This window comes from Nanorana parkeri, unplaced genomic scaffold, assembly GCF_000935625.1.
Source record: "Nanorana parkeri isolate BGI_ZX_2015 unplaced genomic scaffold, ASM93562v1 scaffold192, whole genome shotgun sequence".
Classification (NCBI taxonomy): domain Eukaryota; kingdom Metazoa; phylum Chordata; class Amphibia; order Anura; family Dicroglossidae; genus Nanorana; species Nanorana parkeri.
The window spans coordinates 1,360,637-1,432,725 of record NW_017306460.1 but is presented as its reverse complement, the minus strand read 5'-3'; the positions used below and the strand labels follow the sequence as shown (position 1 = coordinate 1,432,725).

The window sequence follows — 72,089 nt, the reverse complement described above, 5'->3', positions numbered from 1 at the left end:
ACATTACAATAGAATAGATGGAAAACTAGGGTACAATGGTGTAAATAAAGTTGGAAAGTCAGCCATGAAACACAATAATCAAGTCATGCAAAAGAAAAAATAACTGTGAACAAAATATTTACAGACATGGACGAATTTGCTGGTACCCTGCCATTAAAAAAAGAAGAACCCACAATTTTCTCTGAAATAGCATAAAAGTGATCAAAGTAATTGGCATCTACTATTGTGTATTCCATATTTAATAAAAATCAGGCTCTTGATTTTTGATTCAACAGAATATTAAATAATAAAACAAATGAAAATGACATGGTCAAAATTGGTGGCAACATTAACCTAATAGTTGCACAACCTTTAGAGGCAGGGCCGGATTCACTCTCCCTGCTGTCCCAAGGCCAGGTTCCTAAATGCACCCCCCTCCCCGCCGCCAGTGAGTTGAACATCTTTATTAGTAAAATGTAGGGATGGTCAGATACCAAGTACCAAACTCACTACAAGTACAGATAGTTTTCCAGCTCCAAGACTAGACTAGAGAATAATTAAAAAGTTAGCAGGCAGCGGTTGTTTTTAACCACTTCCTGGCCGGCCATTGTAAAAAAACGGGGGCGGCCAGGAGCTTTCTAGATGTGAGCGGGCGTCTTTAGACGTCCGCTCAGCCACGCCACCCCCAGCGGCGCGTGCGTGCGCGGGAAATGCCCGGTTTTTAAAAACAGCCCTGTTAACATACAAGCGAACCGCCGGCTATAGAGCCCAGTGGATCGCTTGTATGAGGTCACATCTTTCTGCCTTGAGGAAGGGACCCTGCGCGGCCCCGAAACGTCGGTTTATTTGGATGTCTGTGACGCTTTCTGTCCAATAAAAGGGACCTATTTATCTTTACTACTGAGTGCTGGTGATTTCCTGACTTTCCTGTGTTTGCACGGCGCCATCCGTGGTATCTCATCACTGCGAGCACCACTTTTTTTCATATCTGGCCGGGACTGCTGTGAGGAGTGCGGAGGGTCTCTCCATCTACTTACATCTGTCCCCAAAAAATGGTATCAAATTTATTTCAGTACAGTGATGCATGATGGAATAAATGTCATTCAAAATACTGCAGCGCTGAATACTGAAAAATAGCCTGGACAGGAAGGGGGTCTAAACACCTGGTCTTGAAGTGGTTAAGGAGCATATATATAAAGGAATGCACTGATTGCATTTTTTCAAGTACAAGTACTGATACTTGTCCAAGTACTCACAGATACAAGTACTGATACATTTTTGTTTATTGTCATGTGACAGACTAATACAATACAGACTAATGATTTCAGGACAGGGGTGGAGCGCCAGAGCCCTTTCACAGCTACAACCCTTGTAGTTCTTGTAAAAGTGCTAAGTATCAGCACTGGTATCTGAACATCCCTAGAAAAATTAATGGAATAACTCCTAAAAAAGAGGATCAATGACCAATTAAAAACAAACAACTTGCTGGAACTATAGCAGCATGGCTTTACTGAGGGCAGATCAAGTCAAACTAATCTGATTTAATTTTTGAGTATATCACAAAGATTTTGGACCAGGGTGGTGCTGTGGATATTTTATTTCAGTGTTTGTGTCATGTATTTTAAAAAATATTGTTTTTTTTTAATCTTTAAGCTCTTATCTTTACATACATTTGGTGACCACTGCTGTGAAGTGGATTTTTTCATTAATAAGGCTTCCTTTGACATCACAATATAATTAACAAAAAAACTAGTTGCATATTGCTTATTTTTTGTTATTTAGAGTCTTACCGAAATATGTCAATGTCTTGCCAACATAAAATAAGCTGTGAGGGCATTATAACAGGAGGAGGGGTTGTCCGATGTACAGTAGATTGTATTCTCTGGCTAATGTGGGTAGCAGAAAACATTTTCTCAGTAGTATGTGGTTTTTGCATGCAACATATGTATCCTGGTCTGAGAGTTGATGAGCTAAGTGAATAGAGATGTAGAAGACCTGTGTGGAAAGGAAAGTCTCAGAAAGTATAGTCTCAACTTTGACCCATTACCGGAAGAGTCAATGATTTATCAGGCAAGCAAAAGCTAGAAACAGGGCAGAAGAACCGTTCGAAGAACTCATATGTAACTTAGAGTGTCTCAACCTGATGTCAGATTACTAAAGGTCTGCTGCACCAGCCTAGCTTCACAACCCCTAAAGCATGGGAACAGTCACTGGTAATATTGATGAGTCTGGAGGAAATTGTATGTTAGATAAAATAATTTGCTTGGAAAAAAGTAAAGGCAAAGGACACACAGTTTTCACAGTTTCCAAGTAAACCTTTAGGTTTGGATGCCAAATGTTTTTCACAAACAACAGAGTTAGTTCTCTGAAGTTGTTCCAGATGTGCCTTCCCTTACTAAGGTTGCATGCGTATTGTGTTTTGAGCCCTTCTATAAATACTGTATCTATGTCAACCTTTGATCCACTGACTGTTGAGTCTAGGCTTAGCCGGTCTGCCCACTCCTTGCTAATTCTCCTCTTTATTGACTAGCTAGTTGTTTTCGTCATATCTTCATTCACTTTCTTACTGCTTATGCTCCCATGTGTCCTATATTCTACAGTCCTCCACTCTCCTCCCTTTATTTTTACTCTTTTCTCTTGTTAGATAACTCATATCATTATAGTCATATTGACGTAAAATGTTACTGCCAATTCAGTAGACACACTTCCAAGAAAGGCAATTCTGTAAACCTTCGAACTTTCATGTTCCTTACAGCTACCATTGTTTGCCTACTAATTCACAGTCCTTGGAAGTAGGTGCAGTAAACTCCCCGTTATCCAGCATCCAAGGGGAGAGTGAGTACAAAAGGGATTTTTTTTCTGGTTAGATGAGAGTTCTGGTTAGTTGAATACCGGATAACAGAGCGTTTACTGTATATTCATCTCCAAATCATTCTATTGGCGATTACAAGATTCAAGAACTGACATAGAAGGACAATTCATGTTTTTGAAAGGAAAGGTCCTCTCACAGTCCTTAACTCTGGCAAACATCTATTTCTTGAACACACACCAGGCTGTTTTCTTGAAAAATACATGCAGGAGTTGACAACAGGCTCATACTATTTCATACAATGTTTCCAAATAATTGTCACATTTATCCTATTAAAGGGTTAATAAACCTTTGCATGTTTTTGCATATATCTACTGATAGCAAGCAGTAGATATATGCAACATGATTTAAAAAAAAGGGTTAATACCTGTGTCTCCGCCGCGCGCTCCCGCCCTTGATTTGAAAAATGTTCCGGAGGGCTTGGCAGCGAAAGGGTTAATGGCACTCATGAGCCATTTCCTAGGTAAGCAAGGTTAGAGGAGGTACCACAAAGCCTCAAAATGTGCAAATTTGGATGACTTGTTTCCATTAGTTTACATCCCTCTTCTGACCATCTCTGGACATTTGTGTGTAAATTGAGAAAGAGAACCGTAGAGGAAAGTGGGCATATGGGAGGGTTGGTGGAGTCAGATGTTTCTTGATAGTTTAGGAAACATTTACATTTTTTCTCCTTTCTCTTGTTTTGTGAACTGAATAGTTGATAAAGCTTTACAACAGGGGTGCCCATTAGGTAGATTGTTATCTACCAGTAGCTCTCAAAGCTGGTGCTGGTAGATCACGAAGGGTGTGAATGGCGGCCCCTTTATTCCATTTTGGTATATTTATTTAGCTGTGCACACATGATTACCTATTAGCGTGAGTCTGCTGAGCCAAGCTCCCTGACACCTTTCTGGTGTATACTGGTGGTTGAAGTGCTATGTATTACATCAAAGAATATTCGTTTACACAGTCTGTTGACCTGCACTGTTTGCACAATATAGCAAGGTGAACCAGGAGAGAGAGCGGGGAGAGACAGACAGGAGAGAGAGCAAGGAGAGACAGCCAGGAAAGAGAAAGAGAAGAGACAGCCAGGGGAGAGAGCAGGGAGAGACAGCCAAGAGAGCGAAGAGAGACAGCCAGGAGAGAAAACAAGGAATGACAGCCAGGAGAGAAAAGGAGGAAAGACAGCCAGGAGAGAGAGGAGAGACAGCCAGGAGGATGAGCAAGGAGAGACAGCCAGGAGAGAAAACAGGGAGAGACAGCCAGGAGAGAGAGGAGAGACAGCCAGGAGGATGAGCAAGGAGAGAGAGAGGAGAGACATCCAGGGGAGAGAGAGAGGAGAGACAGCCAGGGGAGAGAGAGAGGAGAGACAGCCAGGAGAGAGAGAAAGGAGAGACAGCCAAGAGAGCGAAGAGAGACAACCAGGAGAGCAAGGAATGACAGCCAGGAGGATGAGCAAGGAGAGACGGCAAAGAGAGAGAGAGCGAGGGAGGTTTCTTGTTTCGCAGGTAGATCTCATGTAGCTCCTCATTTGAAAAGTAGATCTTAACACAAAAAATTGTGGGCACTCCTGCTTTACAACATATATAACCTGCTGCCAACAGTAGTGCATTTGGAAGACAGTTGTCACCCCATAACAGGTAGGTCCGAGCAAGGTCCTCTATAGCAGGATCACCAGTTATTCTTTTAACAAACACTGCAGATTTAAAGAGATCGAAAACTACTTTTTAAATGTTTTTTCCACGTGCTATGACATTTACTGATTGGGTTTAGATCTCAATATAACATCATAAACCTGAATCCAAATTTTCTTTTTTGTGGTCAAAAGGGCATACACAACTGGATTCCCTTTATAGGAAGTTTTGTTCAGCCAATTAAACTCTTAAAGTCCAAGACTAAATGGCCTGTCTTATTCTTATTACACAATTCTTCAATCTGCTTTGGTTCTCACTTGCAACCCCTTTCAGCTCTTTGCTTGGCCACAGCTTTTGCACCAATCTTTATTCGAAAGATTTTTAGTCTGCATGGCTTGCCACCTCATAATGTTTCTGACAGGCAAGTCCAGTTCACATTCTGGTTTTGGAAGGCACTGTTCAAGTCTTTGGACATCTCCACACAATGCTCTACTGCTAACCAGGGCCAGATTTACTCTCTCTGCTGCCCCAAGTTCCTCAATGCGCGCCCCCCCAAACTCCACCCCTCTCCCTTCCACAATGGAGAATGGCAACCAGATGGCAGGGACAGCAGGGTTAGTTTTAATTTGTTTTACATTTTTTATCACTTTTATTATTTTAGTTTTTTTTTACTTTTTTAAATGTATATTTATCTTATCTTTTTACTTTATTTTTTTATAATTTTTTACTTGTTTTATAATTTTTGTTTATCTTATTGTTCTTATTATTATGACCCTCACGATTGTGCAAGTTTAGGTGTGCATGTGACAGCGTACAGCTGCGTCCTCCCATAGGGAAGAACAGGCTGCTGCAGGTAATGCATGCATGGGAATATTTTCTCTTTTTAACTAAAAATAAATCTGCCCGTCATTTTTTTCTGTTTTTGCTCTTTATTTTTGTAGTAAGAGCTAAAAGCCACAGGGGGGCAGTATCTTTTAAGAAATACAGATTGAATCATTTCTATAGTGACTATAACCAGCCACAGACAAGCAGATTCCTGATCATATGCTAGGAGAGGAGAAATCAACCTATCCTTCATGAAATGGCAAAGCCTGCAATTATGTTTTATTTGCCTTTAGGATTTTTTATTTTTTTGGTACTGTGAAAAGAGGGACTCTTAAAGTGTATCTAAACCCAAAAACATAAATGCATTTTATATTGCAGATTACCAAATCTGTAAACTGCATTTGTTTTCTTTTTTGCAGATGTTTCCTTCATTTTCACCCAACGATCCTTCCACAAACACACTTAGGGTGGCTCCATTCTATGGAGAAGCAACAGAGCCACTATTAGACAGCAGCGTTGTCACCCTTTTGTCACCCTGTGGAGAGGGTGGTTATTGTAAGGGAGCGTTTGTTTCGACCCTCTATCTGCCACTTTTGTCGGACAGCTGTTAAAGGAAGCTAAAAAATGAACTTACTGACTGGATCACCGGGTGAAAATAAAGAAAAAAAAGCCTAAAAGAAGAAAACCAATGCGGCTTCCACATCTAAAGTCTGGTGAGCTGCATTATATTACATTTTTGATTTTGGGTTTAGATGCACTTTAATTGTCTCAGAGATTTTCGACATGCTATAAAATCTCTGCAAGACTGTCTGCATTTGGGGTTACGTGTCTACGCCAGTCTGGTGTATACTCTTGTACAGGCACATACAGCCATTGATTTGTATGGGTGGCTGTACTCAGCACCTGTGGCTCTTGGGCAAGGTAATACACCTGAATTTACATTGTACGGCACCAGCCAGACGTGTGCAAAAGCCCTACATTACAGTGAAGCATAAAAAAGGAAACCTCCTATTGGTTCCTATTCTTACTTTGGACCAGATCATTTTAAACTCAGTAAACTGGCACATGACTGCAATATCAGACACTTCCTGGTAACTATGTAGTGTAGTTTTTGTGAGAGCACCATGGGATCCTTAAAATGAGACCCTCTATTAGACTATTGCATGAAGGGGCTGGTTTATTAATGTTATATTGACTACAGGCATACCCTAAATTCTTCTGTGTGTGACCGTTAGAGGCACAGGCAGAGTATTGCTTCTGTAGCCTATGCAGAGTATTTCTCCTTGAAACACTACAGTGGATCTCTCCCTGCATGATTGATAGGTCGTCAAAAATAGAGGGGAGACTCTACTGGCTGTAGCTGCTGCCTTGCTCTTTGAGAGCTCTCTTGCTCCCCCCCACTACGCGTGAGAAGGGAGAGACGGCTCTGAAATGCTGTGTAGAGGGTTGGCTACCTGTCTCCCACCTGAGGATAACACAGAGCAGCCCAGGAGAGTCAGGAAACAGGCTAAGTGTGTGTGTTCTTTCCCAAAAGTGTGAACAAACTGCAAAGGGAAAAGAGGACAGAGCTGCTGCAAAAGGAACTGTGCTGAGAACAAACGGTACTGTGTCCTGGAGAAAGCACATGGCTGCAGAGCATCTGGACTTAGTGTATGTAAGTGACAGCCTGTGCTAAAAACTAGAGACTTAAAGTGACAGTGCACAGAATCCAACACCATTCTCAGGTATTTTAGTGTCTAGCCAACCAGTATTTGGTGCTCTAGTGTCGTCTGGTTGATTCTATCCATGTGCATAAATTACTAGATCTCCCTTTACTTCCTGCAACTCTGGCCCATGTGACTAGGACATAGGACCATGCACATCATCTCGGGGGGACCTTTACCTGACATCTCGTGAGATTACAGATGAGATTTCCCAGCAATGATCTGCTGATGTAACCTTCCCAGGATGCACTGCTTGGGCATGATTACATCATTAGTGCCAAAGTGGATCAGGAAGTGGAAAAAAACTAAATTGTAAGTAAAATAAATATACGTTTGTTCAGCTAAATCAGCATGCAGAGTTGGTAAATGTCTACTTTAAGAGGCCGGTCTTGGATGTAGGTTCATTGTGTGTAATGGTAACTTGTTGTTGCTGGAGACAGGCTTTATTTCCTGCTACAGGTACCCAAAACATTATGGATAATATATTTTTGTTTTTCCGTCAAATAGATCTTGCAGAAAGCAAAGGTAAAAAGCTTTCAGTTCACCTTTGTATCGAGGATTTCTGTGTCATGTCTGATGAGCTCCATTAAAACACACAGGGCTATTCACAAAAGGGTGAAGAGTTAGGAGAAGGCAGGAGAAGTGAACAATCTAGGACAACATAGCTAAACTGGAAAGCGAGCAGAATTGGAGAATTTTTCCAAATTAGCTGTGTTGTCCTAGATTGTTCCCTTCTCCTGCCTTCTCCTAACTCTTCACCCTGTAGTGAATAGCCCTGTCAATGGTGTAACAAAGCTAACCCTTACATGGGCTGTTCTCTACCTGACATCATTTCTGAAAGCACTGAAATTTTTAAAAGTGAATGAGTAAACAAAGACAAGAAGTTTGGTACTTCATTATAAATGTTTATATATAATTTACATAACAAACATATAAACAGTTTACCAGTGTTAGGTTAACAGTGTACAATATTGCTTAATAGGAAAAGAATGCCCAAGTAGGAGTAAGCTATGGAAACAAGAGAAGACCTAGTTCATAATGCCTCGCATGTCCAGACTATACATCTGGTTTGGCAGCAGTCTGATAGGAAACAAGTCTGTGTACAGTGCACATACCTGGCTACCCATCATTTCTTCCTTGCATTCCTTTTATACACACATCTCTAAGAAGGCAATAGAGGTGAATCAGGGTGTGCCCCATCATTTACTGCAGAACTACAGGTCCATGTATGTCTTGTCCACTGGTGGTTATTTCACACATTACCTAAACAAGATGAAGACATACAGAATAGTATTTTATGGCCAATGGCCTCTGTACAGCAGTTAGTTTGTAGTACAATGATATCCTTGCATGATATCATTGTGTATACCACAGGAAGGCAACAGTTCTTGTGAATGAGGGACATTCAGAATAGTTTTTCTGATGGTACAAGTCATCATAAGCTTTTCCAAGCACTGCAACAATATGCAGAAGAAACACATATAACTGGGTCATCCGATTCCTTGTTTACGTCATCACTGTGGTGACCATAGTAGTAACAGCTTATACATAATTATAGAGTGAAGATTGGGGTGCCACCTGGTAGCACTTGGGGTGCCCCCTGATATTTGTCCATCTGGTAACAGAAACAGAAAATGCATCTGAAAAGACAATGCAAAGGACAATGTTGATATGTTATAAGTGGTAACCTGCCGCAACTAATTAGATACTAGTTTACTGTGGTCAGATCACGGAAAGAATTCTTCTAGGTTGGTATAGGTTACTGTACTTTGCCAATTCCTCAATGCCTTACCGCCTAAGCCCGACATTTTGTTGTAAAGCCAACAGTAGTAACACAATCCATACCTACCACTAGACAGATCATTTTAAAGGCTGATTGCACGTAAAACTGATATTATTTCTGGAGAGGTTGTCCGATATCTTAGATGTTTACCTAATTGCGGAATGCTAGTGTAAGGCTGACCAGATGCTATAATGGGGGTAGGCAACCTTGGCACTCCAGCTGTGGTGAATCCACAAATCACATCATGCCTCTGTCTCTGGAAGTCAAGCGTGTAGCTGTCAAAGTCTGCAGATGCCTCATGAGACTTGTGGTTCCACAGCAGATGAAGTACTGAGGTTGCCCACCCCTGCACTATACAGCCTGATTGTACAATCTCCAACTATGTAGTGCAACAGCCTGCCTAAGTAATACTAATTGAATTGGTTGCTTAGGTTTGTCCTCGTATTAAATAGTTTTGGTATCTCTGAAGGCCAGTTTAAAAATAACTAAATAACAAATATCAGAAACTGATGCAGTGCTTTCACAAGAGGTAGAAGGGATTGGTACAGCAAAAGCATATGTGCAGATGGACCTGATATTCATAACATGAATTCTTTACATAATTCATAACATAATTCTTCCAAACACAGATTAACAATTTAGAATTTCTGGCATTTGCAGGAAGAGATGTGTTGCTTGAAGCGATTTGCAGGCCTGTATGACGTCCATAACGCTACGTTTTTTAATGAACAGTTTGTATAGGTCCTCCACATGAGCTCTATAATGGTACTGCTTTGGCATGGATGTCATTAAATAAGCATTACATTTATCAGGCTGGTGCCTGTGGCCTTGTGCCTCAGCAGTAACGCTGAAAGATTTAAATTTTGTTTTGAATTCCTGTTAAAAAAAACCAGTGCATTACTCGACATGTGACTGTGCCTAGGCACTCCTGTTCTTTAGCCTCATAGCTGTATATTCGCAGTGGGATAGGCACTGATGCTGCTTGCTGGAGAGAAATATGTACCTGAGAAATGCACTGCATGCAGCTCACAGATTCTCCTTCATTCATCTTTGCTTTCAGCACCTCTGCTGCTTCTTGATCATTACCCCACCAATTATTAAACATAAGAAAGCCCTGCTCCTCTACCAAGATGGCCACCTCCATGCAGAAACAGTATAGGACAAGGGATAGTCAGTAATAGGGAAAATATCAGCTACATGGAGCCTTTTTTGGGAACAGCTTCCACAGTTCAGATCCTTTTTAACACAATTTCCTATATTGGTTTTATTGCCATAAATTATGTATTAGCATGCCACACTGTCTATTTGTCCTGCAAAACTAAGACTGCCAAAACAGAATTTATTTTTCAGTCATATTCATTGACGTTTATGAAATATCCAATGGCAATATAAGGTCATTTGTAGATATAGACTGAGTGTCTGCAGAGACCTAAAGGCACCCGCAGACATTCCACCTGTCACGTAACTGCCATAATTGTCTAGTAGATGATAATCTAATGCAGTGTCAGGCCAATCAGTTAGCTTTTGTGGGTCGAAATAAGGTTTCTGGCTTCTTTGACAGAACCTACAAAATGTTACTTATTCCTTTTCTTAGTGATATTGGAAAGAGTGTTTTTCAACCATCATAAATCATCCTGTAATTGACTTGGATCTTTCTTTATCATGATGTCCAACATGACCCTCTCTATAGGGTACATCTACTCTGCCCCTGGGCTTCTTTTTACCTTCTTACCTTCCTTGAAAGAAATGAAATCACTTGACATTTAGACGATTTGCAAGAGCTCCTTAATAGTGGTTCAGAAGTTGACTATTTAATAGCTAGTGGAGTGAGTCACATTAGAGGGTCTGTACTAGATAGACAAAAATGTGCGAGTAACACCCAGTGATATGTAGAATGCAGTGCTTTCCCGGGTCTGCTTGGGTAAATAGAGAGAGTAAAAGCAATTCTTAAAAAATATCTTCTTATGATTATAATGTCATAATGGAATGCCAGAGAGTAACCTGATGACCGGAAGCCGCCATTAATCTAATATCTGTGTGTACCTTTAATCTTCTTCCTGCAATCAGCAGTCTATGAGAAGGAAGTTTCAGTAATGCTACACTGAAATGCCTCCACAGAAATAAATCTGTGTATCATAACACTTAGGTCTAGTGATTAAAGTATAGAAGAAGGCTCTAAGTACAACCCAATGCAGCTCCATATCTGACTCATTCTGGGTAAAACACTGGAAAATGAATTAAATACTGCGTATATTAAATTATAGCTTGGAAGATACTATAGGCTCAATTCACAAAGCTTTCCCACCAGCCTACGTCACTCATATTTCAGCCATGTGACTGTAGTTTTCAAATTTAATTGGACTTTCATTGGAAAACAGCTCTCACTTTTTTGAAACTAAGGATCCTTATCCTGGTGTGTGAACTGAGCATTATATATCCTCAGTCCACCACTTGAATGACACATACAACGTTTGCTTATAATAACTTTACAAAGAGTTTTAGAAATATCAGTTGTGTGCTGTAAAGTTTCAAACTGGATTGTGCCTTGATAGAAAAATTGTAAATGTCTTCTGAATTCACAAATGTCCCAATACATGTAAATGGATGTCGGTGATTACGGCTTGGGGTCCTAACACTGCAGCGCACAGACAAGTGCATACACTTGAACTTAGGACTTTTACTCCTTGGCCAACAAGGTAAGAGTGGGCAGCACCGTGCAGCCATGCTTACAGCTTGCTTCATGTTTTTTCTTCTGTTCTGCCTTCTCTGAACACCTTTTGACACTTGTAGATAAATCAGCAGCATGAATGAAGGGAATTGCTGAGGGAAGTCACAAGATTTTTTGAAGCTCAAGCAATAACCAAAATCTGTTTCTCTGCAGTCTCTTGATGGATGAAGCTCTCTGTACAAAGAAGACAGCATGTTGCCTTCAATAGCACCTTCTGGCTTAATTTTGTCATACAGTGTAACATGATTAGTGAGAAAATGGTGGGGGCTGTAAAAAAGGGCGTTGTCGTTCACATGTTTCTAAGGCAACATGATCAATAAATATAGCCTTTCAACCCTTCTTGGGAATATTAAGTGTAACTGTAGTTTCTTCTAGTGCTGTCATATATAAAATGTTGTTTACAACTTAGAAAATTGTATTTTAAGCAGTCGCACTTTGTTCTCCAGGCAGTTATTCCTTTTTCTGTCCCTGAAGTTGGACACTTTTATATTGTTTTCGGTCCTGTCCTGCTGACTATAGAGTCAGTCTTGTTATATGCATTGTTAGGAGTGGTCCTGGCAGTGCTAGCAGTGTCTGGCCCCTGAGGAATACAGAGTCTCGGGGAGGGGCAGAAGAACGAAGTCCAGAAGTCTATGAGCTGTGAACTACGCCACGCCACATTCTTTCTCTTGCAAGTTGTACTCTCGACTCTTTTTCACCTTCCAAGCAGTGAAACCCAATAACATGATTCCCAAGGACTTATATCCCATCTGGAGACCAAGGTACCTGTGGAGAAAACAAGATTTGTGAAAGAGAGTTTAAGGTTAATGAAAGTGACAGCTACCTTCTTTCTTTGCAACCAGAAAATGCAGACAAACTATAACCTAGCTGTGTCAACGTGGCCTATCTTGACAACAGATTAGAATAGGTGTCAAATATAACACACATCTGTGGTATTATGAAAATGTATTATCTTCCCAGTATGCAAATCCATGAAGTAGCCATGCCTCTGCTTTTATCTATTGCATGTATTAGCAGAAGTCATAATTAGAGAATGAGTAATCAAGAAGTATACACATGGCTACCTATGTAAGCAGAAACAGATAGCTCATAAAAAGAAAAACACCTTTATTATAAAGGTATCAACTATATGCAGGCAAATAATAAAGAGAACAATGCTGTAGAACATTGAGTGTTGATAAACTCTCAAAAATGTATGACTTTGAAATGAATTACTCAGAAATGGACTTCCCCTGCCACACCGATCCTTCAATAATGGATAAACATATGCTAAAACTGAAAATAAAAAAAACGTATTAACACATAAGTACTGTAGGTAAAAAAATTATAATATTTGAGCGCCATGGTTGAACACCAGGCCTTAACTCCTAATGCCCAGAAGTTACTGAGCAGAGCTAAACCAATTTTGATTACTCTGTGTTATTAACCACATTCTAAGTGGGAAAGTCCTGGGGAATGCATGTGAGTATAAAAATAGGAAGTTGTTAAAACATACTCTATATATAATAAGTGTTCAGTTGACTGTTGAGGTGGGGGGCAAGGAGGATGACACTAGTCCAATCCTTATCTCTCAAACGTCTTGATAAAATGCTTGCATTTGTTAATCAAGCTACGTCTGAAATATGGAGGTGGATGGGTTGTTGGGGGTTCATGTTGGGAGGAAGAGATGAGGTAGTGGGGTGTTTTGCTGTAGCTTTTTACTGCTTTGTAAAAGAAAGCTGCATGAATAAAGCTGGATTTAAAAAAGTACTGCTTATACTTTTACAATACCTGCTTCTCAGTAGATCATTATCATAATATTGACATGCTCCTTTCTTCTGGTGACATGATGTAGACCATCGAATACAGGCAGAATCTATGACAAGTCCAAAGAGTGCCGGGGCAGGCAACCAAGCTGTGAAACAGAGTAGAAAGAGTCAACAATTAAAATACTAGATTTAGATTTGGATTGCATTCAACATTCCCTGTTACCACAACGTGGGCAATGGTTCATGTTGGTGGTTTACTCGTGGAAAGTTTATTTTATTACTAAGAACAGGAAGACATAGGAAGCAGCCACTCTCTCCCTGCATTCTCACGGTATCAGTTTCCAGACTCTTATTTCTGTGCTTGTTTTAGAATGCTCTCTTCAACTAGAAACTGACCACTTTTTTACACTCACCTAGAAGCCTCATAAGAAGAAACTGGACTCCAATAGCAAAGGATTTTTCATCCTGTGGTACCACCCTAGAAACAGTGAAAAAGTATGTTTAGAAGATTTAAGGCTTCCATAACAATGAAATTAAAAATGATGATACCCAAGGGAACTCGTGCAGGACAGGCAACTATTTTATATATCCTTTAGGTCTAGCAGAGCATTGGTGCATCAGACTGCCGATCGATTTGACCTCTATATTGAAGTTACCATTTAAGCCAACTATAAAATTCAACAATCAGTTGCAATAATCAGATGTAGATGAAAATAAGAAAGCATTTCAATTTCCATTGTTCCATAAGTTACTTGTATTCTACTTTTTTATATTGGACATCAGCCTTTTTTTTTTCTGAAGAAAAATGTAAGTGAAAATGGAGAACATTTTCATATCTCTTCTACTGAAGTGTACCGAAACCCAAAATCTATTTTGCAGTAGGTTTGGCATCATGTCTCCCTCTATACAGTTTCTTGAAGCAAATCATTTTTGGTGAACCTGTACCAGCACTACCTGTTGCATTCACAAAAGGGGGAAGAGTTTGGAGAAGGCAGGAGAAGTGAACAATCTAGGCCAAAATAGCTGATTTGGAAAAATTCTCCAATTCAGTTCACTTTCCAGTTCAGCTATGTTGTCCTAGATTGTTCACTTCTCCTGCCTTCTCCAAACTCTTCACCCATCTGTGCATAGATCTGTAAATAACTGCCCTCGGTTAGCAGTAAAGTTATCAGCCTGCTCTGTGTGCCTCTTCACTTGCCTGTTGAGCTGACAAACAGGTATAGCAGATAGGTAGCCCAATGGCCAACAGAAGGAGCTCACACAGGAAGATGTATGTTGCTTTGCAGTGCCAATATAGCTGCCAATATGCCAATATGACTTTGCAGTGCCAATTTGACTGCTGAATTAACTGCTGTTAATTGCGAGGCAACAACTAGAGGACCACAGTTTGCTGGTGTGAATGCACAAGGGTTTAGTAACTTTAACTATGACAAAGGTAATCAAAAGTCTCCACATGGGAAGGAAATAAACAGATGATACCAGTGCACACATGTGCTAATCTTATTGTAACATGCAAAAAGATGTGCAATAAACAGGTATCTCATTGCACACCAGACTGGAATCCCACTGTATTGTGGAGAAGGGTGCTGGAATGACGGGCGGTTGGCACCGTAAAAATTCAAATGTAGAGGAGATAGTCACCCGCACACCAAGGTCCAATGCATCAATACGTCCTATTATTGACAGCAAATACACATGACATCACAAGTATGGGCAACGTTTCGGAACTTATCAAGGTCCCTTCATCAAGCAAATAACATAGGCTATGCATATTGATGCATTGGTGTGAATGACTGACTATCTCCTGCATTAAGAAGTGATCACTTGGCAGACATAATCACCAAACTACAGCCATGGGCTTTTAGGTGTAGAGAAGCACTTGGTATTTTAATATAAAAGTTTGTAATGTATAGAATGCCTAATAATTTTAACAGCACAGAAGATACATTCTTATAGTACTTACCTTAACACCATCATGTACAGAGGATTATGGGAGAGGCAGGCGATGAGCGAAGCGAATGAGATGAGAAACATGACAGGCAGTAGGAGGTGGGCACAGCTCACAAGGCAGGATCCTGACTTTGCTGTTGCCTCAAATGAACCTGTCCCAATACATGAGCAGTTCATATACAACTGGAATAAAAATAGAAATGGTTATAAAAAGTAATGCACGCAGCAATATGGCAATTAGTGGTATGTTTCCTGATCTGAGGGCTCTTCAAGGATAATCTCTTAATGATCTTACTGATTTTAATATGAGGATGGAATATATTCAACAACAAATATCCAAGGAAGATATCCCAAGAATCAGAACTATGTAAAGCATTGTACTCACTTTGGAGGAGATGTTATAAGCGCCACAGCCAGCATGGCATGGTGTCAGGTATTCCACTCCATCAGACCCACACACTGGATGGAAACCATGTTGTGAACAACCACATCGCTGGGTACAGGTTATATTGGCGCTGCAAAGCAACATACATCTTCAGTTATGGCAATCAGACGTGGCTAATGGCAAGTATGAATTACATTTTACAAACCCTTTTGTTTTATTTAAAGCAGCCTGCACCTTTTATTAGCTCGATAACTAGGGTTCCAGAAGACATTTTTGGGGCTCTGCCAATGCTTGTGTGCTGTGATGTAAGTTGGAAGCTACGAAGGAAAACTCATTGGGGGGAATTTATCAAAACTGGAGCAGACAAAATCTGAAACAGGTGTGCATGATAACCAATCAGCTTCTCTCTTCAGTTTGTTCAGTTAAGATTTGAAAATGAATGAGAGAAGCCGATTGGTTGCCATGCACAGCTGCTCCAGATTTTGTCTGCTCCAGTTTTGATAGATTCCCTTAATTTTATATTACCTGGCTTTAAGCTAGGTGTCTGCTAGGATGTGACAGTGTTGTCACAGTATATTTAAACCCCCAAAAAAGTCATTAGATTTTGCGGCTACATCAGTTTAACTTTTTTCAAGGTACATATATTTTCTGCAAGTACAGCAAAATACCTGTTGATCCTGCTAGAAATCTAGTGTCCTTATAAGTTCCTGTGAGCTGAACAAAATCTCAAACAATGTTATCAGCTTTCCTAGCTCTCTTCTGTAAACTACAAAAGTGTTTTGTGGTCCTGTCCCAAGGTGACAACACTGCTCCCCTATAGATACAGTACAGTCAGGAAGTGTATTAATGCCAGGACAACTTGGTGAAAATAAAGTAAAAAAAAGCCTGAAAAAAAGGATCGGTAAGCTGCAATATATAAAATTTTTCTTCTTGGGAATAAATATATTTTAAAGAGGACACCATCTCTGTCCAAACTGCTTATATCAACAAATGTAAAGTTTGTTTGATCTATAGTCAGCAAGACCCTAACACTATATAGTTGTTGGTACATCTAAACAAATTGAATGTGTGTGACCAGCTTTAAACACAGCACTTGACTGATTTGGATGGAACTGATTAAATGATTAAAGTGACAGTCATCTAATGTGAATGGGTACCTTAATGTGTCAGGTCCTTAAAGAAGAATTATGACAAGAAGGTGAACTGAAAATCCTTGTTGGATGCTCCAGGGAACCCAATGCGCACAGCACTTGATCCTGTTCAGATTCATGCAGTGGTTTAGAAATAAAATTACATATCTTTTCTGTTTGTGCTGTGCTATAGCTCCACCCCATGCTGAAGCCCAATTTTTTAGGTTCTCCGATGGGAGAGCCAGAGCACAGAAACAACCTGCCCTCTCCATTCTAAAATCTGCAGCTCTTCCAGTTCGGCCCTAAACTTTGTCTGCTCTCTCTGTCTTGTACACTTCAGAAAAGACTGAGCCCAGACTCACCCACTAGATGTCAACTGCCAGCTATTTTGGGGAGAGGGACTAGTGTAGTAGCTGTTGGCTTGTGTTGTGAATGATGGTGTGCTGGAAAGGAGCACCATGATTCACAAAAGCACAAGCCCACAACAACACATGTCAATTACCACTCTAGTATCTTCTCCCAGAATAGCAGGCAGGTGAGTATGGGCTCATTTGTCTAAGAGGGACTAGAGAAGTAGCTGGGGTGTGTTGTTGTGGACTTGTGTTTTCATGAGGAACGGCACTCGTCTCCAGTGCACTGTCATTCAGAGTGCAAGCTCACAGCTGCTAGTCTAGTCTCTCTCCAGTTATCTCAAGTTGAATTAATCTGGTTTACATGTGTATCCTGTATCCTGATCCTGTCACGGCAGCCCCATTACCTCACTCAACTGAAAGTTCCAGCCTAGGAGCTTTCAGAGGAGGTAGAGGCGGGGCCTGTGCAGGCTCTGTTTGTTGTGTGGTTGGGCAGCAGTGGGGGAGTTTGTGCACTGTTGACCATGCTAGTTACTGCACTAATCTACTGGGACCAAGTACTATGTGCACTGGGTCCCATGGAGGAATTCAACAAAGATTTTCACCTTCTAGTGATACTTGACTATCTATTCGCTATCATTAAAAATGCCTATAATAACAATACTGCTATAGTGCATATACCCTGTAGTGCCTGTAAGTATCAATATCAAAACCTTTATTGGCCATGCACACTGGATTGGTAAATGTAGGGGGTAAGGCTTAGCAACAGGAAAGGTGGAGCTTAATGCCAACTTGGACAGAGATGGTGGTTGTTTATGCAGCCTGAGTTTGGACTCCAAGAGATCTACAGGAATCCACAAAAACTGACTAGAAGGGTAGCGCACAGGTGCCACGGGGGGTGCCCATAAGTTATACGTTTTTTTTTAGCTCAGGCAAAACTGGTGAGGGGCCTCTTTCAAGTTGCAGTTTAATGTAAATGTTTCAGTTACCTTATACCTTGTCTAACTTCATTGTAATTACATCTTCTGGGCTTACAGTTTTATTAAAATATAAAAATCATGTTGTTCCATTCTTTCATTTTTTTTCCAGTATTCTATCCCCATAAATAGAAACATTAGCTGTGTAGTCTGTATGGCAACTCTGCACATGTTTTCTGTATGTACGTCTTTTTTTTCTTTTCGCTATGAACCAATGCCTCTCCAACTATATGTCTTTGTTTAAATGAATGCTGACAATCCCATGATGTTGCCAATCAGATATCCCCCATCCCATCAGGATTTTGCACGTTGTTTCCATTTGTGGTGTCTTATTTAATCTTGCTAACATTTTTAAAATGTTATATCACAAAAAAGTTCTATTACATGGAATGGAATCTAATGTATTATCCCGTCTCTACTCTTCATTATGTTAGTTGTAATGCTGCCAAATATTTTGAGGTGTGTTTGGTATTTAGACAAATGAAATAATACAAACATTGCATTAATATAGCTTATGGTGTTTGACATAGGAGAGTAATCATTGCCCAGTCTTTTATTATAGTAGATACATGAATAGGCTATTGGCTTTGATATAGCCCTCTAACCCTCTAACTATGAGCCTCATCTTTGAAGAGTAAAATGCCTTTGTTGCCCATAACATGAGATTCATTTATTTTCAAATTGGCTTTAAAAAAATGACAGCTGAAATTGGTTTGATTGTCATGGACAACACACTATGGGGTTGTTGTCCATTCAGATTCATTGTTTCATATTTCAGTGCAGGCTACAGAGGAGAAACCTTACTGGTTGCAGTGAGAGACAACCCTACCAATGGCATTGTTAGATATGGGCACCTGAGACTGCCATCGGTTTCCTCTAAGGCACACTTAGTCACAAGAGTAAATGTACGATTGAGAAAACATCAGTTGTTCAGTGGTTAAACATTCCCACTATGCAGGATAGGGTCTGGCATGGGTAGCAGTGCCTGTGCCTTCACAGGAACCTCTAAATACAGGTAGGTTTCACAAGTCTTCCTAAGTAATTTCCTTTGTTTCTAGCTTTTATGCTGGTAATATGCCCTGTAGCTGCACCCAGACACTCACTGCCCACCAGTGGAGGTAGACAAACAGACTTCCACTCTATCAAACTTCTTTTTGCAAAATTTATTGTAACAGGATACCCAAAAACAGCAGTAAAAATTCCCTTCACTCAGTAGTATTTTCTAGTATCTTTAACCTCTGCCACAGGCTAATGCAGATTCAGTAGGCCAGATGGACAGCTACCTTTACGTATGTTTAGCCCCTCTCACAGACCAGCTGTGGACCTTTAAAAGTGAACTATGGTATAACCTTTTTTTGCCATAGTTCTCTTTCGGGTCAAAGGAGGACATATACTAATGTCCTCCTTTAACCCAAACCTCACCATGTAGCGGGCTATTGCTATTGCTGACAGCGCAGAGCCGTGCTGCAGCTGGGACGGATACGGACAATATTGTCGGTATTCACGCCGATGCCTTTTATAGAGGCAGAGCCAACCCTGGAGGAACGGAGAGGTGAGTGGTGAATCACTGCAGGGAGCGGTGACTGACGGTCACCACTTTCTGCGAGGAGATGATCGGGAACTGAGCGATCGGCGGTATGTTATCGCTCAGTTCCCCTTTAATAGAGCCAATGTGTGACAATTCAGTGTCAAACGGCGGCTCTAATTATGGGGATGAGTGTACATCACTCACCCCATAATTCTCCTTGAAGCCTAGATGGGCAATTTGTCACTGTGGACCTATAAGCTGAGACTGGCAATGGACTAAGCACAACTCTTTCAACTCAGCTTCCCTTCCGAGGCAGCAAGCCTGAGAACAATAAACTGTACTTCTCTGGAGCTATACCCTCCCCTGGCAGTAGGCATGGGAGACAAGGGAGTTTTCAATACTACATCTCACTTGGGCAAAGCCTGAGAGGGAAAGAGACCTCTAGATTTACCTCTCCAGACAAAGCTTGGGAGACAAAGACCTTTCTAGAAGGTTTTTAAAATATTTACCATCTTTCCCAGCTCGTAGCACTGGAATAAACATCTCAATACAGGATACATAATTAGAACCCTATACATTGTATCTGTTAACGCTATCTACTGGAAAACACAGCAGAAGTTGATAGAAGCAAATAATGTTCCTGAGCTTAAGAGAAACCTAACAAACCCAAATAACATAACTATACAGAGTTTAGGATTTGTATAGATTAGCTGCAAACAATACATTTGGACTAGGTACACGCCAGCTTATGGCAGGGTCCTTATAATTAGTTTTGGCGTCTTCTATTTAAAGCTTATCTGTAGAAATAAAAATGTAATATATTGCCTCTTACTAGTACTTGGATGTAGTGGCTGCATTAGTTTTGTTTTTCAGGCTAATAACCTTTTTCTAGCAAGTACAGAAAATACCTGTGGATCTTGCCAGAAATGTCCCTGTTACTTCCTGTGAGTTTAAGAAAAAGAAAGCATGAACATCCCTATCTTTGCAATTGTTGCAATTCCAGGCACCATTTGTTGGCGAGAGATTGCTTTAAGGTACTTTTCTTCCTGGTCCTTCAAGGGTTTCAGAAAATCAGTGATACCAGGAGGATATGGTGGGTGTCTGCTTTGATTTTGCTTCATCTTTTTACTTCTATCTCTTTCCAGTTCCATTGTATTAGATAGCAAGCAAAAGAAAAAAACTTCTTATACCTTACAGTGCTTCCACCAAGCTCTTGTGTTGAGCAGCCCATGAAGAACAGTGGCACGCAGAGCAGGACAGAGAAAAGAAGGACGGACGTAGCAAAGCGGGGAATCACTTTAACTGAAATACAGAACTTCTTCATGATGATTCCTCCAATCAACATCCCCAGAGCAGCAGCTGGTAGATTCACAGCACCTACATACACAGGATACATTAAATATAGATTACACTTGTGGTCTGTCTACTATAGGTCAATAGAAAGAACAGTCAGGGGTGATTGGCTCATAGTAGCAGAGTATTTGCTGTATGGTAATAACAATGCTGGGGTGCAGAAGAAGCAACTAAGATGATGTAGCATTTTATTAATCTGTCAGGATTGTTCTAGTGGTGACAGAGTATGTAAACTGAAGTCAGTGAAAGGGTCTGGAAGCACTTTTGTAGGTCCGTATGCCATACGTCCTTGGCAGCGAAAGGGTTAAACAGGCTAATGGCATCAATTAAAGGCTAATTCAACGTGAAACTGATCGTTTTGTATGGTTGATGCCAAATTGAATCTTATACCCCTTTGGCAACTCTGATGAAATGTTCCACCCAACAACTGCAAATATTACAAAATCAAATTATGGTGAAAAATGTCCTGATGGATATTCCATAATGTAATACAGACAATTACTGCTGCAGGTGAGAGAATATGGTTTTTATAGGGGTAGGGGCACACAATTATGTGATGAAATCTCACCACTGGAGAAATACATGAATACAGTGAGTGATTCAACCCAACAAATCCCATCCAATTGTAAAAATATCTTCTGTCGGTAGAGCTGTCCAATAAACTGCGATACCAATCTTGTGTAAAGTTACTGTGCATAGATGTATTTGGTGCAGAGGTTATTTACCACCTATCCTTTTTGTACCATCTTCCAGACAAACATAAAGGATAATTCTAAATGAAATCTCCAAGTTGTAAACCAGTTGAAACTAATTTATCAAATGGTCTGAACTCTGAAATAAAGTCTTTCTTTGGATTATGTAGGAGACAAACACAGCTACAATGCTTCCAACTGTGCATGCATCTACAGCTATGAACAAGAGAAACCTCATAGAGGAGAAAGCACTGACCGATGAGGAAATTGGAATATGAGGTGCTGGATCCATACTGCTTCTCTAAGAACTTGTTGAGGAAGGTAGACAGAGCAGCAATGACTGAGGAAAAGCTGCACTGAGACAATACCAGGATCAGGAAGAGTGGATTCATGAGCAGACGAGCAAAGTATCGTGGAAACTCTGAAAGTACACAAAAATCAATTTAAAAAAAATTAATTTATAAGCAACAGAAACACACCTTGTATCTGTAAAAATAACTGGGAAAATATGCTGACAGATTTTCCATATAGATTTTTACCTGGCCAGCACAGGATTAGAGCAGTGTTTACATTGAGCATGCTCTGAAAGAAGAGGCTGTCAAAGTGAGTAATGGCCAGCCTGACACAGGACCCTTGGACTATGCTGCCCGCCCTTTGTGATAATCATTACACTAGGACATTGCGCCTAACTGTCCCTTTTGGAAGAGCTAACCCTCTTTTCAAACTAAATTCCTCTGTCCCTCTTTCCTCCTCAGTTGTCCCCCTTTTTGGTCTGATGTATAGATAGGGGGTGATTTGTCAACTGCTCGCATAGCGAACAGCTATGCAAACGAGATTTCCAGCACATTATGGTCACTAGGTGGAGCTGAGAAGCCAGGAATTTCTTATGCTCTTCAGCTTCATCTAGTGGCCAAAATGTAATTCGCATAGGTGTTCACTATGCAAATGGTTTATAAATCACCCCCTTGATCTCTCATCCTACCTCTTTATTATTGGATTTGCTATTTCGAAAACCCGGAATAAAGGTCAAGCAGTGGTACAAAAAGAATTTGTGGGTTTAGCCAATCATTTTTAGCATGTTTTTTATCCTGGATTCTCTAAGTTGAGGACGTGGCAGAGTTGAGTCCTTTGTATATATACTTGCTACTAAAAGGTGTCCTTCTTTCTCATCTAAGAACTTTCGGAGGTATGCTAGGAAGAAGTATATGCATATAAATTTATATTTACAGTAACAGCTTTGCATTTTTTTATAAAGTATTTACTTGTGTTAAGTTTAATATAGTCTGCGTAAAATACCTGGAACCTGTATTACATTATTATAAAAATAAGACACAGACATAGGGTGAAACTGTATGTCTTCTTTACAATGAATGAAATAATTCACTTGGATTTATCAGTGACTCATTAGATAAAAGTTCAGCTTGAAATGATTATTTTGTTGAACAGAGATTTAAAAAAAAAAAGAACGTGTCTTCGCTATGTAACCAAATGATGCTGGATGTCTGTCAGCACATTTTTACCGCTTACGCCAAACTGGCAATAGAAAACAGGAGGAATTCTCTTGCCAAAATCTTTCTTGTTGATTTTCCCAAACGGTTGTGCTGGAGACTAGTAGAGAATCAAGTGTGCTTTGGAAACAATCCACTCAACATGATGTTGTGTAAATTGTTAGTACACATCGATAGTTTGTGGTCAAACATGAAATCTCTGCCTGTGCTACTAATCTCTTTCACACCCTGTAAAGTCATCTGTGCCAACACTTTACCTTTACTGGGTAGGTATCTTAGAAACCCACTAACACCATTACCTGCACAAATACCTGACTTGAAACACTTCCTGCAAGCCATCTAATGCTAGTTGCTACATGATTGATCCCGGTAAGATTAAAGGATCAGTAATGTTATTATGACAATGTGCTTTTGTAGTCAGCATGGGGTCTACTTTATATACAGGAATGTAGTTCAACTGTATGATCTCCAAAAAAAGAATAGAGAGATGGTTTCACGTTTCCTAATCTTTAAAGGGTCCCCCTTTCCCCTCACCATTCTCTTATTGAATTTATCCACAATGGTTCAGAGGTAATGAGATGATGGAAACAAAATATGAAAATGATCACAATCCGTACATTTGGAGGTTTGGTTTTTCCCCCTTTGCCCTAGACATTGGTCCACTGATGCTAATTTGGTAACTACAGCTACTGCATACATTCTACTGGAACTTTGTGTAGGAAAAAAGTATGTTAAAAGGTTTACAATGTATAATGTAAAACAGTGTTTCTTAACCTTTTTCAGTTGCAGCACCTTTTAACACTCTGAAAAAATCTTAAAGTGACATTAAACCCTCAGATTTTTTAACATAAACCAATACTGTAATGTGTGTTTTGCAGCAGACTGCCTTGTCTCAGGAATGGATACACGGTGTCTGTGTATTAGTTTGTATAGGCTTGTAACCTGAGCCAGCACTACAGGAAGAGGCACTCAGCTGCAAAGGGAAGTTCTCCCCAAGCATGAGAAGACATGAGGATTTAAAAGGAAGAGCAGCAAAGAGAAGGGAAACAACCATGGATTACAGTAAGGCACACATTACAGTATTGGTTTATGTTAAAAAAATCTCAGGGTTTAATGTCACTTTAAGGCACCCCCAGTTTAACGGGGCGGTACATTCCCAGCGGGTGGACGTACATTTATGTGATTTTTTTTTTCAGTTGTAGCACCTTCAACGTTTTCAGTTGCAGCACCTTTTAAAACGCTGAAAAAATCTTAAGGCACCCCCAGTTTAACGGGGCGGTACATTCCCAGCGGGCGGACGTACATTTACGTGATTTTTTTTCTGCTTGTGCGCCCCCTAGCCGATACACAGTGCTGCCCCCCTCCCTGCTGCCGTGTCCCCCCCCCTCTGCTGCAGCTGCTGGTTATCCCGGGCACCGCTGCCCACCCTGCGGTGCCTGGGACCGAGTATACCGGCACAGCAGCTCTCTGTACTGAGAAGGAGGAGAGATCAGCATTCCCCACTAATCTCTCCTACTTCTCTCTCTAAAGGTGGAAGCGATGTGTATTAAATTATTTCTGCCTTCAGCTGTCATTTCTCTGGCTGCTATAGCCAGAGAAGAAGCTGGTGATGCAAATCTCTGCTTCATCAGCTTCTTTGGGGTCCCCAGATTACATTAGGGGTCCCCTGATGTCTCCAGAAAGAGGACCTGTCATTGTTTTTTTTGGCTATCACATAGGGGGATTTTTAGCTCCCTATGTGATAGCAATCAATTAAGTGTAAAAAAAAAAAAGTTTTAAAAAATATGAACATATTCACATTAAAATGTAAGAATAGGGAAATAGAAAAATGTAAAAAACAACATATACCAAACCTTTATCCTGGAGAGGGCTCTGGTATGCATTTTTAAGGGGACCCCAGGCAACAAACAACAAAACAAATGAGTCCCCCTTTCATAACAGAAGAACCCCCTTCACAGCAGGAGTCCCCTTTTATATCAGAAGACCCTATTCATATCACAGTCCTCCCTTTTGCATCAGAAGACTGACCTTCATGTGAGAAAATCCTCTTTAGCAAAAATTTGAAGTCACCCCTGACAAAGCCAGAAGACATCCCAGTGTGCCACGGCACGGCACCCTGCTTGAGAAAGGCTGATGTAGAGGAAAGCAATGTTGTAGTATACTGGAGTGTGTCCAGATTATGTACCAAGGCCCTGTGGCTTCTTCATAAAAAAAGTAATCACTTGCTGACTGCTACTATTATTAATAGTGTGTTGAGGAACTTCAGTCCAAACTTTTTTGTTTAGATTTGAACGCTTAGCACCTCTGACAGGACTTTATTGGTGTCTGTGTCCTTGTTATCACTCTAGCCAAAACTAAATATAAATTTTGGCTGGCGTTCAAGTTGAATGTGAAGACAACCCCAGAGAGCCTCTTGGGTGCTATACACATTCGGTGCTGAATCCCAGAATGCCTTTCAGTTACTCCTCCACCAGAATATCAACATTATTTTGTATTGCTGTCCTTACATTTTCAAACAACAAAATGAGCCACAACTAGCACACTGTAGAGTGTCATTTATAAATAATTTACATATGATGGAAATCTAAGGTGAATTACACACAAGGGACCCACTTGATATTGTTGTCCCTTCACCACTACCCAATTCTGGGCCCAGCTCTGTCCCACTCCAAAGCTATAAAAGTCACCAGAACAGACTACAAATATTCATCCACTGTTTGTGAGTAAGGGATGCCATTTTGATCAGTGAAGTGTATTCCCTACTGCATTATCAGATTAAAGATAGAGAAAATGCTACTCTGCATGGGCCATCTGGCCACTAACATGTGAGAACTGAAATACTGTGGTGAAGATAAAGGTGAGGAAAAAGTATATAAACCTATGCCCATCTTCATTTTTTGTGAGTGAGGGATACCATGAGGATCGATGAAGTTTATTCACTGCTAGATTATCAAAATGACGGCAGAAGAGGTACCACTGTGCATGAGCCATATGGCTACCAACATGTATTGAAAATGAAACACTGAGGGGAAACTAAGAGTGGGAAAAAGGTATATAAACCTATACCCATCATCATTGTTTGTGAATTGGTGAAGGGTCAGTGAAGTTTCTTCACTGCTAAATTATTAAACTGAAGGGAGAAGAGATACCACTGTGCATGGCCACCAACATATGTAGCCAATTAAACATTGAGGGGAAGCTAAGGATGGGCAAAAGGTATATAATCCTATACCTATCTTCATTGTTTGTGAGTGAGGGATACCATAAGTATCAGTGAAGTTTGTCCACTGCTAGATTATCAAATTAATGGCAGAAGAGATATCACTGCGCAGGAGCCATCTGGCCACAACATGCAGAGGAAATTAAACTTTGAGGGGAAGCCAAGAGTGGAGATAAGGTATATAAATCTATGCCCATCTTCATTGTTTGTTATTGAGAGGCACCATAATGATCAGTGAGGTTTATTAACAGCTACATCATCAGCCTAAAGGCAAAATAATGAATGTTCTGTGTACGCTATGGCCACCAACATTTATGTGTGGCTCAGAATGAGAAAAAGGTATTCCATGTACTGTATATATCATGTGTAACTATCTACAACATGGTACATCATATGTACCTTTTCTTTTCAGTTTTAAGGCATTCAGGGTGAGATTGCAAACATCTAAATGTAAATGACAACAACAAGCTTTGATGATGTACTTAATGTGCTTTTCAATTAAGGACCACCCTGTCTGGCAGTCTAATTCAAAAGATTTCAGTAATGTCAGTGTCAATCTCCAGAACAGAAGGAGCTCCAGCCTGTGATCATTGTCACATTAGCTGTCATAAGGTTTCTGGTATCATTTGGAACAGAATAATGTACCGTAATTCAGGAAAAAAATGCAGTGTAAGCAATTGGAAATGTCAGTATTATTTTTACGCTCTTGAGGAATCGGTTTTGCTCAGCCCTTCCTGTGATATGACTGACTTGGGTGCCCCTGTGGTGCTGTTTCCTTACTTTTTATAAAGACGGACAGAGAGCCTTCCTCGCTAGTAGCATCCGGCATCTTTCTCAGAACGTTCTTCTCTGTTGACTCCTAGAACACAAAACAAGAAATAGCTTTGTGAGCATAACACACATATTTTCAAACATTTCAAGAGACCCTGTCACCAACGTAAAAAAATTCTAGCACTTTTCCTTTCCATGAGCAATTTTTTCTTCGCTTGCAGTGTGCCTCTGAACTTGATAGGAAAGTTGACTGCTTCAGGAAGTATCAATTTTCGAGCACAGCCTCAACACCATACCCTTCTCCTCTTTTGGTACTGTATTATTACTCTCTGTGCTGACCCAGCTCTCCACCCCTCATCTACATAACGTTATATGTCCCTGAAGGGAGAGCAATGAAGGAGATTATTATAGAGCCGTTGTCCAATGAGGCATTGCAAAACTGACAGCCACAGGCATGACTCCCAGAGAAAAGGCATGAAGGAATTTGTAGTTTCAACACAAATGGAGTGCCAAGGTTACACCCCGAACCCCTGCCCCTGCCATAAAGTACCATTTAAGTAACAACTCAGAGTCTGCTGGGGCTGAAGGCGTCACCTCAAAGATGGCGCCCAGCAGCAGTTTTAGGACTTTAAATGTCTACACTTGGAAGGCTAGTACAGGACATTAAATGTGTTAAATTCACACATAATCTTATGATTGTTGTTTTATGAATGCCCTTGCAACAGTATTTGTATAACTCTCTTGTACTAATAACATTGCATCATGCAGAATTCATAATTCTATTTATATAAGGGTAAAACAAATGGTGCATTAAAGTATCATTTGTAACTCTATGTAAAAACAGCTATTAAGGATAAAGAACTGTTTACAAGACCAACTCAAAGGGTAAAAACAACAAATAACTCTATAATAAAAGGAGTATTCTATAACTCTCTCCCGCCAAATTCATTAGGCTTTTACATTGCTTCTTTGAGGTAATACAGCCCTATGTGACTTGAATTGCACTCTATAGCCTCCTTCTCATCCTCAAGGTGAGGATGCAATCTTTTGTAGGCTCTGATTAAGGCCGATTCAGAAGCAGAGGAAACCAGCATGGAGGGTCCATTCACATTTTTGAGCTGCGTAGACCCCATATGTTGCAGAGGGGGACCCAGCTTCCAACACTCTTGCAAATTTTGAATACAGAAGAATCTACCGCAAGTGAAAACCTATAAATACAGAGAAAGGCAGCATGGACATTGGGACAGTGTTAAATGGCTTCATTTGAAAAGCCACAAGAGACAAGGTAGTAAGATACAGGGGATGAATTCAAGGATAAAAACATAGAACAAATCAGCAAGCATTTTTCTCTAAATCAGTTTATATTTAAAATACCCATAGACATAGGATGATCATTGAGATCAGGTTGGAAGTGGACCTTATGTCTGTGGGCTCATACCCTGGCTGACCGCCTTGGAAAGGAGATGAGATTGATCAACTGGATGGATTTTCCCGGACAATCAATATTATTTCACCAAGACTGATAGCAGTGGTGTCTGCTCATGTTCGGAACACTTTTTTTCTCTTCAATATGTTTTTAGTAGGTTTTTTGGAAATGTAAGACATTGGTATGGAATCTCTGACTCGTGTCCAATAGTATGCTAGAGAGATGTTCGTTAACAAAGAATCCTTGTATACGTTGTTGAAATTCAAGATATGGAATGGCCTGTTTCTTCCAAAAATGAGCTATAGTCTGCTTAGCCGCTAAAAATATGTAGTTGGCCAGTTGCCATTGGGGCCGCGTGAGTTGTGGGATTTTAACATGGAGTAGGGCTTGCCAGGGGTCCTTCGGCAATGATATGTTGAAGATGGAGTAGAAGAGCCTGTAGATCTTAGTCCAGAATCTGGCCACAAATGGGCACGTCCACCAGATGTGCATAACATCCCCTATGGCCTGGCATCCTCTGAAGCAGGTGTTAGAGTAGGTCGGGTGGAGGTGACAGAGGTGAGAGGGCATGAGGTACCACCTGGAGAGCACCTTATAGGCCGCCTCCTGGGTGGTGATGTTTCGAGAGCACCTGGAGATCGCCTCCCAAATCGACCCCCACTGCTCTAAGGGCCTAGTATGGTGGAGATACCGCTGCCAATTAGTGACATCGGAACATTTTTTTATGGTCATCTGTATGTAGCAGGGTGCCTCCATAAAAAGATATTTACGTCTGTGTCCGGCAATTGTGAAAACCTTGTGACATTGAAGATGCCTTTTAGTCAGGCAATGCAGCATTCAATAGGGAAGCTCACAATCTGCTTTGGGTTTCACAGCAGTCAGGAGCAGTCTAAAATCCCACGATACTGTGGGCTATTGTAAGGCACCAGTATAAAGCTGCTTAATAATATAGATGGAAACCAGGATTTGCAGGTTTCTATTCTTGGTGCCGCAACCAATAATTATGCAATTTGGTGTGAATAAGCAAGTGCAATTTTAGCCCAGAGGAGCTCATTAGATCACAAAAACCAGTAGCTACAGCTCTACAATAAAATCTCCTATACTATAATACAATAAAATGTAAACATTAACCAAAAAGCCACACTAATTAAAACAGTGCAAAACAACAAGTAAAAAAAAGGTCTGAGACTTTTCTTTCCAGTAATTGTCAGTCAGTAAAAAAAAAAATCAGAAATCCTTGTGATCCTCTGTTATTTAAACGTGCTAATGAGGATGAGGGGTGTTTCTTCAGATCATGGGGGCCCTAAGTGATATACCCCACTCCTTTTCCCTTCCATTACCACAGGAAGCAAGTGCAGAAAGAGGTGGTGTAGTAATAAAAACATAAAGCACGAGTAGAAGTAAATATACACTATTAAGACAGCTAAACTAATTCTCCTTACTGCACAGCCTGCAAAGAGAATCTGTGATTTGCGACAGAAATTCTGAAGTCTACTCCTGTACGTCTGATGTCACCTCTTCCTGACTCGATATGTCACAGGGAATACAGGGTCAGTGTGAAAAGCAATCTCTACAAACCTTAAAGAAGAACGCCAGAAAAAACTTTTCTTAACCCTTGAAGTGGGGCTAACCCCATACTGCAAGGGTTAAATGCTAGTTTTCGCCTAGGTGCTAGGTGACTCTTAGACCTGTCCTTCCAGTGCCTCTTCGACTCCGCTCCAGCAGCCTAAGGTCCCGTGAGTCATCGCGTCCAATGCACATTGTATAGAATGTGAGCACACTGAGGGACATTCATTTCCTGCAGCGTAGGAGGACACATTCTGGAGGGAGCACTGTAAAAGCTAGAAAGCTGTGAGGTTCGGGTAAGTATAACTTTTTTTATTTTATCACCTAAGAGAAAACAAGCTCTAAACCCATGCAGTGTGGGGGTAGTGTTTTTTCCAAGAGTTCTTCTTTAATAATAAAATGATGGATATGTGTTATCTTCACATGCACATGGATTTTCTATGTTTAAAGCTCTTCAACAGCCCCACTAATGGGGCCCCTTCTACTTACTATTTGTTTAGGTAGGCAGCCCAGAAACATATTTATCCAAATCATGACACTGCCAGCAATAAAATAAAACCCCCAGAGGTGCGAAGCCTTTTCCTTTCTATCCAAAATGTAAAAAAAGTTTGACTGGGGGTTCCACTTTAAAGGAGAACTATGAGGCGAGTGCTTTTCACTCACCTCATAGTTCTAGCCGACCTGTGACAATGAGACTGTCACAGGTCGGCTCAGTAGATCGGGAAGTGAGCGAACACATACCGGCGTTCGCTCACTTCCCGATCCTGTCACGGCTCTCTGCCGTGACAGGGGAGGGGCTGGATTCCCCCTCCCCGCTCCGATCCTCCAGCGCTGACTGGCGGAACGGACGGGGCAGGGGGCGGGTACAGCTGGCTCTGCCTCTAGATAGGTAGAGCCAGCTATCACTCACGCAGCTGGGCGGATCCAGACATAATTGTTGGGATCCGCTTCAGCTGCGGCGTCTCAGTATAGAGCGAGCTATAGCTCGCGATTTACTGAGCTGAGGGTGACGGGAGGACGCTAGTTTGTGTCCTCCCGTTACCCTAAGGAGAACTATGGGGAAAAGCTCTAACCCCATAGTTCTCCTGTAAGTGTCCTGCTAGGTGGTTTACCTCTCCAGCATCTACCAGAAAACGTAAAGGTCTGTTTTGGATAGACTGTTCCTTTAAGTTTGACAAGCTCTGGTTAACTGAAAACACCATGGATTTTACAGTTGGCATTTAGAAAGCAGATTTTGAAAAACATTTTTTTTTTTCTGGAATGGAACTTCAACGTATGCACGTGGTTGAAGATTTTGCAGAGTTTATTTACCTGGCTTGTTGGCATGTGTTTTGGAAAGAAGAAATACGGGATGGAGGTAAGCACCAAACATCCACAGGCGATGAGAAGGCCTAACCACCAGGCCCCTATCCACCGAGGATCACCTGGGTTTATTTCCACATCCTCTGAAAACCAAAAAAACAATAGATGATGTAGACAGCAGACGGAGACAAAAAAAATGGCAGATCCTGGCACTACTGAAACATCTTCTTTCATGAGACAATTACAAAACATGATTAATCTGCTCCTACATTTGGGTGTGCAAAAATGTATTCAACAAAGGAGTAATCTTACATTATTACAGCAAACCTGTGTTCCCTTTAAATACTTGGGTGAATTAAAAAATAGTAGATTCACCTAACATACAACTGGGTGTTTGAAGACAACTTTCCAAGGCAGAACACTTTAATAAACCTTCATTGTAATGTCTGTCATGCTCTACCTTGAAGTCATCAATTAATTGGTCATCACCCCTTGACACTCAATGAAATATTGCACCTTCTGAGAACCAGTTGTACCATCTTCTGAGCTATACTAGGTTCCAGTATTTAAGTAGAAAAGCAGTGTTTTTAACAGAATTACATTGATGTGAAAATCTGCATCTCTAGTCATAGTTATAAGAAAAGAAGAAATGCAGGTTGTTTTACAGCTTTGTACTTAGAAAAAAAGAAAAAGGGTTCTGGATGGAATGTTCTGATAAGTAAAACTTCAAAGCAGTTATTCAAGCAACTGAATCTTTACTTTAATTTCTACTTACCAGGGTTAACTCTGCCAACGTCAACAAACATTCTCAAGACCATGGAGCCCAGAAGATAACCAAAAGCCGGACCAAACACAGACACCGCAAACAAAATGGCTGGAGGCAAATAAAATAAAATGTTAACATTAAAAATTTTGTAAAATGAAAAATTTCTGGGCTTTGTTTAAAGTCCCTTACCGATATACAATGGGGAATTATTTGGTTCAGCAAAATCGTCTATGTAGGAGATGCCGAATGGCTGGATGGGGACAGTGCCAATGCCGGCCAGGAGTTGTCCAACAACCATAATGGCCCACATACTGGTGGCTTCCATGGTTTTTGTCTGTGGAGATTTCTGGCCTTGGGTTCTTGAACAATATGATGTCTGATTTTTTCCAGTGCATAACTCCTGAAAAGAGGAATTTCCTGTCCAGAGAAAAAAAAAACCCAATAAAAAATATGCAAAATGTAAAGCATCCTGTTCTTCTATACACAAATTATGGATAGGAACTTTCCATTAGGTTCTATATCCCATTTGACAGTCAAAGAGCCACAAGAGGCCTATGGACATTAGGTGCCAGTAATGTGATGCATTCAGTGGCAATGATCAATTAATGAATATTTGGAAGAGTTCCTGTAGGATATGAGAACAGTTAGATCACTGGTTAGCTAAGGAGGAGTTTTTGTCACTGAGATTTCAGCACTGGTATATCTCTATGCATGACTTTATGATAAGCACTGATACTTTCAGAGTTAGTTATTTATTCACATATAATTTATGTAATAGTTCAGGTAACAGTTTAGTGTTTGGAGCTAAATTAGGGTTAAGGTTAAGATGTATGTAAAGGCAAAACTATTTTTATTCAGTTTTGGATAAAATGGTGTCCCACTTTGGGGAGAATCATCCCTTAGGCCTCATTCACACAGCTAAGAATCAGCCCGTACAAATCCATGCGGCACGCACAGCAGTATTGGGCCGTTCCCGGGAAGGACAGGTACTGCATGTGATTGTATGCAGCAGCCTGTTCTTCTCTATAGGAGGACGCGGCCATACGCTCACCCGAGCTGCACATCCGTGCGGGTGCGGGTGTCCCTACTTGTACGTAGAGAGGATGGATTTTGTCTGCATCCGAGCACGGACACCCGCACGGATGTGTAGCTCGGGTGAGCGTACGACCGCGTCCTTCCATAGGGAAGGACAGGTTGTGCGTACAATCACACACAGCACCTGTCCTTCCAGAGAACGGCCCGATACGGTCGTGCACGCTGCATGGATCGGTGCGGGCCGACTCTTAGCTGTGTGAATCAGGCCTTAATGTGTCTTGGTAACCAGTGTCACCGAGATGGAAAGTGAGGAGAAATCCTAAATTTTAGCATTATCATGAGAGAAAGAGGTGAGGGTAAATCTTCCAATGCTCTGGTGACAACTGTCTAGGATAGGAACTTTTCTCACTTTGGGGAGATTTTTCATTCATTTCCTGTTGTGTCTCCAAGGGAGTAAGTGTGGCGAAATCTCCCTACTAGGACGCAGACAGCAAAAAATAGCCCAACAGGGGGAAATAACCCTTCCCTACTATATCTAAAGCTAAAAAAAATAAGTCCTAAATAAACAGAATTTAGGATAAAGAGCCAAACACAGTTAAAACACATGCAAAGTATTTTACCTGTCAATTGATAAATGTGTCTTTACAGTATTACGATTTATATAGCCCAGCCAGCATACACAGCTAGGTTGGTGACTTTGCTTTTCTCTACTGCTGTTCAGCAGTACATCTTGGCCACCTATCTGCCCTCATCATGTGACTTGACAATGAGGAAGCAGTAGCAAACATATGAATATTAGTGAACATTCTGCTCTTTCAGCGGGTTCCTTGTAAGCACATGTGCATATAGCAGAGACTGATTGGCCCAGAATACTAACCCTGCCCTCCAATCTGGGATCCTGTCAAAGGACCTGTGAATGGAGGACACGGCTGTGTGGATAGAGCAACCCACAGCTGCACCAGATTAGGGAGGGGGAGTTGAGGTGCATTGAAGTCAATGGCATTTTTTCTGATCCACCAGACCGGAACACAGGCATTGATGTGCCACCTGTTCGGGAGTCCGCACTGCGGCCAGGGGGCGTGGCTACGGTGCCCTTGACTTGAATGCAACACCACAACCCCTCCCGCCCCTGAATGCAGGGAGCCAGCCGGGATGCGATCCAGTGTGTTCCGACACCAAATCGGGCTGGAACGCATTATGTGTGGTGTGAGCGAGCCTTAAGTGTTCATTTCTAGTGATACCTTAGAGTCTATACTGTTAATTGGTAAGAACTAGAATAGGAATTAAATGTTAGGCTTAGCACAGGTGTCCCCAGGCTGGGTGTCACCCGGAGCAGCCACCAAGTGTCACTTGCTGGGACATCACTATGTGTAACGCTACCATGTATGTACGTAATGAAATTGCGTGAGATGGCTGCCAGCAGAGAGAGGAGGGGGCATTCATCCGGTAGGACATGGTATGCACCAGGTGCCCTCCTCTCTCATAAGGCTTTTCAGAGTGGGGGGGGGGGGTTGTCACCAAAATGCCTATGAGGCTTAGTTTGGATATTCAGGGCACATTTCATAGGTAAATAGGGGCTATGCTAATTGTTAGGGTACATGGTAAAGAATAGTTTAGGTAAAGAAGTTAGGAAGTGATTGGGTTAACTCTTAAGATAACAGTAACAGGTGGTCAAATTTTGCTCTGAAAAGTAACCTCATAAAATAAATATTTTGAAAATATCTATACAGCTATAAATCCAAAAGCTTTTCTGCTTTTTAAAACCTGAAAAGGGACAGCCTGTCCTACAAGCTTCTAGTGGACACTGGACAGTATAATATGGTCTTAACAAGCTCAGCAGTCTATCAAACACAAACATACCATTTTCCAGTGATGTGTACTGATATTTCTCAGAAAGGAAGTGTGGCACTGTCAGAAGGAATGTCCCCAAGGCGAGCAACAGGCCACCAATACCAATAACACGCGGACGGTGCATGCGACTTCCAAAATAGCTGACAAAGATTATAAGCACAGCATTGCTGATCTGCAAAATGCCAGAGGAAAAAGATCAGGTCAGTAATAGAGCAGAAGGATTATAGAATGCTTATTGCCATGATTACAGATAGAAGCATATGCTGGTCTGGACAGAAAAGGCTGTCATTTTCTTCCCTTGGGGTTATGCTAACTGACACAGGCAGAAGGTCCAGACAAAATATTTCTATTGTTTATCACCTGCTACGTAACCCCTATGGTATTGCCATATACTGTGTAACCTCTATGGTATGGTATACTGCCTATTTACTGTGTTCTATAGGCAGAGCTACCTCTGGCCTGTACAGTCCACCAATTGAGAGTCTTAAAATGGACCTGACCTGACCTCAGATCATCCTGATGTGGGTAGTGGAAGTTCTGGCATTTTGTATTTAAATGCCAGGGGTGGATCTTAGTGCCAGGAAGGGGTAGGGCATAATCTAGACTTGGGCAGAAGATGACTCTCCATATAGAGCCTCAACCAAAGTTTGAAGGGTCAATAAAGAGACACAGTGATGTATTAGAAGTCTAATATAACTTCTTGATGCTTGCATTGCATGTCAGATTTGTTGTTACCTTAAAATAATTTTACACGCGGTCAAGTTTCACTTTAAAGAGACATTGTCATCAACTTAAAAATTACACGTAAAAGCACAGAAAAGTCAAGTATTTTTAAATTCTTCCTTGGAGTGTTTTTCTTTCCATAAATGACTTTTAATTCACTTGCAATGTGCCTTTGAACTTGATATCGAAGTTGACCACTATGGTAAGGGGGGATTCCCCTGCACAGGCACAGGCACAGTTCCCCTTCCCTCCTGCTATGTCATAACCTTTTCCTCTTCTGGAAATGTCTAATTATTCTCTGGCCTTGCCCAGCTCCTCCACCCCCTCATTCACACTTCTACGTAACATTTAATGTAGCTGCCAGGGAAGCGGCAAAGGGGAATACTTTTGGTTATCACTTGAATGACAGCTTTGATTCTGTTGGGGCTGTTAACCTCACATCCAAGATGGCAGCATCCAGCAGCCATCTAGGCCTTTTTGATGTCTACACAGGCAGCTCCCACCAACAGTCTCAGGGCTTTTAGATGTCTACATGGACCTTTAGCTATCTACAGGTAAATAACATGTATAGAATACTTTAGGGTGTCACTTGACTGGCAGCTTTGAGTCAGCTGGGGTTGTTGACGCCACATCCAAGATAGCAGCAACCAGCAGCAGCAGTAGCAGGTCTATAAGATGTTTACACAGGCAGCAACCAGCAGCAGTCTCAGGCCTTATAGAGGTCTACATAGGCCTTTAGCTATCTATATAGGTAAATAACATGCAAAAAACATATGAATAACATAAACTATTTCAAACGCAAATATAATCTTATGGGGAGATTGGTTTAAATGAATGGTATGGCAATATGGTCTCTTTAAGGAAAAGAAGAAATGGCTATCTGTTACTAGGAGCCTCCTGCACTTCCACTCTCTATTGCAGCCTTTCTTAACCATTTTAGCATGGAGGAACCCTTAAAAAAATTTACGATCTCAGGAAATCCGGCTAATAATTTCCATATCTACATCTTACAGCACGTTAGTGTGATAGCCAGTGGAAAGAAGGCTCCTTACATTGGTGGTCAGTAGGAAGAATCCCCCTTTCACAGGTAACTGAAAAGACTATTCGTGTCAGGAGAAACTGATCGGGGAGGCAGAAATCGTCTTTTGCTTAAGGAAGCCCTGGCAACCTCTAGAGGAACCGCATGGTTCCATGAAGCCCTGCGTGAGAGAGGCTGCTCTATTCTATTAACTCATAGTAAACACAAATGCTGTTTTCTGCTGCTCATTCTAGTCCACATATCTGATGTACAAACCCACCTGTTAATTTAGATTTAAGCTATAATTTTATTGGAGCATGTTAGAAAATGAACACTCACACCTTACTGGCAGCTTTGGAGAGTCCCCTCACTTGTCCCCTCATCCAATTTTTATAAATAAGCGCTATTGCTACAGGATCCGAATCTTCTACTTACCTCATGGATGCTGGAGAGGAGACCAGAAGAGGAGCTTGAAAGACCAAATCTCTTCTCGATTGTAGTTAGGCTGCTCTTGAAGTATGCGCTGTACAGGAGCTGAGAGAGCTGGAGGAGTGCATGGCAAAGTACAAACACCTAAGGGGTAAAAACAGATATTATCAGTCAGTGTCCTCACTAATAGCCGCTTAAAGCAGTTTATATCTCTATGGCCGTACAATGGGAATAATGTGAGACTCACATTGTAATTCTTTTTCCAATGATTTTATTAATAAGTATATTTTTTGAGTTACATATGACTTGTCTAAGTTTTGACAAAGTAATATGAAAGTGTATCCAAACTCAAAAACTGCCAGCGTATCATTTCTTAAATGTGGTGGCTGCATTAGATTTATTTTTTGAGCCTTTTTTTTCTTTTATTGTCATCTAGTGATTCTGCCAGCAACACATTCCAGTCCTAGGATGACAACACACAGTCGCCTTTTGTGTCAGGACAACAAAAACAAGATCGGACTATAGGGGTTATTCACAAAGCTGCCGAATGAATAACCGCTGTGAAGTGAGCCGAACAACGTTCAGCTATTCACTACGGCTCAGTACGGCTGAAATCAGCCATACATCGGCTGCCTTCGGCTGCACTTCAGTCAGCCGAACACGCAGAAGGACTTCGACATCTGGATCGTCGAAGCTCCGGAAGCTCACTCGCTGCCGTTCGCCGTTATTCACATAGGGGCCATACGGCAGTGAGTGAATAGCCGAATGCCGCCAAACTGCTCGGCTATTCTGCTCGATAACTCCGCAGAATAGCATATAAATGAAAATAGTTTTTTTTTTTAAAGTGTTGAAAAAAATAATTTTAGAATGTGAATAAATTGAAAAAATTTAAATATAAATAAAGATTTTTCTTGAAAAAAAAAAAAACGAAAAAAAAAAACAAATGGGCGGGGCTAGCAGTGACAGCTAGCTCTGCAAAACTGTTTTCTATTGGCCAGCACCTGCTAGAGTCTTCTAGCAGGTCCCGGCCATTAAATAACAAACGGGCGGGGATGGGTTGTTTAATGACAGTTCAGCGTCCCCAGGTCATTTGGGGACGCTAATCTGCTTTTCAACTGGGCGGAGCCAGCCGTTCGCCCTGCTTCGGCTGACACTTTGACTCAGTCAAGCCAAAGCAAATGCCTTCGGCTCGGCTGAGCCGCTCATCTGCCTTTGGGTGCTGTACAGGCTATAGTGAATAGCCCGTACAGGAGCTCTTCAGTTTGATTGAACTGAAGGGCTCCTGCAACCAAAGCTAGCCGAAGGAGCAGCCAAAGCTACGGCTGGATCCTTTGGCAGCTTTGTCAAATAGACTCCTATGAAACCCACCCCTTTCCTATTGTCCATAACATAGAGGAGCCTGATTCTGTAATTGATGATGGTCACAGGCAGAGAGCACAGGAAGTTATCAGCTTGCAAAATTTCTGGCAAGATCAACAGGCATTTCTTTTAATCAGCATTTCTCTTATCAGTGAAATAGAACAAAATATTTTTAATTGTATATTTAAAGAAGAAACAAAATGAACTCTTGCAATGGGTACCCCCACACTGCAAGGGTTACGTGCACGTTTTGGTATAGGGTGTACAATAAAAAAGAATTACTCACCCAAAATTTTGACCCGTCCGGCTGATATACTGGTCCCCGCAGGCTCTTCTCGCTCTTTGCTCCGGCAGTCTAATGACCCGTCAGTCGTCATGTCTAATACAGTGTATTGGACATGAGGACACTGACGGACATTTCAACGCTGGAGCAGAGAAGGTGAGAGAGCCTGCAAGGACCAGTCTACACTTCACAAAGGTGCCCATACACTGCACGATTATCGTACGATAATCGTATGCGATCGGTTTTTCGTACGATAATCGAGCAGTGTGAACGGAGACGTGCGACCGTTTCTACTGTACGGTCGCACGTCTTCTGTCGAACCAGCATGTTCGAAAACCAGCCGGGAATCGTACGATTCTCGGCTGGTTAGAACGGTGCTCGGAAGACAAATGCCGAACGGGCCGGTGTGCGCACGCGCACACTGCCCGTTCAGCATTGCGGTCATCGGAAGCCCGCCCCTCAGGGGGGCGGGCTTGCGATGATCGAGAGTGCGATCTGCCTGTCCAAGATAGGCAGATCGTACGTTTTTTTAATCCCTGTACAACCATCGCAAGACTAAAGTCTTGCGATGGTTGTAGAGTGTATGGCCACCTTAAGAAGTAAAATAGTTTATTGAACTGTTAATGATAATTGATAACAGATGATGATCTGGAAGCTCTATGGCTGTTGTGAGAATGAGCAGTGCTTTCAGAGGGCTTCTCATAAAAACTGCAGCCCCTTGCATATCGGTTTGTGCAGAAAGACCTCCCTTCCTCCTCTCTGCACTCTTTATGGCTTATATTCAATATTCATTCTCTACAGGAAGAATCTTCTGCATTCCTTGATTCCCTTGATTTGGTAAGCTGTTCCCATGGTAAGAATTTCTTTGATTTATTTTTTTCTTTTGTCTGGGGTTTATCTTTAAATATTAGTTTGATTTGCTCTTATAACACACAATAGTTTTATATGGAAAACTGCAATCCAGACTGAAGCGCCCATTATAAACTATATGTAAACATATAGCTAGGTATGCATTCCATACTACATACCAAAAGCAGCAGCAAGCCTCCACACATTCTATTCTGTGCCTTCTGTCTGCACTCTTCAGAAAAACAGTTAAGGATATTCCCAATATATTCATTTACCACCCCTGTACATAGTGATCTGGCCCTCCGGATTCCGGGGCTCTGATTGCAGTGTTGTTATGCGCTTGTTTTCAAATCTTAGGTGCACTTTCAGAAGGCTCCTCCATTTTGACTCTACTCATGTTTCACCATGAATTATTAATACAGTAAACTCCCAGTTATCCAGCACCCACAGGGATTGGTAGGTGCTGGATAACTGTAGTTTCTGGTTGCTTGAGAGTTAATACTAATTTCTCTGCTCAGTGGGAAGGTGCAATAGCCAGCCTGCTATTGGCTGTTGCAATTTAAAATAGCCAATAGCAGGCTCACTATTGCTCCCCATTGTTTACATTCTGCTGCCGACCGCAGAATATAGCCGCCGGCCAGCAGCAAGATGTAAACAGAGAATTTCCTTAGCAACGAAATAAATTGAGTTGCTAACAAAAATGTTTAGTGCCCCCCTTTATATCAAGCAACCACTAAAAAAATCGAGGGCATATTATGTCCCCAATTTTGTTTGCCGGTTGCTTGAGAGTGCTAGTTGCTTGAATGCCGGATAATGGGGAGTTTACTGTATAAAGGAATATTGGTAAACAGTGAACAGAAACTGTAATATTGCCCTGGAGTCGCTGACCTTGTTGGCATTAGGAAGGCAGGGGCTTTGTCAACCTGTAGGTGGAAGAGGCATCAGTGCAAAGTAATCAGAACCAAGACTATTGTTGGACAGGAGTATGCATTAAAGCCACTTGATGGAGCTACAGAGCATAGGAAATAAGTATTTATTTCCTGGGCTCCTCACCTCCTTCTAGTGGCCATTAAGTTGTATTACATTTTCAACCTGAAAAGAAAATGTACTAGGAACATTCATTTTTGCTTTTGTTCGCACAGAATAAAGGCAATTGGCTCTGTGAATTGTTTATAAATAGACCTCTTTGTAATGGATTGATGGTGACTAAGGCTCTGCATCCCTATATATTTACAAAGAACTATCTATCCTCAGTTTCTCAGCTCAGCTTCACCAGCGCCATCTCACAACTTCAGCCACTTGCTGACAGATGTATTGACACTGTTGGTGGTTTGGAGATCCAGTAATCAAACTAATCAGTTGGCGTTCTACAGGGGAAAGCCGGAGAGCTCCCAGCGATAGTGATCTCTTTGTTATCTGGAAAAATAAGCTGTACAATATGTAAAAAAAATGTCCCAATCCAGGGTGAGAACCTTCCTCCCTTTAGGTAACCTCATGGGACTTTTATATATTTACATCTCTTTGTTTTTTTAGCACTGTACATCATCAGGGGCTTATTTTAGGAACAATTGCAGCCAAAAGTCTAATTTTGCTTTGGATAGAGTAGGGAAGGGTTGGGGCCTCTAACGGGGATCCAGAGAAATCACCACCATATTTAGTAGAGTGAGGAAGGGTTAGAACTTCTGATAATGTATACATTGCTGTCTCTGCCTTCCTATCTTGGTAACAACTAATTCCTATATTCCTTGTCCTGGTGTCTCAGAAGTAGGAAGTGAGGAAAATCTCACATATGTGGCCACAGACAGAAACCTGGCAAGAAAATTCTTCCCACTCATATTAGCTTGTGTAGGCTTTTAATAAGGCAAAGTATAGTAGCCCAAAGAAGCCAACCAGCATTTCTGTTTTGGATCTATATGCCTACAGTTAACTAACTGACTGTGCCTGGCTGCAATGGGTTATTTGCAATAAATGAGTAACAACAAATCATGTCAAGGTCATAATTAATGTTGCTAATGTATTGTAGTCCCCATCATCTTCTGTGATGTGGCTACCAGTGACGTGCGGTACCTCTGGTGTGAGGGAAATGTTTGCCTGGTGCCTCCAACATGGAGGAGGCCTGTGTTGCTGCCAGAGGAGGAGAACCAGAACAATGGATGGCTCTTGAAGTTACCTGGATGTTGTAGGTGAGTGGAAATCACTCATCCCATAGTTCTCCTTTAAGGGGCATGCTGGTGTCTCTCCTGCTGAGGATTTATGCTCATCTGCTACTTCAGTTACCATCCACTGTATTACAAGTGGATTTATACTGAAATGCTAACCAGGTCTTGTGAGTCTGTAGTCCATGTCTGTTACACCCTGGATGGCTAGGATCCCTATAACCTCTCTCCCCAGTGTGAAGACGTTTAATAAAAGTTTATCAGCATTGCATTACTGGAGTGGACATCAGCTTTGTGGGCACTAGAAGAGGGCGGTTAATGCTAATGGGATGGCTGAAGATCATACCCTTAGACATACTAGTGATAACGAACCGGGCATATTCCAGCAGCTCCTTCGGGGGTCATCGCTACACCAACAACAGCAAAAATCCTAGAAAACTACCACTCAAGGACCCAATATTACCACAGTGCCGTGTGCCTTCATGTGAATTGCATTGTGGGGTGTTTGATGAATAGGCTAAGATGCACATGAAAATGGGGCAGGCTGCATTTTATTTCAGTGCAAAGCATGGGACTCCGTTCACTGTCCTGTGCTGTGCACATGCATTTTGGAGGTGCAGTGGGGCGCCATTTACAAAGAATGGCACAACAGCGCACCAATGCATGTAACGTGTGTGCATTTGTATGAATGGGCACTATAGAAGACAGATTAATTACTATTCACTCAGAATACTTATTTATTAACTTTTTTTTAGGTTTATGCTTTCGCATAATCCTCAGGTAACATGTTCTTTTCTATTTAATGGGACCTGGCACCTGTGGGCTGCTGATCTTAGGAAATGTTTTTCTTACTCTCTTCCTTTTTGTTTCATGTTTGCTATAGGTTACTGCCCTCCATACTGACCTATGTGCTTGTGTGTTGTGTAGCATTGACAGAAAGTTCCCCAGCCATTCTAGTGCATGAGGAAGTGAGTCAGGAAAATCAAAGAAAGTGTCTTCCTTGAAACATTAGGAGCTTTTTGACTTCCCAGGACACGATTGTTTTATCTCTTCTGTGAGGGACCTCAGGGAACAGGAGAGAAATCACAGCTCAAGCAAAACAAACTTGACGTTTAGTAGGAAAACCACAGGAAGTACATTTTGTGAAAACCTATTTATATTGTCACATTAATAAAGCTCCCAAGTGTTCCATTTCTGGACTTATACTTAAGTATTATACTTTTCTACACTTCTTCTATTTTACTCCACTTATATTATAAAAAATTATCAATTGTAAGTAGGGTTGCCACCTTTTCTTTAAGTGAAAGCAGAACACTTTAGCGTCGTACACGGCAAAATGTTTTTTTTGGGGGGGGGAGAATATAGAGATAGCAAGGAAAGCAGCCAGCAGAGAGAGCAAGGAGAGACAGTCGGGGGAGGAGTAAGGAAATTGGCTATAGAGGACTACAAATCCCAGCAATACATTATACAGCAATACAAAATTATATGGAGCTACATACTCTGTGTTGCTCCGGGGTGGAAGCCTGATGTCTCCAGGGTCTCACCAGGCCTGTGCAGGCTCTCAGGTGAACTCTGCAGGCTCTCAGGTGGACTTTGCAGGCTCTCAGATGGGCTGTGCGGACTCTCAGGTGGGTTACGTGGATTCTCATGTGAGCTGTGTGGGCATTTAGGTGGACTCTGAAGGCTCCCAGGTGGGCTATGCAGGCTCCCAGGTGGGCTATGCGGGCTCTCAGTTGGGCTGTGCGAGCTCTCAGACGGGCTATGCGGACTTTATGAATGCTTCCCAGGCTTAGTTATATGTAAATAGTGCCACCCATTCATATGTAAATATCACAGCCAAGTCTATTTTTCAGTTGGGAGCCAGTAGCCCCTACTTTAATTGTGGATGCCCCTGTCTGCCTGACATGTCGTGTCTGGGTCTCAGCTGCTATGTAACCTGGACACAGCCTTTTAAACCTGGACTGTCTGGATCAATCCTGAACAGGTGGCAACCCTAATTGTACGTACCAATGTTAAATTATTATTTTCTGACATAGTAGATTTTGGGGAAGTGAATGAAGATGCAGGCTGCATAACAAGTAAAGGCTACAGAATATTTGTTTTATTATTGTGTTGTGTTTAGTACTATAAACTTTGCCCTGTGTAAGCAGCACACTGGAGAGTCTGACCACTGCTCTTACACAAAACACAGCAGTCCGGATCTCCAGTGGTCCAACACACCCCCTGCATAGTACTCCTGATGATGCTTAGGGAGCGGGGGGCAAACAATGTTCTTTACTTGTTATGCAGCTTAACGTAAGTAAGACTTCAGTTTAGCCCTGAAACAAACCTAATGAGGTGAAGAATGTAGTGCCATGATAGTTTTTGATTTCTCAGCATTGTTAAGAATGCGCTGAAAAGGCCTCACCTACTAAGTCATACAGTATATCAGGTGTCTAGTGCTATGATACTGTGTAAACACTATGACTGTGAAAAATTCAATAATTACTGTTTTACCTTCTGGGAACGATTCAGTTTGTTGAAAGAATGCTGATTATAGTTCTAATGCTTATACTTCATTGCCCCCCCACCCCCTCCCCAGAATGTGAAAGGGTTGTGCAGAGAGCAATAGAAACTTTCCTTGTATTAAAATACAGAGGGAATTTATCAAAACTGGAGCAGACAAAATCTGGAGCAGTTGCCCATGGCAACCAATCAGCTAATCTTTTCAGTTTGTTCAGTTAAGTTTTGAAAATGAAAGAGAAGCTGATTGGTTGCCATGCACAGCTGCTCCAGATTTGGTCTGCTCCAGTTTTGAAAAATTCCCCTCAGAGTGCCTGTGTAGAGGTACCCAGGGTGTTTGTGCCCTGGCATAAGAATCTGTACCACAAAAGACCATTTCAGAACAGTTACAACCATTATCATTATCATATATCCCAAAACAGTACCAGTTACAGTAAAAATGAGGGTCTAATATGGGCAGCACAGTGGCGCAGTGGTTAGCATTTCTGGTGGGTTTCCTCTGGGTACACAGGTTTCATTTCTCACTCCAAAGACATGCTAGTTGGCTACTATCTAAATAGGCCCCGTATGAGGGCAGGGACTAATGTGAATGTGCTCTATGTAAAGCGCTGCATACATTGTCAGCTTTATATAAACAACTGTAATAAGTAAATAAATAATTTATGTCGGCAAGTACTGTAATTATATAAAATTATAGATGTACAGATGGGCGTCCAAAGTGCCTTTAATTGTTCATATTGCTGTCACATAAAAACGGCCAATGTGTTTTAAGGGCTACAAAGCTCCCCCTAAATTAGGGATTAGAGGAAGGCAACGGAGACTTGTACGGGGAATGTACTAAAGGGTAACTATAACCAAATAGTGTGTAAAACCGGACTTAGAAGTGGAATTCTAACAGTGTATTTAGCAGGAATTCTGCTATTTACATTGTTAGAACTCCAATTCTAAAGGAGGTTTGTCACCAGATCTAACAATAGATCCATTTGGTTATAGTTACCCTTGAGCACATTCAAATTCCCATTCCATTTTTTTTAAACACTGATGAAGGGGGAGTTCACTAGTCCTTGAAACGTTTTTAATATTTATGTGTCAGTAATACAAACAAGTAAAAGCAATTTGGACTCTTTCATGTTGCTGTTTGGCACCCTTACTGTTTATACATCTATACTTTGAGTTGCTGCTTTGTACCCATTGAGGAAGGCCTGGGTGTTTGAGAGCTGCATTACCAGAGACGGTGAGCTTGTTTGAAGATTTTCCTGTGTTTGAGCTTTTGGAATAAACACTGAAATCCCAGTGCCTCTTACTATGTGCATAGTGTAGTAACCCATACCAACCAGTCCAGTTTCAATTTACAACAATGAGACCAATGAAGACTAAATCATGATTAGTTTCAATGAGTTACTACATTTTGCACATAATCATTGAACTATATACGTTTGAATGTGTTCAGTGGTCATTAGCGATAGTTATGTAATGTGAAGTTCCAATAATGTTAGATGGTACGGCTAGGTAACAGAGCACTGTGCACTGTTCACACCACAGAACAGCTACATAACAAATTTGCATCCTAGGGAGCCACCAAACCTTATAACATTATAATCTAAGGGCCTTTTTCTGATGGTGCCAAGCCAGGTAGAAGTTTAACCATTTCTTCTCCTCAACATGTCATACCTGGTTAGGTAGGTCGGAATCAAGTAAAAATGCTGAGCTCCTTGATGCAATTTAACCTTTTACTGATTTAAGCTGTGCTGTCAGTCAGCACCATGTAATGAAGGGGTGTCAAATAATGGGTGGCATATTACCTGTTCTTTAATTTCAGGGAAAGTGTGCTGGTGTTCATGTCTTATATGTAATGAGATTTGACAGCTTCTCATAAAAACAATTATCCCAGCTCTTTTATTAGCCTAAAAATAGGAACTCCAATCAAGTAAATCAACTGACAAATCGCCATCTCAAGAAACATTGCTACTTTGCTAAAACCAGACTGTTGATGTTGTTTGAGGACCACTTTCAGGCAACCAGAGAAATAGTGGGCTGAAAGTTTATTAGTTTTCCTTTAAAATCCATCTCCATGCAAAACTTAACCCACTAACTACCTCCCACCCCTTCATCCTGCCACCCTCTCATACATTCAGCATTTAAAAAGTAAATACCCTTTAGAGCACTTTCATAATCACATAAGCATACTGTCCATGTCTCTTGCTTGTGCCATTTCCAGGTAATGGAAATTTATAATCCATGGCTGCAGATCTGCTTGCACTGGCCAGTCCCCTTGCACTGACATCATCACTTCAGTTCATTTTCTGGATCCTAAGAGGGCCCTGCCATTGGATAGTCAATAGGGAGTGCCCATGTCATGCAGGCAGTGACATAGGCACCTGAAGATGGACCCCTACACCTGTACATATAGGAAGAGATGAAACTCAGAAACAAAATGTCCCATGACCACAGATTTTGGTGAGTATAAGGGGCATTTGAGTTGTTTTTGGATTTTTCTATGCCAGGAATTAGTTACGGAGGGTGGATTGCCAGTGTCTGGGGGAGTGGATCAGCATGAACAGTATCATTAATATAAATACTTTGTAATTCAGTGCAATTAGGCCTAATGCATCTCCTAGGGTCACTTCCTCAAGCCTGCTCCATGTAACTTCCCCTCTCTCTGCTTCTTACATCTCTGATAACATTCAAAGGTCTGTTGCTTTGAACCTGATTGGTGGCGGTTGCCATTGATTTGTCAAGGTACATATCTGGCCTTGCAGCACCTGGCCAAAGCCGTTTGCACACAATGTGTGCATGAGCTAGTTCCTAAGGAATCACAGTTTCTGGCCGGCAGCCACCAGTCTGAATGAGCCTTAAAGGAGAACTATGAGGTGAGTGCTTTTCACTCACCTCATAGTTCTAGCCGACCTGTGACAATGAGACTGTCACAGGTCGGCTCAGTAGATCGGGAAGTGAGCGAACACATACCGGCGTTCGCTCACTTCTCGATCCTGTCACGGCTCTTTGTCGAGACAGGGGAGGGGCTGGATTCCCCCCTCCCCGCTCCGATCTGCCAGCGCTGACTGGCGGAACGGATGGTGGAGGGGGCGGGTACAGCTGGCTCTGCCTCTAGATAGGCAGAGCCAGCTGTCACTCATGCAGGTGGGCGGATCCAGACATAATTGTCGGGATCCGCTTCAGCTGCGGCGTCTCAGTATACCGCGAGCTGTAGCTCGCGGTATACTGAGCTTAGGGTGATGGGAGGACGCTAGTTTGTGTCCTCGCATTACCCTAAGGAGAACTTTGGGGGAAAGCCCTAACCCCATAGTTCTCCTTTTAAGAGTTGTATATTATTGTTTAGTGTTAAAAAACAGTATGGGGCACCATCATAAGTAGGTGCACCAGGGACAGCCAGGGAAGTAGTCAATATCAGAAGGGGGGCAGTTTTAAAAGGTATGATTATAAACAATCCTAACACAGGCCCCTTGGCACAGTAACATTTACAACATTTACATGAGTTGCTATTCACACACACTGAACAGATTTCCGTAGTGATGATTCTGCTATAGCTGGCAAATAATCCAACTAGAAAGGGTAGAGAAAGACCTCCCTAATCACAGCCTGGCCAAGAACTAGAATCATTAAACAAACAGATTCAAGGAAAATAATACCCCTTGAACAAAATGTTCAGTTTGGACACTAATATTTGTCTGCCCTCCTTTGAATTAACTTATAACTCGGAGCAGTTTAACTTGTTTTGGCAGACTTCTCATAAGAGCCAAATATGTGATTTCCTGGTAATGTTCTATGATAAAGCTTAAACCATATCTTGCATCTTTTATTGCACTATACATATGTATATACAACCAGATAGGTGAGTTGCAAACGCCCACAAACATCTAAATTTGGGTGCTCATCACCAGCAGGTTTCACTCTGCTGAATAATCCACAATCAGTGAGGCACTCCTTACATGCTTTATCTGTTTTATTCTATTAAAAAGGTACATAGATCAGTGCAACTGAAGACAGTTTTGGGTGTCCCTGCCCTTCCTCATGTTCATGGTCATATTAAAGTTGACCTTCTTCCCATTCAGTCCTGTCAGGATCGCTGCCCCAGTCTATAGTTTTTGGGTGGTTACGTTTCCTTGCAGGATCTATAGAGCCTTACAGTAGCCACCATTTTTGTGTGCTCACAAACTACAGCCCAATTTGCAGACGCTGAATGCAATGTGCACTGAATACACAGGCGGCCTAGATGTCTTGAAACAATGATGTCAATGATGAGACACACATAAACAATGACACTAGGAATTATGGGACATGTAATCACGAGGAGGGGATCAGGTAATTTTGGATGGCATTCTGAGTACGTGCTCCCCAAAAGAAAGTCCGGGGAGGCATCGCAAAGAAAGGCAGAGGCTATGGTAGCAAAAGGTTAATGTGCAAATGTTTGCTGGAAATATTAATTAGTTGTCCGGTGATAAATTGGTCAAGAGGGATGTAGTTCTAATAAAAGCAGAGGCTTTAGTACTAATTTAATTTATAATCTAATGAGGAGGCAGGTGACGCAGGAAGCTACCATTCTGCAATAACAGACAGGTATATGACCCCGCTGGCTATGCAGTGTGCTATGTGAATCACAAGACAGAGGGAAAAGAATGACAAGTATTTTGGAAAGTAACAGAGCTCTGTGTGGATTTATAAAAGTACTTTTATGGTATGGAACAATTTATTTTAAATTATTTTTATTCTGATAAAGGATATTTGAATAACAATGATTTCTTTGACTGACAGATGATGTCCTCATCTTTCCTAGAGAGGGAAAGGATTGAGAAACAAACTCCTTTATAGCATAACAGTCCAAACTCCATCACGTGGGAATATCATGGTGGGCTTAGGGTAAATAACCTCTTTTGTCCCTTTTATTAAAATGACCCCGTGTGTGTATATACTGTATATATGCATACATATATACCTTACCAGGATGTATTTCTTCAAAGTTCAAAAGGAGCATTTGTCCCAGGTCCACCAAGAAAAGTATCCTACCATATGGCCTTAAAAAGGCAGAACTTGAAAAGTAGGGGTGTTATAACTGTTTGTGGTTTAGCCCCCTTAGGCTCATGGATTATTTCCATTGTGTTTTTTAAAAAGTCCACTTTTTAATTTGCCATATCAGTCTGAACTTCAGTTGTAAAATATAACTAAAAAGTTATATTTTATAACATAGTGTATATTATAAACCGCAAAGTGTGACTGAATGTTGCAGTTGCACATATATAGCATCCCCTCTCCCCCTTCTCACTCCAGGCTTTAGTGCCATGTTGTTACACCATTTATCAAACTTTATTCTTTAATTTATTAATCTGAGATATGTACTGGTATGCCTTTGTTTAGAGCCTTTTCTTCCAAGCATTAGTCATCTAATATCCTAGTAGCCCCCCATTCTATTCTAGTCAGTGGCATGATTTTCTTCCTGACTGTTACTTGCGGTCATTGATTTTCTGATTTATATCAAATATTGGTTTCTGGGGTTTTTAATGTTTTTTTTCTGTCTCATTCTCTAGCTTGATGGTAGATTTTTCTGTCTTGACGTGCACCCTGTAGTCACCATCCTCCAACATGCTGTATGATTCATACATTTAATTAAAAATTTAACGTTACATGATTGATAAAGCCAAAATCCATGAATATGACTTTCTACTCTTTGCAGCAAAGCCAATCACAGTTTTTTTAAGGTGTGTGCTTTGTATTGAATTGATTTCAGCAATGTTTAGCATCATGCAGTCATATTACTGTATTGCAGCTTTACGGTACCTTTGGGAAATCTTGGTGTGTAAGTTTAAATGACTAATGACCTGTATTTGTGTTATTAGTCGGCTTAGTAATCTATTTGGAATTTTAAGGCACAAAAATGTCACTGCAATATTTGACAGGTGAACAATACACTTTCAAATGCTGCATAATTATTAGATGAATGCTTAGGGTTTTTCATTAACTCCTTTGAAACATTTCTAGGACAACCTGTATTCTTACTTCTTATATATGAAAAGAGAATGCAATTTCACATATTGATTCATACATAATGTGTGTTTGTGGTTTGAGCTTGTAAGTGTTGCCAGCTGTGTACAGCAATGTGACTTTTTTATATGTACAAGCTCGGTAAATCTACTAGAACAGCAGACAAACCCATCATGTATATTGGCTGGTAGATGGGGTCATGCAAACTTATGCCACAATGAGGTCACCATGACCAAATGGATCACTGTGACAGCAGCTTAAACAGCAGCTAAATACGTATGGAGCCATTGGCATGTAGCATTATCTCTTCCACACTCATGTGACAGGAGGAGACTGATTCTTATGGCAGCCCATGCAGAGCTAAAGCAAAGTACATCAGTAATGAGAATCAGATTGGCAGCCTAGAAATTGCTCCTTGCTGTGATGAGCCGCTGCATTGACTCCTTCCCTTTTGTATGCAGATTTCAGCTTAAGCTATTGGGCTTGGTATACAACAGGGTTTTACTTGTCAAAGGGGCTAAGAAGAGTCTATAAGCATGTGAAAATAAGCACAGACCTCTACCTGCTATTTTAAAAAGAAAGGATTAGTATTAGAATACAATATTTTTTACCTGACACTTTTTTTCTTTTTTTTTTAGTCTTGAACATGTTAAATAAAATCATAAAGTATATACAGTATTCAATTCAGAGTCTCTCAGATCTATAGAAATGCAATAATCAAAACTGGCTAATACATCCATCTTTTTCTAAGAACACCCTTGTTATACTGGTTGTGTAGGATCCATCCTTGTATAAGAAGAGAAGGAAAGTAGATGTACAGCATAATCAACAGGGACCAGAGATATCAGCCAGTAATTTAGTACTAATTTAGTAACTTGCTCTACACTCGCGGACAAGACTGTGTCATCATTCTGACCAATGTAAAATGTCAAGTTGAAGGTCCTTGATTAACAAATACTTTTAAAGGAGAACTATGGGGTTAGGGCTTTTCCCCATAGTTCTCCTTAGGGTAACGGGAGGACACAAACTAGCGTCCTCCCGTCACCCAAAGCTCAGTATACCGCGAGCTGCAGCTCGCAGTATACTGAGACGCCGCAGCCGGAGCAGATCCCGACATGGACGTCGGGATCCGCCCAGCTGCGTGAGTGACAGTTGGCTCTGCCTATCTAGAGGCAGAGCCAGCTGTACCCACCCCCTCTGTTCCGCCAGTCAGCGCTGGAGGATCGGAGCGGGGAGGGGGGAATCCAGCCCCTCCCCTGTCACGGCAGAGAGCCGTGACAGGATCGAGAGTTGAGCGAACCCGGTATTTGTTCGCTCACCTCCCGATCTACTGAGCCGACCTGTGACAGTCTCATTGTCACAGGTCGGCTAGAACTATGAGGTGAGTGAAAAGCACTCGCCTCATAGTTCTCCTTTAATGCACAATAAAAACAAAACAAATTTAGGAACTATATATAGACATTTACAGTACAAGTGTGTATGGGTTGCTATTACAGTATAAGACTGAGCCAAATGTAAAAAAACAAACTGCTAATCAGCACTGGAAACTATGCTTTACAGAGGTTAGGAAGAACTCTGCATTGATTGCATCTACACCGAGCACATGACATGAACACCTTGTTCTAGAATACCCCGGGCTCTAACATTAATGTAAAGATAGGACCTGCGTGTGGCCCTCCTCTTTTTTCCTACCATGCCTCACCATCAGAGAAGGTCTTAATCATTAAACTGACTCTATCCTCAGGAGTTAAACCTTAGAAATGCATTTAAGTACCTTAACCATTAACAAAAATGTATCTGATTGGTGTATCACTCGGCTGTAGATCCTCAAATCATCTCTGAATTGGTGTTGACACTGTCCTTCCTTCTGGAGTGTGGCTACTTTTCTTCCCCATGGTCCCTGTGTGTGTTGTATAGTAACGACCGCTCCAAGCTCACTCCTATTATACTACAATCTCAATACAAATTAGTAAACTAAACGTGAGATTGTAGTCCATCACGGGAGCGAGCTTGGAGCGGTGACTACTTTACAACACACACAGGGACCATGGGGAACATAAATAGCCACCCTCCAGAAGGAAGGACAGTGTCAGCACCAATTCAGAGATGATTTGAGGATCTACAACCAAGTGATAGACGAATAAGATACATTTTTGCTAATAGTTAAGGTACTAGAATGTATTTTTAAGGTTTACCTCCTAAATTTAGTGTCACTTTGATATAAAGAAAAAAGTTATATTTTAATATACAAATAGAAGCGTTCATTCCTGTGCTTCATGTGTTAACCTTTCAACAATACTGATTCAGTAATAGGGGTCAAAAAAGTCACAGCAATGCTCCTATTAATTTCCAGTTATCTAAAAACATTCAATTATCTTGATTGCCTGGTATAGCAGTGAGTAGGGTTTGGAAAATAAGTAAATAAATAAATAAAATGTGCATATTTTAATGAATATGTGAATGTTGCCAGTTTTTTTCATAGATTCCAATATCTCTTACTTCTAAGCTAAAAATATTCAGCCACAAGAGGTATGAATAGACATGTAGAGGTACCCACAGATATTTGATGCCTGTTGCCCAATGTCCATCTATATGTTTGGATTTTACTAACATGTGTCCCTCTTTCCGAGATTAGAAAGTTGGAAGGTATGTTTTTCAGCTTCAGTAGTAAACTGAATAGGTTAATATAACAGAGTTATTCAGATCTGTCATTACAATCTATAGACAAAAAATTGTTATGCTGAAGCTCTTTTAAATAAACTCGTGTTTACAGGCTGGGGTATGCAGTTATTTGTCTTCGTGGCAAATATGATTTCTTTTTATGTTACAGTCTAAGACACATCTACATCTACAGCTGCATTCAATGTGTGCTTTTACTTTGATACAGAGTAAGCAGAGGAGAGGTGAGTGGAAACAGATATTGCAGGCAGAAGGATATCTACTAGTAAACCGGAAAGTTTGTGCTACAGGGGGTAAGCACACAATGCTAGGGAGGACTGAGGAAGTAGAGGTTAGGTGACCTGACTCATGAGCTATTGATAACGTGTCTAATTATAGTCTTATACACTATATCAATGACTATCAGAAGGAACACCCTACATTTTATCACTAGAAATTCCAACACAGTCAGTAAATTATGCCATGTAGGGTACTTGCACAATGGGGCTTTATTATAAGAGTACTATGGCAAACAATTAGACACCAACTGTCAGTTCTGCAGAATGAAATAAGGATTCTGATTGGCTGCCATGAGCAAAACATTTTCTTGCTAACATTTTCCTGCACTCAATAACAATATCTTGATTTCTTAAAGAACTCTGGACAAAACCTTTATTGCTCATTTTTGTCTAGGTTAGAAAAAAAAAGTAATACTCACCTGAACTGTGGAGTCGGCTTCTTCTTAGACCCGTCCTTCCTGCCTCCCCCCCCCCCCCTCCTCCCCCCCCCCCCCCCCCCCCCCATTGCAGCGGTGTATAGACGCGAGGATGCTGAGGAACATTTCAATGCTGCAGTGTGGAGGAGAGAGGCTTCAGAGACTGGAGAAGAAGGGGGATGTTTTTTTTAGCACCTTGACAAAAACGAGCTACCCGCACACTGCTTTGTCTAGAGTTCTTCTTTAAGTGGTTACCGTTAGTGCAAATGACTGTTAGTTTAGTTTGTATGAACTGCACACAGCTATGAATGCCAGTTGTACGAATAGAACTCTGAATATGTGCATGGCAATGTTTTTTAAGATCATAACACAACAATAATAACCCACAAACAAAAAAGGGATACAGTAACCTCACAGAAAGAGGCAGAAATAGTGTTGGGTGCAAAGATCTTTATTATATAATTGCATTTGTTCTTTGCTTCTGAAATTTGGCGCCAGAATATTTGGAACACAAATATTGAGCTTAAATAACTTTTCCCACTTGTTTTACAATTATCACACCCAAAAAATGAATGTATAGCATCCAAAAAAATGAGTAGCCACTCACTAATCCCTAACCTCATAGTAACTGATAAACCTAATATTTACTCTCAATTGAACCCATCAAACTAAACCTTAACTTGCATCATACCCCAAAACTTAAAGCCCAATCTTGAGGCTGTGTTAAGGTCTGTAACTTTAGTTTCAGATGTACACACTAAAGCTGGCCATACACATCTAGATTATCTGCAGATTTTTGTGGTCAGATGGAAAAAATTCAACAGATTCCTCCATCTACGCTAAACTGTGTGCATGGAGGAATCTCCACCCGGGCCGAGCTTCAGTATCTTGCTAGTCAGCCCCGCTGGCTCTCAAAATACCTGAACAATCTGGTTGGATGCAGGCATTGTTCAGGTATATTGAGAGCCAGCAGGGCCGACTAGCAAGATTACAGAAGCTTGGCCCGGGTGGAGATTCCTCCATGCACACAGTTTAGCGTAGATGGAGGAATCTGTTGCACTTTTTCCATCTGACCATAGAAAATCTGCAGATAATCTATAGGTGTATGGCCAGTTGAAGGGTGGGGAATTTGTTATAACATATAGTGAAGCTGGCTGTTATACAGCTTCACTACCATAGAACAAGTAAGGGCATTATGCATAGTTGACACTGTAGCAAAAAAAAGTCAACTGAATAATTTAATATATTCACAAGTGAAAATGAAAAGCTTGCAGAAACTATAAAAGATTGTCATGAAAACAACGTTCAAGGTTATTGTGGGGAAGAATTTTAACAAGGTTTGCAATAAACATAATTTAAACTGCTTTCTTACTGATAGTCCTGATAGAGCTCTTCCTTCACTGCAGTATCATAGTCCAAAGTCCATTTGGTAAGACATTTAAAAACAGAGAGGGGAATTTATCAAAACTGGAGTAGACAAAATCTGGAACAGCTGTGCATGGCAACCAATCAGCTTCTCTCCTCAATTTGTTCAGTTAAGATTTGAAAATGAAAGAGAGAAGCTGATTGATTGCCATGCACAGCTACTCCAGATTTTGTCTTGATAAATTTAAAAAAAAGAGAAACTTAAATTGAGCACAAAAGGGTTGCCCATAATGACCAGTCGGGCTGATGAAAAAATGACTGATTGCTTACTTTGGGCAATAACCTCAAATTTGGGGATCACTTCATCGTTCCGGTTTTACACTTGCACTGCCACAATATATACTGTATTGTGACATTACTGTTGAGGGATTGCAGCTTTCATCTCTTGTGTCACCACCCCTCCTCCAGCCTGCTTGTTGGACAGTGAATGGACATCACAGTACATGCCACACATTTCTGCATGCAGGGGAACCTCCATCAAAAAGGGTCTCGCTTTAGCTCAATGTATGTAAGTAAAGGAATCACCCCCTACCATGCCCCCTACCACGGACCATGGAGAAAAAGTGTGTAAAATGAATTTAAAGGCTATGTTCATGGCTTGTGGTCGGTAAAATTGCTTCCGGACAAGTATCTTGGTGTGCTGATGGTGAACCACGTGCTTCTAGGTTAATATCAACAATGGCATCTGTCACAGCCATTCCAGGACCCTCTTTCTGCCAGATCACATTGCTGTAAGGAGTGCACACAATATCTCTCCTTCCATGACCATGATTGGCTGATGCTGCTCAAGGAAGGATGATCATTGCTGGATAACTGGAGAACATTAATTGGGTCATGTCAGACCACTGGAGATAGGCCACTGCTTATACACAAAGCATGGTGGTTCCTATCATCAATCTGCTTCGGGAATTCTGACTTTTCAGATGGGACCGGAGAACAAATAATAAACAAACCAGCATAAGACTTTGAAAAGTCATGTTTTTTGATCCTCTATTATGTTTTACAACAATGTACAGTAGGGCCATAAATATTTAGGGGTCTATTCACGAAGCTGCCGAAGGATCTGGCCGTAGCTTCGGCCGATCCTTCGGCTAGCTTCGGCCCCAGGACCCCTTCGGTTCAGTAGAACCGAAGGGGTGCTGTACGGGCTATTGTGAATAGCCCGTACAGCTCCCGATCATGGCCGAGCGGCTCAGCCGAGCCGATGCATATGCGTTCGGCTCGGCTGAGCCGCTCGGCCATGATCGGGAGCTGTACGGGCTATTGTGAATAGCCCGTACAGCTCCCGATCATGGCCGAGCGGCTCAGCCGAGCCGATGCATATGCGTTCGGCTCGGCTGAGCCGCTCGGCCATGATCGGGAGCTGTACGGGCTATTGTGAATAGCCCGTACAGCTCCCGATCATGGCCGAGCGGCTCAGCCGAGCCGATGCATATGCGTTCGGCTCGGCTGAGCCGCTCGGCCATGATCGGGAGCTGTACGGGCTATTGTGAATAGCCCGTACAGCTCCCGATCATGGCCGAGCGGCTCAGCCGAGCCGATGCATATGCGTTCGGCTCGGCTGAGCCGCTCGGCCATGATCGGGAGCTGTACGGGCTATTGTGAATAGCCCGTACAGCTCCCGATCATGGCCGAGCGGCTCAGCCGAGCCGATGCATATGCGTTCGGCTCGGCTGAGCCGCTCGGCCATGATCGGGAGCTGTACGGGCTATTGTGAATAGCCCGTACAGCTCCCGATCATGGCCGAGCGGCTCAGCCGAGCCGATGCATATGCGTTCGGCTCGGCTGAGCCGCTCGGCCATGATCGGGAGCTGTACGGGCTATTGTGAATAGCCCGTACAGCTCCCGATCATGGCCGAGCGGCTCAGCCGAGCCGATGCATATGCGTTCGGCTCGGCTGAGCCGCTCGGCCATGATCGGGAGCTGTACGGGCTATTGTGAATAGCCCGTACAGCTCCCGATCATGGCCGAGCGGCTCAGCCGAGCCGATGCATATGCGTTCGGCTCGGCTGAGCCGCTCGGCCATGATCGGGAGCTGTACGGGCTATTGTGAATAGCCCGTACAGCTCCCGATCATGGCCGAGCGGCTCAGCCGAGCCGATGCATATGCGTTCGGCTCGGCTGAGCCGCTCGGCCATGATCGGGAGCTGTACGGGCTATTGTGAATAGCCCGTACAGCACCCCTTCGGTTCTACTGAACCGAAGGGGTCCTGGGGCCGAAGCTAGCCGAAGGATCGGCCGAAGCTACGGCCAGATCCTTCGGCAGCTTCGTGAATAGACCCCTTAGTTGTGCAAAATTTTAATTGTCAATGATATGAATGTTATAGAAATCAATAACGATACTATTAAAAGCAATAATAATGATATTATGAAATGTATTACTTTCCCTTTAAAGGAGAACTATGAGGTGAGTGCTTTTCACTCACCTCATAGTTCTAGCCGACCTGTGACAATGAGACTGTCACAGGTCGGCTCAGTAGATCGGGAGGTGAGCGAACACATACCGGCATTCGCTCACCTCTCGATCCTGTCACGGCTCTCTGCCGTAACAGGGGAGGGGCTGGATTTCCCCCTCCCCGCTCCGATCCTCCAGCGCTGACTGGCGGAACGAATGGGGGAGGATCGGGTACAGCTGGCTCTGCCTCTAGATAGGCAGAGCCAGCTGTCAGTCACGCAGCTGGGCGGATCCCGGCATAATTGTCGGGATCCGCTTCAGCTGCGGCGTCTCAGTATACCGCGAGCTACAGCTCGCTGTATACTGAGCCTAGGGTGACGGGAGGACACTAGTTTGTTTCCTCCCGTTACCCTAAGGAGAACTATGGGGAAAAGCTTTAACCCCATAGTTCTCCTTTAAGTCAGTTTCACCTCAGTCTGTAATATTGCCAACAGTATCCTACGTTACCTTATTCATCTTAAGATTTAACATTTTGCCTTTTGCCAAATCTGTCACCAGTAATGACTCACACCACGTAAGAAGTTTGTATATTGATGTTAAGTAGAGTAAGATCGTTGGCACAAATGCCTGTGTTTTTGCTGGATCCAATTATTGCATAATGCAGTCTTATTTAAGAGTAGCTCTCTTGGTGGAATAATAGCCAACATGCTACTAACATTATTTTCCCATGTACATGGTCTTTAGAAGACAGATATACAGTAAATATAAATGTTGTCTAACAATAAAGTGAAAAAAATTAAAAAACAGGTCACCAGCACTCAAATTATTTAAATAGATATGTCCTTTTTAATGGACAATTATGTCACGACAATCAACAAAGCCTGGCTTTGTTGATTGTCGTGGCATAATTGTCCATTAAAAAGGACATATCTATTTAAATAATTTGAGTGCTGGTGACCTGTTTTTTCATTTCGTACTTTGCACGGTGCCATCCGTGGTAGTCACTACAAGCACCATCATTCTTACTGGCCGGGATTGCTGTAAGGTGTGCGGAGAGCACCCTCATCAACTGAAACCTGTCTAACAATAAAGGTTATGTGAAATAAGCATTATACAAGAAGGCTATTACATCATAATACTCCATAATCTGTAAAACATCACTGTACACTGCTAAAGACCCCCAAACACCTTAATAAGAAGATTCCTTCTGTGGTCATTTGAATGCAATGACCACTTTCCTGTCACTCTTCTGTATTGTGGGGGCATGGTTAGGTCAAGTGTATTGACAGCAAGACTCTCTCCAGGAGCCGTTGTCAATTATTCTCTGCAGGGTTGGGTGAGGGGAGGGTCACCCTCTGATATCATGGGTTGATAACTGGACAAGCAGGCCAATGAAAGGAGTATGGGTGCAAACTGACCACGCTACCATGGATATGCATTCTGGCAGAATCAGCGGGTATTTTTAATCTGTAATATATTTTATGTATAATTAAAAAGTGGCAAAATTTGAAATGGTATGTAAAGAGGAATGGACATTGGCAGGTTTTTTTTTTTGGGTTAACATGCAATTTAATATACCCGGAACTCTTAAACAATATCTGTATTTTCATTAAAGTGAGCTGCTCTGAAATAGAACCAATCACAATTGTGGGCTGTAGTCAGGGGTCAGTGGTCACCTGATATTTTACAGTTGCCATCCTAGTCTGTAATAACTGGCTGATCTCATGATGATGAGACTTGATTATGAGAAGACCACCAAGACAGGAAGAAAGGGGAATTTCCTAAATGTTTGAGCTGACACCAGAAAAACAAGTGAAGGTAAATCTTCCATTGGGGCCACCTGTTCCAGTGACAACCATCTCAGAGGGGAGCACTCTCACTTATAAGAGATTTACTCTCACTTCCCGATGCATCCTGGGACAGGAAGTGAAGGTTGACCAGGACACGGTCTGCAAAAGAGACTGACGGGTTTTAACCCTTACCTCCCTGTAAAGCAGGGGCGTCACGAGGCTGGGTGACACCCAGAGCAGTAATCGATTGTCACCATGCCGAGACGTCACTGCGCATGCGCGTGACGTCACCACTCGCGTGCGCGATGATGTAATCGCGCACGCGCTGCAGTATTCTGATACCTGCCGGCGGCTCTCTCCTGATACTGTCGGGCGTTCGGTCCATGACCGAGCGCCCAACTTTTCAGAGGGGAGTGACACCAAAATGACTGTGATTCATTTTGATGTCACCCCTCCAATGGTGTCACCCGGGTGCGGGCCGCACCCCCCTTGTGACGCCACTGCTGTAAAGTTCAGGCTGTACATTTACTTTAACAAGTTTATAACTGCTAGAAAAGTTTTTAATTTGTTTATTGTTATTATGATAACCTGCTGCTCCTGAATTTACCCTATTCAATTTGTATTCAATGTGGGGTTCAAAAAAATCTTACCGTCCTGCCAACGTGCCCAACAAAGGTATTACTAGAAACGAAGTCAGCCACATATGACAAATTAACTTTAAAGTATTTAAAAAACAAAGAACTATCCCAATCACAGTTTTACAGATCTGTCCACAATGTTGGTAGATCTTTAAAGCCTATCTCTGGTTAAGAAAAAAAAAACTCCCCTCGGAGCTACCCCAGCACTGTTTTTGTCTAGGGGCAAACCCCTGGAGGTTGGTGTTCACCTCATTTCCCCCCAACTCCTGCTCCTGGAATGTTCCTCTGTGTGCTCACATATAATACAAGGCTATGGACTCTGCATTAGATGTGATGACCACCAAAGTGGAGGGGGTAAGAGACTGCCGGCATAGGTTTTGGAGGCAGTGGGAATGGCATGCGGTAAGTAAAAGTCCTTTACATCGGTCCCTTAGACAAAAACAAGCAGTAGTAGTGAGAAGGTAGTTTAGTTGTTTTTTTTAGGACATATGGATGGCACTCCTTCACAGTGCATTCTGGTGCGGGAGGTGCGTTGCATTGCATCGCCAGTCATTTGAATGGCATCCCAAATGTGGGTCCTGAGTTTACACAGGTTGAGAACCACTGCTGTAAGCTATCTTTTGTCTTAGGGTGTCTTTGGTATGTTACAAATGGGCTGGTAAAATGTTATCAGCAATACAGAAAGTATAAAACATTTTGGTTGGAGATAAACTTTGAATATAGAATACCTGGCGTGAACATTGTAATCATAGTTATACAGGACTGAAGGAAAACAGGCTACACAGTGCAACTACTGCATCATGGTGTCCTAACATCGTTCAGCGGCTGTAAGGCTGGTTATACATCACCTGGTAAAACCAAGCAATGCCTCCGTTTTGAGCATCACTAACACTTCTGTATGCAGTCATTGACCCTTATTGCACAAAGTGATTACCCAACATACTGAAATGTTATTAAGCATCAGCCAAATTATAAAGATCATGGCAGGTCCTGAGAGCACGAGTCCAAGGACAGAAAACTATTCCACCAACTGACATTCTTTGTCAGACCTCTGCCCAGCTTTGGCCAGCCCAACCCAACAAAAGTATTATCAGCCACATAAAAGTAAATTGATCTCATCTGAAATCTGCACTGATGTAAAATAGTCATGTATCTTTCGGATGTTTGCACGCATACAGCATTATCGGTATTGGTAGGTCATAGGCTGTGTCCACGTGGACATTTCTGAGGAGTTATCTGCCTGTCCAAGATAGGCAGATCGTACGTTTTTTTAATCCCTGTACAACCATCGCAAGACTTTAGTTGTAAAATATGGTTGTAGAGTGTATGGCCACCTTAAGGAAAAAGAAACATTGAAGGGTGTGAAAATGTGTATTTGTATCTGGTTTAATGCTTCTGCATGCAGAGTCATATGTAAGGCACCAGAAAATACGTCCACCTGGACACACCAATTATACGGAATTCATATAGCGCCAACAGTTTGCGCATCGCTTTACCAAATGAAGGGAGACAGTACAGTTACAATACAATTCAAAACAGGAACATTAGAAGGGTCCTGCTCGTGAGAGCTTACAATCTAAAAGATATATTGATTAAAGCATTGCTTCCAACTGTCCCTTATTTATAAGGACTGGCCTTCTTTTGAAAACAAATCGCTCTGTTCCTCATGTTGGTCTGATGTAAATATCTCAGTAAAAAAGTTATTATATATCAATGAAAAGTGTATTACTGCACTTTTACCTTTTATCCAACCTCTAAATTATTGTATTTGTTATTTTAAAGGGCCAATATAAAGAAAAAGAAGTAGTGAAAAAGAAGGACTTGTGGGTTTAACCAATCAGTTTTTGCATATGGATTCTTTGTGATCCGCGTCTCAGGAGGCGTGGCAGGCGGTGTGTGCTTTGCTTATATACTTTGCATTATAATGTGTCACTCTTTCTTGTCTCAGACAGTTGGGAGGTATGATTAAAGGGCCACTATACATACATTATAGCTTGGTCAAGGTGAAGCTTGGTCAATACCTACCAAGGTGTTGAAATAATATTCATGGCTAAGCATGTTGATTACTACTACTTATTAGAACTAAATATATAGGAAAGGGAATCAATGTACTAGACTGCAATACAGCTGACTTCTCGTGTAGTTGTCCCTTAGAAGACAACTGTCTTCTATAAGTTAAAGTAGACCTATGGGCCAAATCAAAAATGGCATGTACTGTATGATAGAGTCTGCCAGTAGCATTAAAACAGCAGTTATTGATTTTATGAGCGTCCATGTAACAAAGTTTTATTACCTGTTGATCCTGCTGGTAGATCCGTTACGTTTCCACTTCCTGTAACAGACCAAGCTGTCTAGTAGACGTTACAGGCATTAAGACAAAGCATATTATGGTTGTGGGGGTGCTTACAGCAGTCAGCTTTTATCCATGTTTTAAACATTTGTCCAAAAGAGAAAAAAAAACACTCACAGCTGTAACTGCTTAAAAATTGTTACCTGGTGTTAGGTTTTAATCCATTTGTCTCTAACTTAAAGCCAAACTACTTTATACTTCACCTCAACATCAGCAGGCTCCCTCGCCAGCACTGACATCTTCTCCCAGTGTTCTTACAGTTTCAGGATCTTTGCTTATCTTGATAGGTCATGACATACCGCGGGCACATGCGCAGCAGTCCATTCACTCCGCCAGGTGGCAGAAGTGTACAATGGGCAACTTCTTCTACATAGTGAAGAAGATTGTGAACAGGCAGGAAATAATCCTTTATTGCATTCTTCTGCTATCCTCACCCCCTACCGGTTTTCCTTTTATCCTCTCCCCATAAAATGTTTCTTCTACCCTGATCCCCCCTCTACCCTGTGGTTTCTCTTTTTTCCTCTCCCATAAATGTTTCTTCTACCCTGATCCTCCCATTATTGTTTCTGTTACCCTCATCCCTCCCAACCCCCCAATTTCCCTTTTCCCCTCTCCCCATACATTTTCTTCTACCCTCATTCTTCCCTCTACCACCTGGCACCTTTTTTTTACACACCCCAAGTTCAAAGATTTTTAATGTGCCCTAGTACCTCATTATTTGTCATTCTCATTGACATATTCTATTCCGCTAGTATCTCTAACTGTATTAAATCTGTATATTATTATTGTATTCTGTCAACTATGCCCCAGAATATTGTATTGGCATGACTTTAGTAAACTCGATTCTACCTGTCCACATACCTTACATTTTTATACAAAGTTACATTTTAAAGTCCATTTAAAACTTCATGTCTATCTAAGACCTGTCCACAGGGTGACAAATGCCGCTGTGTGATTTTATTGCAGGATAAATACGGCTGTCACCCTGTTGAAAAATAACAGATTTTCTGGCAGGATCAACAGACCATAAAACTATTTGAGGGCCCATTTACACCACCATCCATGCATTAATTCATGCACACTCTATTTTTTCAACTGCACCACAACGCACGGTATTTGCGGTAACGCAGATTGCAGCCAGGCCGATCTCACTGCAGGCAGGTGGTGCATATGGGGTGCCATTCAAATGAATGCCACGCAACGCACCTCCCACACTGTAATCACATGGGAGGTGCACTGTGCAGTACTGTGTTCTAATCTCAAGGAACCATGCAATTAACACACAGATGGTGGTGTGAACAGCCCCTTACCGGGGGACTCTAAAAACAAAAACTGAGGCAACAGTGTGTATATCATTTTTATCTTGTCCATAGTTCCATGTTAGCCAAAGGGACAGCTATGTTTTAAAATGGCTCGCCACTTGTACCTTTATTTCAGATATATTACTTGTCAACTTATTATTCCTTTATGCTGAAATAAATGTTAATATAGAAGAAGCTGTAAAGCCAAGTTGAATGATTCCATTTTATTCACAGGTATGCATAATTTTACATACAGATTAAAGAATGTTCTTATTTCCCCCTTGACATAACTAAAGTTTCTGAAGGGTGAGGGGTTTGGAGAAGGCAGGAGAAGGACAAAATAGCTGATTTGGAAACATTCTCTAATTCGGCTCACTTTCCAGTTCAGCTATGTTGTCCTAGAATGTTCACTTCTCCTGCCTTCCCCAATCTCTTCACCCTTTTGTGAATAACCCTGTTAATGTACAGATGATATGAGATACACTTCAATGGTGAACAGCGCATGTGACGGCATATTGGCTGCTTCTCTTTCCTTCTACACTCTGAAATCTGCTCCACATTAGGCGTATTGCAGGCATTATAAACACCATACATAGGAGTATGATCTGCTGGTTTGGGTAAAATGACATTCCATAAAGTCACATTAAATTATAGTAATAAGCACCTTTACAAGCTAGTGAGCCATATTCAAATAAGAGGATGGCAGGGAGCCAGTCTATATATGAACTAACACTCATAAAACCTTTGTTATAATAGCCTTGAATTTGTGTACTGAGGCAAACTATGTCTGACTGGTAATGTATTGTCATGGTGACTAATTAGTTAGAACTCTCACCTTGCAGCTTTGGGTTTGAATCCCACCAGGGACATTATTTGCATGGAGTTTGTATGTGCTCCCTGTGTTTACATAGTTTCTTTCAAGAAGTATACAGTAACACTAAATAACTTGTTTAGGTGACCAGAAGCTTCAAAAACGTGGACTGTCACTGCATTGCCCAGGACACAGTGGCGTAACAATCACCATAGCGACCCAGGCGGCCGCTATGGGGCCTGAGGCACGGCGGGGCCCGGCCAGGACATCTCCCTGATGCCATGCGGGCCGCCTGGGTCGCTATGGCATCTTGCTCGGACAGCCAGGCTGCTGGCTGCCACTGGGGGCTGTGAGGAGGAACGCTCCGTTCCTTCTCACAGCCGCTGCTGAGTTGGTGACAACCAGCAGCTTCGCAGGAGGTGGCTGAGCCCGTCATCGGCTGTGATCGAGGAGGCGGGGCCCGGCGATCGAGGGGCGGGGCCCGGCGATCGAGGGGGCGGAACCCGGCGATCGAGGGGGCGGGACCCGACAATCGAGAAGGCAGGGCCCAGTGACGGAGGAGTCGATCGTGGAGGAGAAGGAGGCGGACAGAGGATCAGGGCTGACAGGTAAGAGGGCTTGACCGCCTGCCTGAGACCCTACCATAGAGAGTCTATGGTGGGCTCTGCAGGGTCACCCTTAGGTGGGCGGTTTGGGTTATCAGGTGGGCGTAACTAGAAATCACAGGGCCCCATACAAAATTTTGCTATGGGGCCCTGTGATTTCTTGTTACGCCCCTGCCAGGACACCTCTGATCCCTCTGCTCCACAGAATTCTAAATAAAGTAGATGGTTCCATAGAAGTCTATGGACATTTTCCAGACCCCAATCCAATTCCAATCCTTTCCATCAACAAGGAACCTCACAGCGTGGTCAGGGCCAAAACATCAACTTCGGAGCTCAAAGTCATTCTTTGAGCTCCCTAGACTAATACAAAAGATGGATAAAGCTACAGAAACTTACTGGCCCTGTTTTTGTCATGGGTCAGGATTAGTTATCTCAAGCCCTGGTACATCTTAACTGATTTCTGACTACACTAATGCTGGAGAGTGTAATTGTATAAATATGGTAGAGACCATAGAGGGCAAGCTACATCACTGCAAGGAACCTGGACTTAGTGGTTCATAGATAGAAATGATATACAGGTGAAACTCGAATAATTAGAATATCGTGCAAAAGTAATTGCAGTAATTGATGCAAAAGGGGCCCAAACCAAGTACTGAGTACATATGCATGCTTGTACTTTTCAGAGGTCCGATATTGTTCTATGTACAATCCTTGTTTCATTGATTGCATGTAATATTCTAATTTTTTGAGATTGTGGATTTGGGGTTCTTGGGGTTTTCATGAGCTGTAAGCTATAATCATCACAATTATGACAAATCACGGCTTGAATTATCTTGCTTTGCATGTAATGAGTCTATCTCATATATCAGTTTCACCTTTTAAGTTGCATTAGTGAAATAAATGAACTTTGCACGATATTCTAATTCGAGTTTCACCTGTAATATAGGAATTAATCATAAATAAATGTTCAGACACATGGGTACTGGCTAGCTGGAGGGCTGTCCAGAGCAATTGCAAGTGTAGCTGAGAGCCGTATGTGGCTCCTGAGCTACTAGATGAGCAGCACTTATGAAGAGGGACTGGCACAATCTTTTTGTAAGAACGAAGTAAATGCAACCCACACATCATCTCTAACAGAATCATTCTGATTCACTTCCTTAGTTTCAGTATTCAACAACAGAAGTGGATTGTTTGGAATAACCACAACAGTTTCATCCAGAGGTATAAAATGAAGACTTTAGACTATGCAAAGCCCTGGCCTCGTTATAAAAGAACTAAGATATGGAGGGGGGTTCCCATACCTTACAAAGGACCTTGACACCTTATAAAGCTATTCAACACTATATTTAATGGGAACAATCTTAGTATTTTTGTCTAGGACACCCGAGATAAAAATATATGAGCTGGAGGTGTTTGGTTTGCTCTCTGTTCTCGGTGCTGAGATATACCAATTTCATGGTTCATAGCCTTTTAGACTAGCATACAGTATACACTCAGAAGTGTACGCACATGTTGGGTGCAAGGGAAAACTTCAAGGATCGCTTTGTTTGCAGGTGATGATGGTTTCCATACATGTAGTTGTTCTCCCTAGTGATGTGGGTGTCTCAATTCTCTTATGAAATATTCCCTTCTCTATAAATCAGCCTTTAATCAGTCACAAATAAGTAACTGTGTGTGAGCTAGAATAAAACATCTGGAGTCAGGTAAATAAAAATTGCCATGTGTTTGTAGGTGCAAAAGTCCCACTGAAGAACCATAGACTTCCCTTCTGCAGCTAAAGCTGGTGAGCAATCTGCCCATCTATGGGCAACCATAAGCTCCCATACATGCTACATCTACTAGGGAGGTTTTTGAAAGTTGACAGTATATGACATACTGGGCTCATCATATTAAATTGACAATATATGATGGAGACATACTAGGCTTACCATACAGAACTGACAGTATATGATGGAGACATACTGGGCTCACCATACTGAACTGACAATATATGATGGAGACATACTGGGCTCACCATACTGAACTGACAATATATGATGGAGACATACTGGGCTCACCATACTGAACTGACAGTATATAACGGACACATACTAAGCTCCCCATGCTGAACTGACAGTATATAACGGAGACATACTAGGCTCACCATACTAAACTGACAGTATATGACGGAGACATACTGGGCTCACCATACTAAACTGACAGTATATGACGGAGACATACTGGGCTCATTATACTGAACTGACAGTATATGACGGAGACATACTGGGCTCATTATACTGAACTGACAGTATATGACGGAGACATACTGGGCTCATTATACTGTACTGACAGTATATAACGGAGACATGGTAGGCTCATCTTACTGAACTGGCAGTATATAATGGAGACATGCTAGGCTCACGGTACGGAAATGACAGTATATAACGGAGCCATACTAGGCTCACCATACTGAACTGACAGTATATGATGGAGACATACTAGACTTACCATACTGAACTGACAGTATATGATGGAGACATACTAGACTTACCATACTGAACTGACAGTATATGATGGAGACATACAAGGCTTACCATACTGAACTGACAGTATATAACAGAGACATACTAGGCTCACTATACTGAACTGACAGTATATAACGGAGACATACTAGGCTCACCATACTGAACTGACAGTATATGATGGAAACATACTAGGCTCACCATACTGAACTGACAGTATATGATGGAGACATACTAGGCTCACCATACTGAACTGACAGTATATGATGGAGACATACTAGGCTCACCATACTGAACTGACAGTATATGATGGAGACATACTAGGCTCACCATACTGAACTGAGATAACAAAGGGATGTGAAAATAGCATCTTACCTTAATGTTGCTGAAGATTCCCTTACTACATCCTGCCAGGGTTCTGCTCTGTGACTTGTTATCTCCGAGTTTCACCCCCATTTTCAGGCAGAATAGTACTAGAGAGATGTGTAGAATAGTCTGGGGTCAGTTAGTAGACTTATCTAAAGAGACAGATCTGGACAGAACACTCTCTCTGTATATGACAGTGTATGGCAGTCACTGGAAAGGCTCAGGCTGTCTCTCTTCTGCATTCTCCGGGCACAAGCAGTCGAGTTCTCTCTGTCAGCTCAGGTGTCTGCAGAGGTTTAAGTTAAAGGGGAGGATTTATAACTTTTCCACTATGACAGATTCTTTCTCCCTCCCTCCGCCCACTTTTCAAACAATTGGGACAAGAGAGAAATGCAGGAGCACACAGTGTAATGAAAACACTCAATGACTTGGGAAATGTATGAGGAAAGTGAGGGGGCAAACTACAAAGTCCTGCAAGTGTGACACAAAGCTCCGCTCCGGCGTCATCAATCAGCCACCTTTGGCTTGTGAATATTGCTTATAGGAAATAGGGAAATAAATGTATCACTTAGAGGAAAGAAAGCAAGAAAGAGAGAAAGAGACAAAGAAAGAAAGAAAGAGAGAGAGAGAGAAAGAGAGAAAGAAAGAAAGAAAGAAAGAAAGAAAGAAAGAAAGAAAGAAAGAAAGAAAGAAAGAAATAAGGAAAGAGACAGAGAGAGAAAGAAAGAAAGAAAGAAAGAAAGAAAGAAAGAGAGTGAGAAAGAAAGAAAAAGAGAGAGAAACAAAGAAAGTGCATTAGATACATATGTATATCTATGCATTATACATGCACTATATTTCCTATATATATATATATATATATACTGTATACTGCAGAGAAAAGTTATGATCGCTTTTGGTCAATTAAGTGGATATTTGTTTTTCCAAATTTGTGAACTGTAATTTTAGAACATTTATTTATTTATTTAATATTTTACTTTACAAATAAAAAATGTTTACTGGTTGCATCCATGACAGTGTGCTGGGCTTTCTATAAGCAAGCCTAGCACTATCTTCCTTCCTTGCAGACTGTGTTGATGAACTAGTTAAGACGTTTCAGCCTCTGCTTGCAGAGAATAGACCTTTGTGTGCAGGACGGCTGCAGGTGGTAAATACAAAGTTGTGAAACGCAGCGTTTCCTATGCACCTGATTATTTTTTGGGTTTCTGTTTTTTAATGCTGAACATCATAAATAAGGAAATGTAGAATCAAAACTATAGATTTTCTTTATAGAAGAACTCTGGGCATATGAAATCTTAACCCTTGCAGTGGGGCAGTTAAGTGATCTTTTTGTCTAGGGAGCTAAAATAACAAAGATATACTCGCCCGAATTTGGTACCACTTGGCCGCTAGACCGGTCCTTGCAGACTCTCTCCCCCCTCAGTTCTGGCAATCGAATGTCCCTTGGCTGCTCGCTCGAGCAAAAGGGAGAGAGGCTGCAGGGACCAGTCTAGGAGTCAGCTGGGTCCAAGAGTCGGGTGAGTATATCTTCTTTATTTAGCTCCATAGACAACATGAGCACTTACCTCTTGCAGCGCAGGGGTAGCCCCACTGTAAGGGTTAAGATTTCATATGCTCGGAGTCATTCTTTAAAGCTGAACTCCAGGATAAGCCAATATCGTCTACATACAAGAGCCATGTGTATTTTTACTTGATTCTTGGTGAGCTTTGTGTATTTCTTCCAGATCTGTGCAGTAATCCAGAAACTTTGCCTCTGTGCAGGAACTTCCTGTAATAAAGACCAGTCACTGCTGGTCTCTCTCCTTGTGCAGGGTGACTGGTCTGATCTACACCCCCTCCTGTAGTTTTCTGCAGGCAATCTGTAGTGGGTGGACCTTCTGTGCCCCTCCCACAGCTCTGCTCTCTTCACAGTCTATGTGTAGCACAGTGAGGATGTAACTGCTACTTTTAAAAGGTAATAAATGTGTGCAAACACATTTGGTGCACACAAAGTTGATTTTTAAATAAAAATAAATAAAAGATAAAACATTTAAAAACTGTTTTAAAATGTAGGGGGGAAAAATAGTTTAAAGAAAATTAAAAAAAAAGAGAAAATTAAAAATAATGAATAAAAACACTGGCAAAAGAATATACAATTGGCTGGAGCTAGCAGTGACAGCTAGCTCCGCCCAACTGTTTCCTATTGGCCGGGATCTAGCAGGTCCTGGCGAATGAATAAGAACTGGGCGTAGCCGGCCGTGGCGTCAAGCCCGGCTCCGCCTAGTTGTTATTGTTTAATGACAGATCAGCATCCCCAGGTCATTTGGGGACGCTGATCTGTCATTACAACTGGGCGGGGCGAGCCGTGAGACTAGCCTGCCGAGTGAGAAAGAGCTGCAGTGACCGTTCTTCATTATGGGGAGTTACTGTACAGAGGTAAAATGCAGATTACTGCACATATCTGGAAACAATATACAAAGGACACCACGACCCAACTAAGAATCCACATGTCTCTTGTACTTAGACAATGTTTGTTTAGCCCGGAGTTGAGCTTTAAACAATACCCCTCATTATTACACCCTAAACCTTTCACACCGTGCACTTTGCACATCATTACACCCTGCACCTGTCTACTCTATATGTTCCTAGGAGAAAATACAAAAAAATGAACCTAAAGTGTATCTAAACCCAAAGAGAAGAATGTCATATATTGCAGCCTGCCCGTCCTTATCTGTGGTGGCTGCATTGGCTTTTCTTAAATCTTTGTTCCTGGTGAATGTGCCAGTCACAAATTTTCTGTCCTAAGGTGACAACGCTCACTCACCGTACTGTAACTATAAAGTGCTGTCACACTGGGCTGATCTCCAGGTATGGAATACAAACATGTCACCCACCCCTATCTTACATAGGGATGAAGGGGTTGTGTAGTTTACAGAAGATAGCTTGGAAATTTGATAACATTATGTGAGATATCAGTTCAGTACACAGGAAGTAACAAGGGTACTGGATTTCCATCAGGATCAACAGATATTTTTCTGTACTTGCAGAAAATGTACTTAGCTGGAAAAAAATGAAAATGAATGCAGCCACCACATCTAACGACTGGTAGGCTGTGATATATTACATTTTTGCTTTAGGGTGTATTATAGGGAAACGTGAGCCGACAACCTAGGTAAAGGTACCACACCCCAAATGTTTATACACAGTCCAAAATTTACTATAACTAGTGGGGTTTCAATGGTAGCCGCGAGGATCCATAACCAGCTGGTTCAGACACACTTTAAATGCTTACCAAGTTTTTTCCACAAACAGAATATTTAGCTATTCTAAAAAAAAAAAGATGTTTTACAAAGCTAAATATATTTTCGGGAAGCCGTGAGATGACATTTGAAGATGCATTTAAATATCATTGTCATATAGCAGTTGTCGGAATGCAGCTACATCTGTTGAAAGTGTATTTTTGGAGTATAAACTTGTATGTGCTTTATCTATTTTATAGGATAAATTGCAAAAAGAAACCAAATGAAAGAAAAAACACCCGTTTCCTCTATTTGTTTTAAACAAAATGGGAGATAATATGTAAAATATTTTCCTTAACAAGTAAAAAAGCAAAAGGCAAAAACAAAAAGAAGAAAAAAAGGGGGAAAGGGAAAGAAAACAGAAACAAGAAAAAGAAAAATATTATTTTATTTTTCATGTTTTGCTTATTTTTCATTCAATATGACTTTGAATGCAAACAGTTATTTATGTTTACTGCTCACTGAAAATCCAATTTCAAATGTCTTGCAGAATAAAAAAAATATTACAGATTAAAAAAAACTATGATAACATGGATGCAATAAAAATAAAAATATCCCTGCTCTAAAAGTGGGAAAATCTCTGGGGGGAATTTATTAAAACTGGAGCAGACAAAATCTGGAGCAGTTGCCCATGGCTTGATAAATCCCCCTCTCTGTGTAGACTGTGCTAAGTCAGAATGTGTGTCTATACTACAGGTATGGAGAATTGTAATCTATTAACTAGGGATGCACAGATACTTTTCGAGTACCAGTGCAGATAATTGGCATTTTCATGAGAACTACCAGGGTTGCAGCGGTTGCAGCTGGGACCGGGCTCTGGCACTCCACCACTGTCCTGAAATCATTAGTTTGTATTTTTTTCGAAAAACTGTCACATGACAA

The 72,089-nt window shown here is 41.6% G+C and overlaps 1 protein-coding gene across 1 annotated transcript; it reads right to left on the bottom strand.

Moving 5' to 3' along the window:
* Positions 1-12,144: 12,144 nt before the first annotated feature.
* On the bottom strand, positions 12,145-68,268 carry SLCO2A1 (solute carrier organic anion transporter family member 2A1). Its single transcript, XM_018555335.1, has 14 exons — positions 67,939-68,268; positions 37,235-37,372; positions 35,068-35,230; positions 32,362-32,589; positions 32,182-32,280; positions 31,416-31,549; positions 27,122-27,200; positions 21,870-22,034; positions 20,759-20,945; positions 15,584-15,713; positions 15,212-15,381; positions 13,662-13,726; positions 13,271-13,394; positions 12,145-12,265 (listed from the first exon to the last, which is right to left on the bottom strand). The coding sequence occupies exons 1-14, from the start codon at positions 68,017-68,019 to the stop codon at positions 12,145-12,147; spliced, it is 1,884 nt and encodes a 627-aa protein (XP_018410837.1). The 5' UTR covers positions 68,020-68,268.
* Positions 68,269-72,089: the final 3,821 nt, after the last annotated feature.

Excerpts from the sequence above, each read along its gene's own strand:
- SLCO2A1 (XM_018555335.1), bottom strand. The coding sequence starts at position 68,019 with ATGGGGGTGAAACTCGGAGATAACAAGTCACAGAGCAGAACCCTGGCA. Across the intron at positions 32,281-32,361 it reads TAATTCCCCATTGTATATCG|CCATTTTGTTTGCGGTGTCT; the intron begins GTAAGGGACTTT and ends ATTTGCCTCCAG. Across the intron at positions 15,714-20,758 it reads CTTGGTGGAAGCACTGTAAG|CGCCAATATAACCTGTACCC; the intron begins GTATAAGAAGTT and ends GTTGCTTTGCAG.